The sequence below is a fragment of the Raphanus sativus genome, chromosome 1 (assembly GCF_000801105.2).
Source record: "Raphanus sativus cultivar WK10039 chromosome 1, ASM80110v3, whole genome shotgun sequence".
Classification (NCBI taxonomy): Eukaryota; Viridiplantae; Streptophyta; class Magnoliopsida; order Brassicales; family Brassicaceae; genus Raphanus; species Raphanus sativus.
Genome location: NC_079511.1, coordinates 23721249 through 23778504, shown reverse-complemented (window position 1 = coordinate 23778504; position 57256 = coordinate 23721249). Strand labels below are relative to the sequence as shown.

Sequence of the window (57256 nt, the reverse complement as noted above, 5' to 3'; positions counted from 1 at the left end):
AAATGACAAATAAATAAAATTACCTAAAATTATGGAACAAAATATTCGGAATTGTATCATAATTCTTATTTTTACTTATTTTATAAATTTAAATAATGTTATAAATTTAGATTGATAACTCATAGTCAAAATCATTAAAACATGATAAATAATCAAAATTATCTAAAATTATTGAGAATATTTTTTTGTTGAATTGTTAAATTTATATATCAACAAAGAAAAAAATGTTTATAGTACTGAGACTTTGGTAAGATCACAAAACTTGAAAATAACTTGGGAGAGTAACTGAAATCTTTGAGCCACTGCTATAAGCTTCTCTCCAGCCATCGAATGATCATGTTACTATAGAGGGTCACGTTTCTGGAACGTAAAGATGACACTCTGTTTCTAATGGTTTTATCCATCATTCAAATGAGTTCTGCAGCTGTACGATAGGCAGTGCTATGCTTCTTGTTGTTTCGTTCGCACTAAACTCCATGGATTACTGTTTGGAAAGTCAATCGAAGAAGGCAAATATCAGTAATACTATGCCTAGGAGAAAGTAGTGTTGTCACCGTGATAGTCCAGTCAAGAGTAGGGCGTGGCAAGACGGCTTTCGTAAGCTCTGTCCAGATGGTATATTAGTATGGACAGGCAAAGAAAATGTGATATCGAGTCTCATTCGGTTCTCTACATAGTCGACAAGCTTGGTTTTCACCCAATATTCTCGTCCAATCCTTTGTTGAAAGTCGGTTACAGAGAGCTAGCAACACATTGAATGAAAACCGGGGAATGACTTGTGGAAACCAAACCAAAGTGTACCAGTTCACTTTATTGTTCTGTTCTCGAATTATGGAGAATATGACAAATAAGTAAATTTACTTCTCAGTATATATTTTTTAATTGTCATGTGTTTCAGTCGTGTTAATTAACATTTTTTGGTTCAACTTTTAACAGAAAGTATATTTAAAAATTTCTTATATTTTTGGCTTAGGATTTTGAAAAAGAAAACCACTATCAAATATTATATATTTCTAACTAAATATTTATTTTGGCTTAAAATTTTTCTAAAAATGAAAATGATTATTATATAGTAATATACTTATAACATTTTTAATACAAGTTACATTATTTAATTTTGGTATTGATATTAGCCGTCGTAATCATATTAATTATGAACTTTGAAGAACCAATCATTACCTAGATAATGAAACAATCTTGATTTTTGGTTGTAAAAAGATTTTTTTTTCTGGTTTAGATTTTATAAAAATCTAACTAATTAAGTGATTTTCCCGTGATCATGCACATGTATAAATATTTATAAAATAAATATACTATAATAATTGATCGCTGCATACTTTAATTTTAACTCAATTTATAATTTTATGCATAATTTATTTTAATAATATTACAATACTTTAATTAGACATATGGTTTTAGATATGTTATATCTAGTCCATTTTTTTATAGTCAATTTAGTTATCATTTAGGTATATTGGATTACATTTAATTCTCTGAATTCAACTATAATATTTTTATTCTAAATATATTACAATTTTGATTAATTTTCTTATTTGCATTTATGTTGGTTGTTGTCTTCCTTAATTTTAATATAATATACTATTTTAGATATAAGGTTGATTAGTCAAGTTAATCATATTGTGAGTATATTGAGTTACATATAATTATTAGTTTACGTGGTCGGAATAATAAAATTAAGTATCCATGCTCCGTTTAGCAAAAATCCAATTGATAATTAATATATAATATACAATAATTAAAAATATTTTATATATTGAGTTACATACATAAGTAACTGATACATTTTTAAAAGCTCATGAACACATATCAATATTTACAATAATTAAAATATTTAAAAATCTAAATAATTTTATGTCTTAGATTTATTGAAAGGTAACTAAAATATTTTTATATAATCTAAAAATGAGAATTCATATTTACTTTGATATTTTTATTATGGTTATATTAAACTCCACAAACAAAAAAAACATAAAATTTAAAATTTAAAAGCAAACTTAATATTAGGAAAACATATAATTGTAATATGAAAATATAATATATCTACCTCTTTAAAGTATATAGTGTTATGCTATTTATAAATATCTCTTAAAATTAAGCAGTAAAAAATTGTGATTGTATTTGAAGAAATCATATTATATAAGTAAAATATAATTTATAGATATTTTGCTGTAATTGAAAGATATTATAGTCAGCTAAATATATGAGGAAAAAAAAATCATTTCAGTAATACTAATTATAAACTATATTTATAATCATCTAAAATATTAGATAGATATATCAAAATATAACTATTACTTTGAAAATATATATTTTGTATTGTTTAAAATTATATTTTAAAATAAATAATATTTTCTTTTCTAATATCAAGATTATCTTTTTGAAATTTGTCTTTATGAAATCACATTATATACAAATATATATTTTTCATCTAAGAAACAATAGATATAAAACAAGTATTTTATTACTGCAAAAGTATATCTTATGTTATTTTAAAATAGTTTTAAAATAGAATATTACCATGTTGTGAAATTTCATTTTTAATGAAATCATATTATATATACATATATATTTTTGTTTTTCTCGATTTTTAAAATTTATAAATGTTTCCTTTTTAATATATATGTTATATGGAAATTTTTTAAAAAGAAACTAAATAAAAAATAATATTAGTATTTAAATGTAATATTTTTAATTCATTAAGGGTATCAATGTAATCAACCATCGTGAGAGTGGACGTGAGCACGACACATAGGAAATTGAATTTTCAAATAATATTATAGAAATTAAATAATTTTATATTTTAAAGCAAAAATCTTAAATTTAGTTTAAGATGTGTTTAAAAGGAAACTTACTACTAAATAATTATATATTTTTGATAAATGTTTTACAGCATATCAAAATCTTAAGCTGTAAAACATATCCATAGTAGTAACATATCCAGAATAAATAATGCCATCCCGGTAGGTTGGAAATTTTTTGGGAACTACGTGATGCACCCAAAATCCAGCACCGTCCTGCTTGGTTCATGGACACGGCCCAAGATGGTGACCTTGTCGACCAGTTAGACCTAGTCGAGGTTTTCTCATCAGATTATGCCAATTCCCTTATCATCTATGCAATCTTGGATGAGCTGAATACTCAATTCAGATGGACTGACACTATCATGGACGAGCTGAGCAAGTTGGTTCAATCTCCCAAGCTGGTTCGACCATCAAACCACCCGAGAAGCAACACAGACATACGTTCATTGTTCGAAGCATATCTTCTAAACCATGATGTTTCTTCGCGTGAAACAACCTGGAGAATGTGCTCAACTCAATTATGGAACTCCTCGAAGAAGAATCAGATCAAACGGAGTTCATATGAGGGAGTTATGCCATGTACAAATCAGGTGATGTTAGTTCTCGCGATTTCAGACATGTGTGGATCATCCCGCGTGTGTCCATATCCTTCCCAGCATGGTGTGCACAACCTGATCATCACTGCATGAACCTGGACACTCCATGAACCTGGACAGTCAATGAACTTTGCCAAGTCTTCATCAATTTCCGAACTTTGACTGGTCTTGGTCAATTTTTATATTTTCTATGTCTTGTTTTCATCATTTCTATTTTCAATGTTGTCTTTCCCTACATATTTCTTTATGTATCTTTGACTCACAAACCTTATAAATATGTGAGGATCCCATGAATAAAAATCAGATCAATTTGGTTGTTTATTTTTGTTCTTCTTCTCTGAGTGAGAGAGAGTTCTTTAGCTAGTTCATCGGTTTGAACCGGCTTGTTGATTTGGTGGTCAGCCAATCATCTGTCTGTGTTATTTGGTGGTTAGCCAACACATTCATCCGTTCTTTGGTGGTTAGCCTTAGATCGTTGGTATATCAAGAGTCATTCCGCACCTCTTGACGATCCGTTCAATCCATCCCAGTTCCAGAAGTTCCTTCGACTTCTCGGTTCATATCCAAAACCCGGCCAAAGCCACCTCCCTATTTTGGGCGTATCATTTGGTATCAGAGCCACTTTGGCTGGTTTGTTTTCTATCTTCTTTTCACCTTCTCATCTCTTCATCATTTTCTTTTCTTATTTATTTTTGGATCCGGGCTGTTCCTTTACTCCCTTGTGATCGCCATTTAAAAAAAAAAAAATCGAAAAAAAAGAAAAAAAAAAGTAAAAAGTTTTTGGCTTGAATCACTACTGAAGAGAAATCCAGGGGGAGTGGTGGAAGAGAAAGCCTGCTGGCCGAGGAGAAATCCGGCCTTAGGACAGTTAAGGCGGATCCATACAAAAATCTCTTCATCTTTCATTATCTTTTCTTTTACCCATAAAAGGTTGTTTTGGTTTTTGATTGCTGATTTTGACTGCCTATCATCCTTTGAACCAGTGGAAAGAACTCTGAGTGACCACCTAAAAATCGTGAGCTAAACACTTTAAGAGTGTGAGGATTTTTATGTGCTAACGTTTGTTAAGTGTTTCAGGATGTTTGGACTTCTCAGGAAATCAAAACCACTACAAGATGATATCTTCTTTCCTTTTAAAACTGTTTCGGAAAAAGAGCAATTAATTTTTAGAAATAAGAAACAGTTTGCTGCTAATAGGTTTGATTTTGTGCAGAAAAGGAAGAGACAAAACAGGTCTGATGATGAGAAGTGGGTCAGAAGTGGTGATCGTCCCTTCACCAAAACCAAGAGAAGCAGTCGTGAAGTGTTTGATCAGAATGAGATTCAGACTTATGCCAGTTTGGAGAAGATGTTGCATAAAGCTATTCATGCTGTCCGGCAACTCAAAAGGAAGGAAAACACCAACACTTCTTCAGCACCAAAACAGCAATGTAAGTCTTCTTATCTTTCAAATTCTGATTTGAAAACTAATGAGATTTCTTTTGATAAAAGCAAAGCTGTGAAACCCACAAGCAAAGCTCATTCTACCAGGTGCTTTAAATGCCATAAGGTCGGCCATTATGCTAACAAGTGCCACAAACAGAAAACGTTGGTGACCTTGAAGAAAGTTGAAACCGAGCCAGAAAAGGAAGTATCTTTGTCCATTCAAAAGTCGGACCACATTCATAATGAGCTTTGTGTTGATTATAATCCTTTTGCTTATAATCCTTTTCCTTTTAATGATTCAGATTTGAGGACAAATCTTTTTGAAGAGGGAGAGTATGATAGAACCAAAATCGAGCACCGTCCTTTTTGGTTCATGGACACGATCCAAAGTGGCGATCTTATCAACCAGCTCGACTCAACCAAGGTTTCTCCACCAGTTTGTGATGATCACACCGACCGAGCAGTCCATTCTAAGACCCATGATCGAGCCAGACTTAACTTGGGTCGTGAGGAAACCCAAGACGGACATGCATTCTCATCCGGCAGACCATCCGGACAGTCCCGTAGGCGTCCTTATCTTTACCCCGTGCATCCATCTGGTTCGGATGAACCTGGACATTATCTGAAGGGTCATCTTTGACCAATCTGCATGGAAGACTGAGTCTTTGACTCATTAATTCAGATCTGGTCAAATTTATATTTTCTATACATTATTTTCTGTGCCTTGACTAGATCTGGTCAAATATCTAACTTCTATGTATTGTTTTCCGCATTTCTCATTATTAGTCTTTGACTACAAACACTATAAATATGTAGTCAATTTGATGAATAAAAATCAGATCAATTTGGTTGTTTATTTTTGTTCTTCTTCTCTGAGTGAGAGAGAGTTCTTTAGCTAGTTCATCGGTTTGAACCGGCTTGTTGATTTGGTGGTCAGCCAATCATCTGTCTGTGTTATTTGGTGGTTAGCCAACACATTCATCCGTTCTTTGGTGGTTAGCCTTAGATCGTTGGTATATCAAGAGTCATTCCGCACCTCTTGACGATCCGTTCAATCCATCCCAGTTCCAGAAGTTCCTTCGACTTCTCGGTTCATATCCAAAATCCGGCCAAAGCCACCCTCCCTATTTTGGGCGTATCACTACGGGAGCCATAGCTCTGGAAGGATTGTAGTAGTATGGGACCCCTCGGTCTCAGTATTTATCTATAAGGCAACAGAGCAAGCAGTTACGTGTGGCATTTTTGTCTTGGCAGAAAACATTAACCTTACAGTGACTTTCGTGTATGGGTTTAATACTGCAGGAGAGAGGCAGACGTTGTGGAATGAGCTAGTTGAGATTAACGACACGCCAGTTATGTCGAATGCCCCGTGGATCGTTGCAGGGGATTTTAACCAGATCTTGAGGCTGGAGCATCACTCAGCTTATCCGTCAAGGGTTGTAGATTCAAACGGGATGGATGATCTGAATATTGCGTTGCAGGAAGCGGGGTTATTTGAGGCTCAAGCTAAAGGAGCCCCATTTACCTGGTGGAATAGAAGTGGTACTGATACGATCTCTAAAAGAATCGACCATGTGCTAATTAATCAAAGCTGGTCAGATGCATATCCTGACTCCTACGCCGATTTCTTGGATCCGAGCCAATCAGATCACGCTCCCTGTATTGTCAGGATGCCATCGGTTAGAAGACATGGGAGGAAGCCCTTCAAGTTCTTCCACCACACTATTGATCATCCAGAATTCAAGGATGTGGTAGCAGCTGCTTGGAACCCGGCTTCAATCACTGGTACGCTTCAGTATAAGCTGGTCAGAACCATGAAGCTGTTAAAGAAGGACTTGCGGAGTATAAACAAAACACACTTCAGTGGCATTAGCAAGAGGGTTAAAGAGCAGTACTCTCGGGTTGAAGGCCTTCAGCGTCTGATCCTCACTCAGCCAACTTCGCAGTTAGCAATTGAGGAGCATAGTGAAAGGGATAAACTCAACCTCCTTCTCAACGCGGAGCAGAAATTCTATAAGCAAAGATCCCGTGTTCGGATTGCTGATGTGGGAGATCGCAACACATCTTTCTACCACAACTCTGTCTCCAAGAGGAATGCGGGGAATCATATTCATTACCTGAAGGACGAGCAGGAGAACTTCTTGGGTGCAACCTCTGAAATTAAGGCCCATGCGGTCGACTACTTTCAGAATATTCTTGGTGAAACTGCCATGCCTGCGTCTCCTACCAGTAAAGAATCCTTGCAGGGGCTACTGTCGTTCAGATGCTCTTCTCTTCAACAAGAGTATTTGAAGCGACCAGTCCTTACCGCAGAAATTAAAGGTACCATCTTCAGTATGCCACTGAATAAGAGTCTGGGACCGGATGGCTACTCGGTTGAGTTCCTGAGAGCAACCTGGGACACTGTTGGAGAGGATGTAATGGCTGCAATAGCTGAATTCTTCAGGAATGGACGATTGCTTAAGGATTTAAATTCTACAACAATCGTCCTTATCCCAAAATCTATTGCTGCGTGTAGATTGGGAGAGTTCAGGCCCATCAGCTGCTGCAACCTGGTCTACAAAGTGATTACTAAGATCATTGCAAATAGGCTGAAGCCCATCCTCCAGAAGAGTATAAGTAGGAACCAGGCGGCTTTTCTTAAGGGTAGAAGTCTTGGAGAGAACGTGCTGCTGGCTTCCGAGCTGATCAGGAACTACAGATCCCCAACCTGTCCGAGAAGTTGTATGCTCAAAGTTGATATAAGGAAAGCTTTTGACACCTTATCCTGGGATTTTCTGATCAAACTTCTGCAAGCTCAGGATTTTCCCCCTCTGTTTGTGACATGGATCCAAGAGTGCATCACGTCACCGCGTTTCTCAATAGCGATAAACGGGGAGCTGGCGGGCTTCTTCCCTGGCAAAAAAGGACTGCGACAAGGTGATTCAATATCGCCTTATCTTTTCATTCTTGCTATGGAAGCTCTTTCGCATCTTCTGGAGGAGGCAGTGGCTTCGGGTCAGATCAGGCTTCATCCTAATTGCCTTGAACCGAAAGTAACACATTTGTTATTTGCGGATGATCTACTTGTCTTCTCTGACGGATCACGACATTCTATCACTGGCATCAGAAGGGTGTTATCTGTGTTTAAAGAGTGGACGGGACTGGATATGAATGCAGCTAAGTCTGAGATTTTCTTTGGAGGTTATACTGATATCGAGGCTTCAGTCATAGCTGATATCTCGGGGTTTAAGATTGGCTCGTTTCCCACCAAGTACCTAGGGCTCCCGCTTAACCCAAGCAGGATCAGTTATGCCACGATGCAACCTTTCATTGAAAGGATCACTGCTAAGCTTCATTGTTGGACGGTCAAGACACTATCCTTTGCTGGAAAAGTCATTCTGGTGGCATCTGAGGTTTATGGAATGGTAAACTTTTGGAGCTCGGTTTTCTCTCTGCCTAAGAGATTCTATGGAAAGATTGATTCTTTATGCTCTGCATTTCTATGGAAGAATAGCACTACCTCGGCGGTGGGTGCTAGGGTAAGCTGGGAAAATATATGCAAGCCGAAGAAGGAGGGGGGGCCTCGGTATCAGAAGATTGGAGGAGTATCAAGTCATATTTGATCTCAAGAGGGTCTGGAATTATTTCTCTGGTTCAGGCTCCCTTTGGGTGGCTTGGCTAAAAGCTAATGTATTTGCACGCAAGTGCTTCTGGGCTACTGAGGACTCTCAGCGCTTTTCACCCACTGTGAGAAGCATGCTGAAGCTTAAAGAACTGGTGCCTACCTTCCTAAGATGCAGTATTGGAGATGGGAAAATGGCCAAATTCTGGCATGATTATTGGACAGATATAGGTCCTCTCCTCGAAGCTTTTGGAGAATCTGGTACAAGGGAACTGCGGCTGGGAAGGGAGGCCACCGTCAGTGATGCTGCTGTGAATGGGGACTGGGTTTTACCACCTGCTCGCTCTGATGTGGCAGAAACTCTGCAGATAGTTCTCTCTACCATGAATTCTCCTTCTCTGGCTAATGGTGATGATGTTTTTCTCTGGAGAAATGGTGAAGATCATTTTGTGCAAAAATTCTCAGCTAAGACTACATGGCATAGATTGAGAGAGCATTCACCTCTGGTTCCATGGAGCAGCTTAATCTGGTTCAAGGAGGAAATACCGAGATGTTCTTTTGTTACTTGGATGGCAGTTTTGGCAAGGCTACCGACCAAGGATCGTCTCGCTTCGTGGGGCATGAATGTCCAAACGCAGTGTGTTCTTTGTTTTTCTGGAACAGAATCTCATGCTCATCTCTTCTTTCAGTGTCCATTTGGTGCAGCAATATGGGCCAAGTTCTCTGCCAGTCCGGTCGTGCTAACTCCGGTCTCTATTCAGGCGCTTGCAGATGCTATAGATACTCCCCAAGTATCTGGAGTTGCAGGTCTCCATGCGGTGCTCAAGCTTATGCTGCATGTAATTGTGTCTTGTACTTGGCGGGAACGTAACATGCGAGTCTTTCAGCAAACCTCTTCGTCACCAGTCGAAGTCTTCTCTCGGGTGGACAGGATCATCAGAGACCGCCTGCTTGCCATCAGCCGTCAAAACCGCAACCCGCCATCTCAATCTCACTCTCTTCTCCTGCTCTACCTCTCTTTGTTACCTGCTGGTCTGTAATAGCTTGCTTTTTTGTCTTTGCTCTTTCTTTTCTTGTAATAAGTGGCTTGCCACAACTTTGTTAAACTGAAAATCTGGTATAAATCTTAATATTTACACCAAAAAAAAAATATAAATCTTAAGCTGTTTTATTTTATTTTCATTTGTTTCAATTATGTTAACCAACAACTTTTTTTTTGATTTAGTATTTTTCTAAAAGGACAATTATTATTAAAAATATTTATATACTTCTCAGAAAATATATTTTATAATTACTTTGGGTTAGGATTTTGAAAAGGAAATTCACTATAAAATAATTATTTTTTTGGTTAAATTGTTTTAAAATAAATAATTAATAAATATTTTAATGAGATTTTAGCACATACTACAATTTTAGTATCTTTTTATGTTTGCTAATTTTGTCAATGATTGACTAAGAGGAGATTCTAATCTCGTAAGTCGTAACTGTCTCTTTGTCTTTGAGTGTAGATGTTAAACTTGTCCAGTTTTAGTAATTGTCTGTTCCTAAACATTCTTCAGTCTCTGTGTTCTTTTTAGCAAATACTTCTTAGAGGGGTGCGCTGTACCAAAGTTTGAATATGGTGCACATCAGCTGTTCGACTAAATGTCTGAAGGGGCTTTTAAAATGTTTTGTTTATTTTTAAGTCTCTGCTTTTTTTTTGCTTGCAACAAATAATACGTTTTTGTGGGTTTGCAGTTTTCATTGTTTAAGTGCGCTACTATTTCTGAGGTAAAAAAGATTTTTGTTGATGGATCTATAATGCTAGATTTAAAACTCAGTGATATCTATCTATTTATAAGGACTATCATCATAAGTTATGTCATCACCTTGTTTTCTTAGTTTGATTCATGTTTCCATGTACTAGTTATAACAAATTCTACTTTGTTTTTAAACCTGAACGAAAGCTTCTTCTTTTCTGTTTCAGGCATAATGAAAGTTCGGACGTTTGGGATAATTTTGCTGCTATCTCCTTTATTAATCTCTCATAAAGACACTAGTGGCACGTTTTGATTTAAAGGTAAGCTTCTGAAGGATTCTTGGTTTTATTTGTTGCGTATTATAAACAGACAATGAATCTCTTTGGAGTTTGAAAGAGTGAAACATATAGTTTTTGTAGAGGGGTGGAACTAGTTTTATACATTATGGTTAGTTAAAAGTGTATGATTGAAAAAGAGGTTTTGGGGGAGTTGGTGAACGGTATTGTTGGCTGAGACAAAACGTGTAGTAGGGTGGTCAGGGACACGGCGTTTTGCAGAGTTTGGCGTTTTGAAGAGGGAAAATGGTTCTCTGGAAAGACGCCAAGGAGTGAAGATTTAGGGTAAAACCTGATGGTGTGTGGATCATTAATTATTTGACTGCTGGGAAATTTTCACATTATGATATCTCTAGCTGTTATGGTATGATGATGCAGGAACCCTTCTTCATATAAACTTTGTGCTTGTAACAAGATATAATATAAAGAGACAGAGTGTCTTTGTTTCTCTATGCTTTGTATAACAAGTGTAACAGAGCATTTCACTGCATCCATGTCGCCTCTTTCTTTTTTCTTACCATCTAAGCGTGGTGAAGTGAAGACTTTTAAGGAGGTTTTGCAGTTTTTAACTATAGTATAAGATGAAGAGACTTGAGAGTGTTTCGCTGTTTTCTTTATGCTTTGTATATTGACAAGTGTAGCAGAGAGAGTATTCTGTACTCTGTTGAGGTGGTGTTGGCTATGTGCTAGAAGATTTACCCTCTGTTCACAACAGTAACTTGGCTATGTATGTTTGTTTATAAACTAGTCAATCAGTTCAAACTTCTCATTGATAAAAAAGTGTGAAACGTTTGCAAAGGATCTGTTCTAACAAAATTACCCAAAACATAACAAGAAGAAGCAAACAAAGTCGAAGTTTAGCTGAACAAACATTTTATTACATCAGATTTAAGACATTGGGATTCAAACGAAACTGTTATCTCCTCAAATTACATGAAAATAGTATGTAAACAAGATTTACTTGGTTATTAATCAACTGATAGAGCTTCTTTCTATACATACATCTTATACTCATCACTAAGAAGCTCCTCACCAGATGCAAAAATAGTATCCCAATCAATATTCATCGCCTCTTCTTCCAGGCTTCCAGCAACTGCTTCAGGTAATGATACAAAGTTGTTGTTGCCAGATACATCGTGATCCTCTTCTTCTATGTCAGTATTGCAAAAGACAGGTGGCTCTGGTACATGATCACAATCTTCCAGTAGTTGATTAAGAACCATCTCACTCCATTCATCCAATTCAGGTAATGATACAAAGTTGTTGTTGTTGTTTTTGCAGGTTTGCTCAGATACATTGTGATCCTCTTCAGTGTTGCTAACAACATCATGTAGTGGTGGTACATCATCACAATCACAATCTTGGAGGAGGTTATTAATATCCATCTCGCTCCATTCATCCGACTCAGGTGAAATCTCAACAACCATGTCCTCGTCGTCGATCGTTTTTGTTGTTGTTAGGGTTTGATCCTCCAATCCCTTGAGACGGCTGTATAGTACTTTCATAGACTCCATCGCTTCCATAAGCTCTTCCGGATCATTCGAGTTGACGAGCTTCTCATCGTCCCACCAAAACCCTAACCCTAGGTCCTTGCGAGCCATACAGATACCTAGGTCTTCTCGCGTTGCTTTGGTATTATCACACGTTGAAACAGGAGCAAGTCTCTGTCCGGAGAGATAAGCGGAGACCACGGACTCAACGGAAGAGTGACCAAACGAGAAGAAGGGAGTGTTGGAGTTGGAAGAAGACGGTGTCGCTAAGATAGCGATTTGAGCGTCGGAGACAACGCAAAGCTGAGCGGCTTTGCTGTAGAGACCGTCTCTGCGTTTCGTGAAAGTAGTAGCGCGCGAAGCTTTGTCAGTGATCTTTGTCATCACAGGCTTCCTCTTCGTACCTCCCTTCTTCACCATTCTTTGTTTTCACGATCAAAAACGAAACCCTAGTTTTTTTTTCAAATCGCCAACGAAACTTAACAGAGAAAAAAATAAGAAAGCAAAGTGAAGACGCTTGCTTAGGTCAAGTGAGATATATATAGGCTCCGTTGTCTCGTAATTAATTAAAAATCGATTAAATTTTTCAATATTTTCTTTTGTAAAAACAAGTAAACAACACCAAACCGAGACCGGTTTGATTAAACCAAATTCATTTATTCGTACCGAGACCGGTTCGATAGATTGAAGTATAAATAGTAAAACCAAAACTGATTATTTTCTTTTCCCCCCGAATCTCCTCTCTCTGTCTAGGTTTCGAATAGGGAATTAGGGTTTCTAATCTCTCTCTCTCTCAATTGGATTCTTGAACTCGGATTCGTTCTTCATCTCCCCCATCGACAACCATGACTGAGGTAATTCAAAACCCTATATGCTTATCTTGTGTTTCCAAATCGAATTTGATCTGAGTTTGTGTTTTTTTGTAGTATTGGGTAAGTCAAGGGAAGAAGTGGTGCGAGTTCTGTAAGATGTGGACTCAGAACAACGCGACAAGTATTAGAAACCATGATGGTACACACGGTATGTATTATCTCTCTTATCGTTGCTCCTTTGTCTCCCATTAGCAAGTTTTGCTGTTAAGTTCACTGTTGTTGCTTTAGCTTTTGGATCTCTGTTTCTTACATATGCTGCTTTTTTTTAAAATGATTGTGTGATCAATGAAATTGAATTTCTGAATTGGGCAAGGGAACATCTGATTCTTCCATTGTCGTATTATAGAGAATCGTTCACCAGTGAGCCAAAACGGTTGCCTCTTTTGAGGTCACTCTTCAGGTTCTTTCACCTTTTTGTTTGCAATTTTTCTTACCTCATAAATATGTATTTTCGTCTCATGTGGTAATCATATTTTTTTTAACGTCAGATTGGGTTCTTGACGCTGCTTCGAGCTGTTATTACAACCAGATCAATGGTCTCCACTATGACAAGTCTGGATTATATTATAGGTTTGTAATTGCAAGCTTTCTTTCACTTTCTTTCAGACGTACATTTGTTTGTGTAGAGACTTACATTGGTAACGAAACAGGACGTTGGGTGACACAAGAGGAGGCTTACGCTGCGGTTAAAACTTCATCAGATAAAGACACTAATGCCTCTCGTTAAAAAACCTGTGCCTTCCTCAGAAGCTGGACCAAGTACGGCCAAACCACCTGGGAGGGTTGTCTTGGCAACAACAAGAGAAAGAGAATATATGAGAAACGAGTTGAAGGCAGAGAAAAATCGTTGCTTGGCCTTTACAACAGACCTTTTTGATGAGAAACCATTGATTGATCCTCTGTAACAGAGAACAGCAATGCCCCAGTTTATTCGGTTATTCCTTCAAAACGTTTAATCCAAAACTTTGTGGTATTTCTCGGAAGATTGGTCTTCTTGTTCTAAATTCATCACTTCCTCTTTGTTGTGCATTTCTTTTTGTGGTCAGAGAGAGTTTCAACTTTGAATACGGCTTGTGCCTTTAAGAAAAAAATCATCAAAATTTAATAAAAAAAAACCATTTTTCTTTGTTTTTCTAGAGCATTTCCAATGAAAGCTCAATTTTTAACTATATAGTAGAGTTGTATTTATCCCAATCCTATTCTATTTTAGAATAAAAACTAGATTTTGATCCGTGCTTTTAAAGCGCGAGATCGTTTTCCTTTTAAAATTCTATTTAGAAAAGAAAAATATTTGTAAAATGTAATTTCAAAGATTTATATTTGTTTATATACATTTAGAATTGTGCTAATATAGTTGTGTTGATTGTTTATGTTTTTGGTTTTAAAAATGATTTTTGTTTACAAAATAGTAAAATATTGCCAATATGTCTAAGTAGCTCGAGTTGTATTTCTTCTGTGTGTGTAAGACTAACTTTTCATCCTATTTTGAAATGTTTTACAACTTTCAAAGAGATGATTTGTATAATAGAAGATATTTTCGGTTTTTTGTTTGGAATGGAGGTGAGAAAAAATACGGGAGCTATAATTGTATTTATAGGATTAATTTAATATCTTAAAGTTATTAAATGAAAAATATATTCTTTGAAATATATTTGATTATTTTTATAAACACCTAGATTATTGGTGAGATCAAATCTTTTCAACCTGCCTAAATATCTATAATATTAAACAAACAATATATTAGTTATCTTTTGTATATTTTAGTAGATTTTTTTTAAACGAATAATATATTGTTAGGATTATAATCATATATTTTAGAAAGTTCCGAAAATGTTGGTGTAATCAAATCATTTAAAGTTGCCAAAATAATGTTAATTTTTAGGAGAATTGTAACAAAAATGGACAATATATGTGAATGGTAACAAAAATAGAATAAAACGTTTTACCCAAAATATATAGCCCTATGATCGCAAAATTAATACATGATATAAATCAATTTTTAGATTGTTTGAATAAAAAGCAATATTGCTAAAGTTTTATGTGTTTGGGTTTCGATTCTTTGGTTAGGATTAGAAAATGAATTTTTATCGGGTATCTATATAAATTTATATTTGTAAAACAACCATTTGGTTTACAAATATTAAGAGTTGGATGCTGCACAAATAATAAATCTTAACATATTATGTATATAACAGTTGGTTCACATTTTGGATCTAAATATAATTATAAAGATAAAAGATGGTTCAGTTCACGTTTTCTAATGATATTATAATGATGGTCTAGGTTTTTATTGAATATATATGTTTCCAAATCTGATTAAGCAATTGAAAATAAAACAATTTTTAATAATTTAAATTGAAAATCGTGGTAGATTTAGTTATTAAAAAAAATAAAATAGCAATGATGTAAATAACAAAAATAATTAAAGGTAAAATTATATTATGGATTCTTCTTTAGTATAACCTAACTTTTGATCCGCATTTTTAAAGCGTGTGATTGTCTCTTTTAAAATATCTATAATTTTATAACATATTATATTTTATATCATATATTTTTTTAAAAAAATTATATATTTGTTTTTTATATGTGTAGAAGCTGTAATATATGTTTAAATGATTATTATTGAAAGTCGCTTGTGAAAATCATAATTATAAGACAAATATTTGAGAAAGACAACCTCAGAATCAATAAACTGTAAGGTATTAAAAAAATAATATGCTTAATATTATGGATGCTATTTAATGGCGTTTAATAATGAAGCAAATTCAGTTACCATGTATAGAAGAATTGATCGTATGACACATATTATTACCCCAAGTTTTCTGTAAGTTTTAATGATAAGTAATGATGTTAATTAATGCTGGTTGAAACTGATTGGTTATCACAAATTCTTGACATCCGATTGGCCAAATATATAGTTGGCAAATTTATTTTTTAAAAATCAAAAAAATAATGGCATGACATTGTAAATAAGTTGAAAAATTAAGGGTAGAATCCTAGTAGGGATTTTGCTTTAATAGTATAGACTAGAATTTGACACGCGCTTTAAAAGCGCGGGATAACTTTTTGAATATAAAACTTATGTTTCATAAAATGTCACTATAGTTAACATTTTAATTTTAATATTTGAGTTTTGCATCTATAGTTGAATTTTTTTTATCTTTTGACGTCTCGTATTAAGTTTCTTATCACACAATATTTTATTTTTTTTAATTTCTCCTATTTAAACTTTTTGTCTATTATTTATATTTAGTTTTTGCATATAATTTATTTTACTTATAAATCTGAAAGTATATGGAAATTTGAGATTTGAAGAGAATATTCTGATGAGAAATAATTTATGAGAAATGTGATGATTGGTTCGACTGTGGCTGTAAAAATTTAACTGTAAAAATTTAGTTGTAGGTAAGTTAGTTGTAATTGTATAGTTGTTACTGTAGATTTTTTTGCAGAGACTTTTGCTGTAGTTAAATTTGTTGTAGCTGTAAGCTATATACTATAGATATTTCAAAATAAAATATGTGATGTATATATAAAATAATTATTATTTATCAACAAAAATAATTATTATTTATGATTTTTATAAATTATCAAAATTTACTGCTATTTAAGATGTGATATAAATAATATTTATGTTATCTAAAATATTTCAATAATTTTTAAAACACACATAATTAATTTAAAATATTTATAGATGTTTATACTATGATTATCTAATTTATTTGATATTATAGATAATTTTTTCATTTAATAGTTTCTACATCATATAAACAAAGATGTAAATTTTTTGTCTAAAATACATAAGAAAAAAGTTTGATTTAGTTTTTTTCTGTTGTAGCTTTAACAATAAAGCTAAATCATGATTGGTAAAAAATAATAGAATATTTGTTGTACGTTTTAAATTTCAAAAATAAAACTACAACATAACTGACAAAATTAGTAATTTAAAAATAAATAAAGCTAAAAGTATAGATATACAACACAACCAATCACCCACGTTATAACTTATTACTCCGGTAAAAGTTTAGTTTTTTGTGAATAAGGTAACCTATTATTATTTTTTTTAAATTTCACATACACACTGTCTACACACGTAAAAAGTAATTTTAACACAAAATGAAATATACACATACAGTTATATTATCAGTTATATTATGCTCTCACATATATTATACAACATACATGTAATTTAAAAATTAGTACTTTAAATTTTAAGTTTTAAAAGGTTTAGTTTAAAAAATTCTTTTATGTTGAATATATATCATATATAGTTAATCAATAATATTTTATAATATATGGTATATCTTATGTTCATATAAATAATACTCCCTCCGTTTTCTTTTATAAGTCGTTTTAGAATTTTGCACATAGATTAAAAAAACATAAATTTCTTATATTTTCTAGACAAAAACATCATTAATTATTTACACAACCACAAATCAACTAATGAAAAAATAGAAGACATATTATCATTGGTCATACAACATTAACTGTTAATAAATTTTACATAGAAAACCGAAAATATCATATAATTTGGAACAAAAAAAATTCCTCTAAAACGACTTATAAAAGAAAACGGAGGGAGTATTACACAAAAAAATTAAATTAGGAGAACTAAAGCAGTTTGTTCTTACCCATGAAACTTTTATTCAGCGATGTCTTACAAAAAAATAGATGGAAACATAAATTATGTTCATAAAATATAAAAAAGAAACAAACGATCAAAGCACTGATGTTTTAGATTTGTAAACGCCAACTGTAACCAATGAATTAAATAGATGCAGTCAAGTGATTAACCAATTAATTAAAACATACCTATTAATTAGGAACAAAATCTCTGAAGTTAATTGAGTGGGCCCGATTTTAATTAGACAACAGGAAACAAAAATATTGATTAAACATTATTAAGCATTAATATAGGAATGGCATGGCTTGTAATTATCAAAGAAAATTAAGGGTAAAATCCTATTAGGTATTTTACTTTAATAGTATAGATAAAATTAAAAAGGTAAAAAAACATTACTCTATTTACTAAGTAAAACCATTTTTTATTATATGATGGAATGAAAATGAAATAATACTAGAGCATTTTTTATTCCCGATTTTGTTTTAGAATAAAATATAGATTAAGTTGGATATCCTCTTACTTTAATTATTTTCAAAAAATTCTCGAATAATCTTTTAAATATAAAATGAACTAAATAAAACTCTAAATATAAAGTTGAAAACTTGTGGAAGCACCGTGGCTTAGTGGTCAAGGTTTAAAGACTTCTACACCTAAGTCTGGGGTTCGAATCCCAGGCGACGCAGTTTCTACACCAGAAGGTCTGGGTTTCAATTCCCGGAGAAGGCGAATTATGCAAAATATTGGAGACAAATTTTACAAGGGATCTTCAGCATGGCGCAAGGAATACCGTCAGGAATGGATCTCATAGGGCGGCTCAGGGTGATGCAGTCAGACATGAATTCTCATAAGGCAGGGAGAATGGTAAACATGACAAATAAACTTTGACGAAACAGAGAAATAAAATCCGTTTAAGACAACTCCAAGTTTTGACAGAGACTAAGACAGCAAAATAAGCAAAATTCAAATCCAGGATACAAAATCCTCTTTGGACACTAGAGTTTTTTTAGTTTTGTTGGTGTGAGCTAACCTCTGAACCAACAACTAATCATCAAATTGCTTTGACATTCCAATGGCTTATTTTTTTTTAACGCCGGATTTTATTATTAAGCCTTTAAGGTAAATTGTTCTAAACAATGAGAACTATCAAAACAAAAGTAGAAAAGGGATACACCAGTAGGGATCCAAAGTAAAATAACACACATCTTGCTTATGGATGACTAAAGATTATCACATAAAAAACTCCATATTTGCTTTTGGAATAGCTGAATCTCAAGGGAGACTATCTTCGTATTGATCCAAAAACACCACGCTTCAGACTGAATTGAGAACGATTGTCACTCTCTTTTTAATACTCCAGTAGGAGCCACTGAGATAAGACAACTCTTTATATTGCTCTATTGCTGATAATAGAGTTAAAGAGATTACCGTTCCATAGAATTTGATACTGCTTTTTGAAGTAACCATAATTTGCAGCAAAAACTCCATCACCATCACATGAGAAACCATCAATGATTGAAGCCGGTAAGACCCGTAGGCACCATCCGCAGTAGATCTGTCAATTACTTTTTCTAAACGGTTCAATTGAACCGAAACCTTTGTTTTTCCAATTCTATTGGAAGAAACATACAAAAGAACAATAAAAAACTTTACCAGATTTAAAATAAATTGGCAATCGAATAAACTAAAAACCAGAAGTAAATCAGATCAAAAAAAGAGAAGCAGAACGAATCAAACAAGCCGATGACAGAGATGTTGAAGCTTCCTGCCATCAGCTTGAAACTATTAAAAATCTTTTTTTTCTCTCTTGACGGCCAGGGTTTTCCTCTCTGATCCAATGGCTTATTTTAGATAACAACTAGAGTTTGATCGGCATGTACTATATATTAATTGAGAATATCGTATTTAAGGTAACAATAAAAGTCCAAAAATGATCCAAACTGTAAATTTCTCTTATTAATTTACTGAGTATCGACACTTTCCTATATTGATTTATTCAAACAACTATATATGGACGTATGCTAACATAAATTACTACAGATTACTTTCCTGACATGTGTATGCAAAAAAAGGAAGGCCGGATCAACAACAATAATTATATAACTAAAAGATATCAATTACATAGATACATGCCAACATTAAATATTACAGATTATTTTCTTTCCTTTATTTTGTTATTTGTTTAAGGCAATTAGGTTAGAATAGCTTGTGAGATACACATATAACAAAAAAAAAGTTTCTTTTGTCGGTTCCTCTGTATAACATTCTCTCCCCTATAAAACATGTTTATTCTTTTAACTTAACGCATAAAAACAATTCCTGAACTGTACTTGTCTGTGCCATGGGAGAGCCGAAGACAACTAGTTGGGAAACTTTGGCGACCGCCACACAAGTTCCTGCTCCTCCTGACCTCTCTCATTTTAAGAAGCGTTTATCTGCAAGCAAGGTACATCGCAGGCAACACATAAAAGAAGAAAAGAAAGATGTTCAGAACAACTCACTCAACGAGGAGGAAGGACCTCGCAGGCAACTGAGAGAAAAAGAAGAGAAAGATGAGAGAACTGTACTTGTCTGTGCCATGGGAGAGCCGAAGACAACTACTTGGGAAACTTTGGCGACCGACACACAAGTTCCTACTCCTCCTGACCTATCTCATTTTAAGAAGCGTTTATCTGCAAACAAGGTACATCGCAGGCAACACATAAAAGAAGAAAAGAAAGATGTTCAGAACAACTCACTCAACGAGGAGGAAGGACCTCGCAGGCAACTGAGAGAAAAAGAAGAGAAAGATGTTCAGAACAACTCACGCAACCAAGAGGAAAGACCTCGTGTCATCCAAGTGGTAATTACAGATCATATAATAGAAGGCTTGCTTCTCGAGCGTCTTCCTGAGAAGTCCCTATGTAGATTCAAATCTGTGTCGAAACAATGGAAATCAACGATCGAGTCAAGCTATCTCGCCAAGAAACGTCTTGCTCGATATCCAAATCCGAGACTCCTTGTTCTTCGATTGGAAATGTCTACTGATCGCTGTTCAAGAACCATATTTCTGGAGAATATTTCAAAAGATCATCACGATCACAACAAAATCATCATTTATACTCACCGGTTCCCACATCCAGTTCCAACTAATTATGGCAATGAGAATATTGGTAGGATAATGGGGTATTGCAACGGTTTTGTCTGCATCTACGATTCGGGGTACATTTATCTGCTCAACCCCGCAACAAGAAGACTCCGGATCCTGTCTCCTACGGTTTTACTAGAGTATACCGGCCGGTCAGGTACGAACCACTTATATTTATAAATTTTATTAATTTAGATTATTATTTACTGATTAGGTTTTACACAATTATAATACATTTGATCAAAGGTAGCTGACGTATATAGTTTTAAACTTTAACATATATTTTATTTTATATTTGGCAATGTCTTCTTTTTTTCTTAGGTTGGTCTCGTGAGTTGCCAATTAGTGTGGGATTTGGAAGAGATATAACTACAGGAGCATACAAAGTAATCTTGATGTATTTATTTGATCGTATTTTTGTCAAGGCCGAAGTCTTTAACCTCAACAACGGGGAACGAGGATACACTTTTTTCCCCCCTTTCTATCATGAACTTAGCAACGATAAATTATCAGTGTTTGCAAATGGATCGCTTTTTTGGCTGTCATGGCTGGAAACGTCAGCTTTCATGTGCCGGAAGAAACTTCCAAAGCTTGGTGCCATAGATCTTCACACTGAAAAATTTCGTGATGTGTTACTACCGTGTTGGTACACCGAACACTCGGAAAGTGTCTACTTATGGAGCCTAAGAGAACGTTTATGCCTATCTGATGTGCTACAATATCCGAATATGTACGTTTGGTGTTTGCAGCAAGAAGATCCGAGTGTGAAGTGGGAAAAGATCCTTTCTGTTAACATGTCAAGTTTGGATTGTTTAGATCCAAATTATTGGAAGCTTGGTCTTGCTGCTTGTGATCTTAGGCGTACAAGAAATGAGCCACATGACAACTTTTTGGAGCATGTCAGAAAAGAACACCGTAGAACCGTGTTGTATACGGAGAACTTGTTTTCTTCGCTCTAGTTTCATGCTATATGTTTCAAGCATAGAACAAGAATAATCAAACTAGTTTTTTTTTTCCTTTAATTAATGATTGTTTTTTGTTGGTTTATGTTTAGTTACTTGTGTTGGGGCGGGCACTTCAGTTATTTTATTAGTTCGGTTCGGTTTTGGTTCGGTTTGGTTAGTTTGGGTCTAAAATTTTTCCAGCTGAAGTAAACCGTAGTTAGCTCGGTTTGGATCGGTTTCGGTTTGATTTATTTCGGTTCGGTTTATATTCGGTTTAGTTTATATTTGGTTTGGTTTAATCGTATTTCCTTTAGTTTACTTTTTTTTACGAAAAATCATATTTTATTGTCATGAAATAATCGCGTTGGTCATAAGAAAAGTTTAAGTATGTAAATTAAAAGAGACGCTGTGGAGATTCGAGAAGAATTTTTTTTTCTTTTAATTAAACTTGGTTTAGGTTTTAGTTTTAGCCTTTAGGGTTTAGAAACGTGAAAAATGTTTAGACTTTTCCTTTTTCTTTAATCAAATCTTTTAAATTTTGATGAAAATATACGCTACTGAAAAAAAAAAACTAAATTACATGGACTTAATCTTAGGATTTTAATATCTTGATACTACTAATATTTTTAATTTAAATAATTATAAAAACACTTTGGTTTATCGGTTCGGTTTTAAACCGAACTGAACTGAACCGTTTGGGTTGGAGAAATATGCAACCGAATGATTTGAAATGAACTATGGTTTGGTTCGAATCGGTTTTGATTTGGTCGGTTCGGTTCAACTCGGTTCGGTTCAATTCGGTTCGGTTCGGTTTTTTTGCCCACTCCTTCTTTACCATGTGCTATTGAATCTTATAAAACTTAATGAATTCCTACTTTTTGAGTAATTTATTGAACAACCTAATTTGAATTTTATAGAGACAGTGTGATCAACATGTCTAGTTAGTATATAATAATAATGTCAGCTCTAATGGTAGAATTTAAACAAGTATGTAGAATTAGAAAATTAGAAATATTGAAAAAGTTGAAAGAAAAGAGGAGACATTATGAGTGAGATATTTAAGTAGGACTGGGACGGATCCGGATATTCCGAAAAGTTTAGGATATCCGGATTCGGTTCGGTCGTTCGGATTTATTAATCTATAGATTTAGTATTCTGATCTAGATATGGAACTTCCAGATATCCGGAACCCGGATATTCGTCTATATATTATATTACCCGTAAATATCCGGATTCTGATCTGTAAAAATAATTAAAAAAAAAAAATCTTGTAAAAGATTAAACTTCTAAAATAATACATAAAATAAATACTTAACCAAATATTTATAAATATAAGATGAATATAATTTTAAACATTAAAATATAATATTATTAAATATTTTAAAAATAAATGTTAATATATCAAATAAAATTATTAATAAAAAATTTTAAAATTAATATATTTTAAAAATATGGATCGAGATATCCGAATATCAAAATTAAAAGATCCGGATCTGGATTAGGTTTTTACTATCTGAATCCGAACGTTATAAATATCTTATTTTTGGAGCGGATCCTGACCGAATCTGAGACAATAAATCTCATGCCTAGTTTTGATTGCTCAAAAATTTGAATCTTTTGTCTAAAGATCTAAGTCTAAGCTTTCTATTGTTAAAACTTAAAATAGAAGTTTGGTTTCATATTCTAGTAAAGAGATAAATTGGTTTTTATCGGATGGATTTTTGAACTCTGTTTTTTTTTTTTTTTTTCAACATCAACATTCTTTTTTTTTTGTAACATTAACATTCATTTCACCAAATACATGGATACAAAGATTTTCGAACTCTGTTTATTTGTCCCAAAGACAGCATTTACAAGATTGAAGTAAGAAAAAAACAAGGGTCCCAAAAAACAAATCAAATAGGTCATCGGAGACACGACACAACACGACAACAATGAGTTTCTCGGTGGTCTTGTTCCACAATCCCTACTCTGCAACACAAACCTTACCCTTCACTACCATCTTCACAATCTCATCATCATCTTTTAGACCAAGAAGAAGACTATCTTCTTCAACAAATCGCATCTTCCCTATCAACCAACCAAAACCCATAACCAAAACGCTCCAAACCCAAACCCTAGCCGCCAGAGACACAATCATAGACTTCGGCAAGCACAAGGGCAAAATGCTCGGCTCTTTGCCTTCCTCTTACCTCAAATGGGTCTCCAAGAATCTACGCGCAGGAGACACTGAGTACTGGGCAAAGCTTGCAGACGAAGTGCTCGAGGACGATGTTTATAAAGACAGAATTGAGTGGGAGTTTGCAGAGAAAGTCCTCCATGGAAGTGATGAGAGCATCAAAGAGAAGCAAAACAGAGGAGATGTAAGCTCTGTTTCCATGTTGTTGGAGATTAGCGAGAGGTTTGGTTGGGACAATGAGGATAAGATTGGTTGGAGCAAAGTCAACTTCGAGCTTTTGGGGACAAGCAGAGGTGGTCGAATTCCTAGGTTAGGAGAGAGTAGAGGAGATATGGTAAGAAGAAGAAGAAGAGAGGTCAAGAAGAAGGAGGGAGAGGAGGAAGATGGTAGTGGGTGGAGGAGAAGAGAGAGGCGTGAGAGGATGAGGCAGAGTCTTGGGAGAGAGAAGGAGAATGTTGATGGCAAAACTGTGAATAGGAGTGATCAGAAGGGTGTTTTGGGAAGGTTAGAAGAAGTAGAGAAGCAAATTGAGCCAAAGATTCATAGTCCATTCCCAGGACGTGAGTCTCTGTTGAAGAAAGTTATGAACAAGAGAAGGTCTCAATGACATGACATAGAGTCTGTTGTTTCCTTTGATTAAGTTTGCATTTCACATTGTTCACTAGAAGCAGAGTAAAAGCAGTTCCTTTGTGTATTCATCTCAAGTGTATTGAAGAATGTTATGAACAAGAGGAGGTCTCAATGACACATAAGAGTATGTTGTTCCTTTTGATTGAGTTTACATTAAGCAAAGTAAAGGCAGTTCCTTTGTGTATTTGAAAGATCAAAACTCAAGTTCAATTTGGTCAGAATAAAATTTAACATTCTTTGAAAAAAAACAAAACTCAAGTTCAAGTAACATCCTAATTATTTACATACTCCTCAGCATCCAAGATCAGAATCCATAATCTGTAAGTTAACAACTCTGTGCACAGAGAGTTAGATTTTAGAAACAAGACTTTTAGTGCATGCTTATTTCCATTTACATGCAATAGGCTCATGATAATTATAAATCACAGTACAAGTAGCATACTAGAGAGAGAGGGCAGCCTTTTTAGGCAACCGGAGGAGGAAGGACATGTTCCTGTGAGGTATCAACTACAGCAGACTGCTACATTGTAAAAACCAGGGTAAGTTGTGAAAGGGTCAAGCTTTGCTTCAAGGAGATTTGAGCTTTGAGAGAAAGCAAGAAAATAATAGCCTATCATGTCTTTGTTTCCTCCTACAGGCTTTGGAGCTAGAACCAGGCAGGCAAGAAAAAATGAGAACATAATGCATAGAAATACTCCACAGGTTTGTATCTATATACTAAAAGTAAGAACCACAGAGTTAGCCATCAACTTCAACACATAAGAGGAAGCAAACACAAGATTGTTACATGTACAACAAGTAAAAAAGACTTGTACATGCAATCATTAAAATCAATGGTCGACCATGTTATTATATACAACGAGTAACCGAGTTCTGAAGATGCATTTTCTGCATTACAAAGACACCAAGAAGAGTATATACAACACGTAAAAAAAGACCTAAAGAGGACAAATCTATATATGGAAGCAGAAAAAAAAAGAAGAAGCTAGCGGTTCTCTACACTCAGTCATTAATTGTTGCTGCTCTCGTGGCTACCGTTGAACTGTGTTGCCATCATGTTGCTCTTGCCGTCTCCATAGCCAATGTCGTTGAAGTAAAGATCATACAGAGTTGGAAACTTAACGTTGATCAGTTGTGACCAAAACCTATCGCCTGCCACAAGCTTCTTCATACTCTTTTGCAGAACTCCAGGAGCAAAATGAAGTGTATGCATCCTGACATTGTGACATATAATAAGATCATGTATAGAGTTGGAATCACTTTTAAATGTTACCAAGAAAGGCAAAAAAAAAAAACCTGTTACGAGAAGCAGAGTGATTAAGTGTGAAATCTTGATCCAACTTTTGCCACAGAGTGTGTGTTAGCGCCTGTGGATTAGTCTCTATGAAGAACGTTGGAGGTTTTCTCAACTATTTGAGAAAAACATCATAATCATTAGAAGGCTCTCAAGAGTCTATCGACCGATGTGTATAAAGTTATGTATAGGTTACCTCGACACTCAGGATTCCGGTTTGATCATCTGGATGATACCATGGTTTAAGAGACAAGACATCACACCATTGCATCTCAATCTTCCTCTTCCTTCTCGTTGTTTCTGCTGCTGCTGTTGTTACGTCTTCGAGACACTCCCACATGATCTTTTTATGTGGAAAATAGATTTTAGCCTTGAGATCCTGCTCGTAGACTGCGTCGCGGGTCCATTCACCAATTGTGATCTTTGAGATTGGAAAACTCATAGGTTTTGTTTTTTCAGGCGGAGTTGAGTTGGACTGTTGTTCTTGTTGTTGTTGGAGTGGAGTTGAGTTGGACTGATGTTGTTGTTGTTGTTGTTGGAGTGATTCAATCTGCTTGACAAAGTCTGGAGTGATTGTTAGAGCCAAGTTTAAAGGTCCACTCTTTACCTGAAAAAAAAAAAAAACAACCGTTGAAATTAATAATAAGATTTCCAAAATAAAAAATAAAATAAATAGACGAATATGTAATCGTTAAAGAGAGTACAATTATACTAACAATATCTGAGAAGGATAGCCATTAAAAAAAATAACTTGAAAACCCTAATCAAGATCAAGAATTATTAATATATCACAATAAAAACAGAGAGTAATCTTTTATCAAAAAAAAAAAGAAAAGAAAAACAGAGGATGAAACAGAGTACAATGGCTGATAAGAGAGAAAGGACTTCACTTAGCAGAGTAAAAATAACGTGACCTTGTCCGGTGACGATCCGCCATTGTTGGAAGCTTCAAGTTCTTCTCGGGATCTCTTCATCGAATGTGGAACCACCTCTTTCTCTCTCTCTCTGATCTCTCTCTCTGCCATCATGTTGTTCTCACTGTTTCCATTTCCATAGCTAGTGTCGAAGTAAAGATCTTCTCGAGTTGGGAAATTGACTTTGAACAGTTGTGACCAAAACCTATCGCCTGACACAAGCTTCTTCATATTCTCTTGCAGAACTCCAGTAGCAAAATGAAGTGTATGCATCCTGTTGTAACATAATAAAGATCATGTATAGAGTTGGAATCACTTTTAAATGTTACTAAGAAAGGCAAAAAACAAAAGAACCTGTTACGGGAAGCAGCGTGATTAAGTGTGAAATCTTGATCCAACTTTTGCCACAGAGTGTGTGTTAGCGCCTGTGGATTATTAGTCTCTATGAAGAACGTTGGAGGTTTTCTCAACTGTTGGGAAAACATCATAATCATTAGCAGGCTCTCAACTGTATAAGTTATGTATAAGTAAGTACCTCGACACTAAGGATTCCGGTTTGATCATGTGGATGATACCATGGTTTAAGAGACAAGACATCACCCCATCGCATCTCAATCTTCCTCTTCCTTCTCGTTGTTTCTGCTGCTGCTGTTGTTACGTCTTCGAGACACTCCCACATGATCTTTTTATGTCGAAAATAGATTTTAGCCTTGAGATCCTGCTCGTATACTGCTTTGTGGGTCCATTCACCAATTGTGATCTTTGTGATTGGAAAACTCATTGGTTTTGTCTTTCCAGGAGGAGTTGGGTTGGACTGATGTTGTTGTTGTTGTTGCTGTTGGAGTGATTCAATCTGCTTGATAAACTCTGGAGTGATTGTTAGAGCCAAGTTTAAAGGTGGGTACTTAACCTGAAAAAAAAAAAAACAACCATTAAAATTAATAATAAAATTTCCAAAATAAAAATTAAATAAAAGACGAATATGTAGTCGTTAAAGAGTAGAGTTACTAATGATATCCGAGAAGGATAACGATTTAAAAATAACTTGAAAACCCTAATCAAGATCAAGAAAATGTTTATTACTATATCTAGACACAAGAAAAAACAGAGTACAATGGATGTAAGGGCTGAGCAGAGTAGATATAAGTTTATAACTAATAACGATGATATCAGAGAGATAAACCATAACCGACAACTTGAAAAAAGATCAAGAAAATGGCGAAAACAGAGGATGAAGCAAAGTTCAGGAAAAAGAGTACAATGGCGAAGAAGAGAGAAAGGATTTAGCAGAGTAGATATAAGATTAAAACTAGTGAAGGTGTCTGAGGGATAAACCATAACGAAATAACTTGAAAACCCTAATCAAGAACAAGAAAATGCTTATTTCTATATCAAAAGAAAACAGAGGAACAAGCAGAGTTCAGAAAACAGAGTGCAACGGCGGAGAAAAGAGAAAGGACTTAACAGAGTAGAAATAAAGTGAGCAAAGTAGAGAGAGACCTCTTCACCAACATCAAGAGATCCAGTGATCTTGTTCGGTGATGATCCGCCATTGTTGGAAGCTTCAAGTTCTTCTCGGGATCTCTCCATCGCACCTCTTTCTCTCTAGCTCTGATCTCTTTTTCTCTCTCTCTGTATCAAATGTGTTTGTTACGTAGTTCTGATTTTGCCTCGCTTCATGATGATTGATCATATATATTACGTTTTTTTAAAGGCCCGTTAAAGTCGGGTCCGCCCCGTTTGGATCCACCATTGTACCGGGTCGAAAACTTTTTATCCGCTCCTTATGACAAAATCAGGTCTATCGTTTTCTACGAGTTTACATTAACAGCATATTATTATGATTCTGAACCTTTTGACAAAAAAAAAATGATTATGAAATTTTAACCTAGTGTATTTGTATCTTCTCCTCTATTAAAAGGGAAGTTCCAATTTCTATCTAATATAAAATAGTCATAATAATTTATTTTTCTTCAAAATAGTCATAATAGATCTATATAGACAATTACATTTATTTGATTATTTACATTAGTATATTAAATATATTATATCTAAATAATTAAAAGGACTAATAACAAATCAATTTTAACTGTAATTTTAACTTTTACTTTTAGCAATAACAAAATCCATACAAACCTATGATTTTTTTGTGTTCTGTTTATATATTATTTTATGATTTAGTTGAAATACCTTTTGTTAACATTATTTATTATTATTTTATAATATTTTAAAGTAATATAAAGTTTTAAAATGTAAAATTTAGAGTTTAAAATATTATTTTAATTATTATTATTTTTTGAATTATACAGGGATATCCTGACCCACATAAGTGTTTCAGACTAGTTACATGTTGTCACGTGTCGGTTCTTTATCCTTGACGAAACCGAAATGTTAATTCTCCAGTGGCCGGAATTCGAACCCTAGTGGCTTCACCGTATTGAGTTTTTTCCCCTCAAGTTAATCATAACCAAACCACAAATTCTGGTTTTTATGTTAATTATTAATAGTTTAATTTAAGTTATTTTGTAAAATTTAAGATATATATGAAAAATATTGACTAAATTTAAGTGACTTTGGGTGTGTCGTGTCTTTTTAGATATTAAATATTCGAACCTGATATCGATCCGAAAATTACAGGTATATTACATATATTGAAATTATATATCCGAACCGACCCGGTTTTGACAAGATCCGATCCTGGACCGATCCGAAAGTTTATAGGTATCCATATGGGTCTAAATTTTCAGGATCCGGAAGATTCGGACCCGACAGGACCCGATCCTAACCCGATCCAAAGACCCGGATACCCAAACTTAATTTTCTTTCTAAAATATTTTTTTTTGTGACAAAAACTTAAAAATAGTTTATTCGAGAGAGTTTCCCAAAATTATAAGATCAGCCTGTGGAAATACATACCAATAGTCAGTGTTCAAGAAAGCTCTAGGCGCTAAGCGGGCGGCGACTTAACGCCTAGCGCGTAGAACGACTAAACGAACGCCTAGATTATTAGTTAAGCGGTCTAGGCGTTTATAAATTATAGCAATATATTAAATATATGTAATATTTTATATTTAATAGTAAAAACTATTATTTATATATGATAAAAATTATTTTCATAAGAATATATATTACAATATATTAATTATTATAATTTATGAATAATAAATTATATATTATTTATTATTACAATATTATAATTATCTAGGCGGTTTAAAGAGTAATCGTCATGGTCTTTTAACGCCTAGCGTCTAAGCGCCGTCTAGACAACCGCCTAGACCGCTTTTTACAACACAGCCGATAGTATATAGTAGAAACAACAACAGAGGAAGATCCTAAGTGATATTTGCTCAAAAAACAAAAAAAAAAGGAAGATCCCAAGTGAAAGTGACATTCTTCTAATGGTCATAGCCAAAGGCTAGCTCGAAGATCTGCTCATATTCATCGACGAAATGAACATCAATAGAGCTTTCCTCAAGATCCTCAAAACCTCCTCCTGCTCATAGAGCTTCTCGCCTTCGAAAACCGGTTTACCTACATAATCTGAAAGGTTTGATTCGTCAATAGTAAACTTTTCAGCTACCGCTCTGCTCTTCTCGCTCATTGGACCCCCACCAAGTGCGTATTCTAGTTCCTGTAATCGTAAATATTCATGTAGCATCTCAATGGATCCTTCACCAGAGGACTTTAAATCAGTCATAGCCGCTTTGGAGGATGCTTGTTGGCGCACAAGTTTAAGAGCAATCTGTTAGTAAACCAATATAATTTCAGATTGCTTGGCATCCAAGTTAAAAAAAAACTTTGGAATATATTGTGCAAGTTCAGATTGCTTGGCACCCAAGTTAAGAGGTTTGTACTATATTTAGCGAACTTACCTTGCGAAAAATCTTTTCAATCTGCTTCTGGAGATTTCTGACTCCTGCTTCTCTGCAGTAGTTTTCTATCAAGAAAAGAAGAGCTTTGTCGCTCACATCAACCTGTTCAGGCTTAATGCCACATTTCTTTTGTACAGTTTTCACCAAATAGTCTCTAGTAATATGCATTTTCTCATCGGCAGTGTACCCTGCGAGTTCTATAACTTCCATTCTGTCTAGTAGAGGACCTGGAAGCCTATCTATATTGTTTGCAGTGCATACAAACAAAACCTACAACCAAAAATTTTGATTAGAATGAAAATCCAAAAAAATTGAATAAGAAAAAGAGAGTACCTTTGATAAGTCGATAGGAACATCAAGAAAGTAATCTAGAAAATGTGAATTTTGCTCTGGATCCAGAAGCTCCAACAACGCACCCTCTGGATCTTTACTACCCTTTCCAAGCTGCCAGTGAACCAAGTGACAATCGTTGCAAATAATCTCAAAAGCTAAAAATCCAATTCAAGAGTCCTCCTAGCTTAGCTACCTTGTCAATCTCATCGAGCAGAACAAGAGGATTCTCTGTTCCCACTTCCTTTAGACATTCCACCATCTTTCCGGGAGCGGCACCAATGTATACTCTACGGTCCCCCTATAGGTGAACACATTGTAGATGACATGTTATAAAAATATTCCAGTTCTCTAGTGTTTTTGTTGGAAAAAGACCACACATCGGAAACTTAAGAAAAAATTAATTAATATATATATATATACATAAGTTTGCGATGTAGAGTTCTTTTCTCCAACAGTTTTTGTCATGTAGTAGTATACCTTAATCTGGGAACTATCAGATAGTCCTCCAACAGCGAGCCGAAAGAACTTGCGGTCCAGGGCACGCGCAACAGAGCGAGCAATGCTAGTTTTTCCTACCCCAGGAGGGCCAGAGAGACAAATGATCTTCCCCTTCCCTGTTTCACAAAAAAAAAAAAAGAGAGTTCAGTTTCACAATTTATATAAATAGAAAAAGGCAAAGAGACGACCTTCTGGATTTCCCGTAAGTTCTCCCACAGCAATAAACTCTAGTATTCTTTCTTTTACATCACGTAATCCGTAGTGATCCTCGTCAAGAATCTTTTCTGCCCGTAAGACATCAAAATTATCATCACTGCAAAACAAATAAATCAAGTGTTTTATAACTCTCCTAAAAAAATGGCAAATTACCTGCATTCTCCCCAAGGCAACGCTGTCAACCAATCAAGGTAGTTATAGATACTATTGGTGCTACGGCAATCTTTATCTCCGCTATCAAGTTTTTCAAACATTTCTTCCATGACTTTTGCTACATGTTTTGGAATTTTCTCCATAATAAGTTTCCTGTCAACCCTTTCCCTAAACTTGCCTGCAGAGAATAAGAGACTTTATAAGCTTCACTCGCTTAATAGAAATATGCCGGCCCTGAGATTTTAGCAATTTAGTAAATGTTTCATTTTTTTTAACAGGAGGTTTATATCTATGCAATTTTCCTCAAAATATTTGGGGACATAGACAAATGTTTCATTGAAAATATTCCTATAGTAGTAAACGACTAACCAGAACGACGATTTTTTTTTACGTATTTAGCAGAACCAGACTGCTCCTGCACTGAGACACTTATAAGTCATACAAAACATCATACGCTTAACATAAATGTAATTTGTGTGGCGAGCTGAAAACCTTTTTGTCTTCAACAGTCTTAAGTGTGGATTCCTATATATGAATGCAAAGAGATAAGGATTTAATCATTCTAGATAAAACATATCAACTACAAAAAAAAATTCTTGACTAGCTGAAAACCTTCTTGTCTTCAACAGTTTTTGCTGCGGATTCCTATATATTACGAATGAAAAGAGATGAGGATTCATCGTATATAAAAATCATATCATGTACAAAAATATCTAGTAGCATGAGTCACCGGGAAAATGGAGGCATGAAACACTTGAATATTGTTAATTTCCACTTGTTTTTTAATCAAGTCTAGACGCTTATGAACCTGGATTGAAAGAAACCAATATGAGAAGCATACGGAAAATGGTATACACACTAAATTCTAGGGCTTTTATCACAACCAACCTAAGAATTGTAGTCAATTGCAAAACCAACCCCTTTTTTTTTCTCATTACTATTCATCTATGAATTTTCCAAACCATCCTTATGTTTTCGAAATATTTACAAAACTGCCATTATTTTTATTTTTCTTAATAAAATCGAAAATTAGTAAAAACCAATTACACCCTAAGTATCTTTTCTTATTTACAACAATGCCATCATCTTCAATTTTGCAACCACCATTGAACCACCATGTTTGAGCTCATAAAAGCTCAATAACTCAATTTTAACCACTTTTTCTTTTCTCTAACTCAACAAATCTTTCATTTCCTCTACATTTCTATCTAAAAAACTCTCACAACTTTCATTTTCATCTCACAAATTTCACATTTTCGAGTTTCTTCATTAGTAAATCGTCAAAGATGCTTCCTTTTGCTCAGTTTATGAGTTTGGACGGTTGAAAGGGTCGGAATCGAGGTTCACACCGGAAAAAGGTAACTGTTTACATGGTTTTCACCACTTTTTCAGTCTGTGTCGCGATGGTAGACTACTTTATATGTCTACACAAATGTGTAGACGTACGATTCCGTCTATTTGTCAACGAACAAGTCAGTTTCGCAATTGACCTTTTTAACTTTTTTTTGTAACGCAGACTTCTCCAGCAGTCTACATCCTTACCTTTGACTACAAAAACAAAAATCTACGTAGACCTACCAAGACAGCTACGTAAAAGAGGTTAGTTTTACATTTGACCTCACTTTTGACTTTCTTAAGTAGACTTCAAAAGAAGTCTACGAAATGTAGGCTGCCAAAGAAGTCTACTTAAGGTCAGTTTTGCATTTGATCAAAACATTGACTTCGTTGAATATGTTAGTTTTGTATTTGACTAAAATGTTTTTAAATTGTAGACTTCTAGTGCAATCTACGCATTTTTCACAAAAAAATATAGACTGTTCGTGAAGTCTACATATTTATTTTGGTCAAATACAAAACCAACCCATGGGTTTTGAAGTTAGACCTTATGCGAAGTCTACGAATTTGTAGACTACATATGAAATCTACATTCGAAAGTCAAACAATGGTCAATTGCAAAACCAACCTATGGGTTTTGAAGTTAGACCTTATGCGACGTCTACGAAACATGTAGACTACATGTGAAATCTACCTTTGAAAGTCAAAACTTGGGTGAATTCTGGTCAATAATAAAAACTAACCTTTTTAATGTGGTAGACTAAAACGGAAGTCTAAATGTATAAAGTCAAAACTTGGATGAGTTTCTGGTCAAATAAAAAAAGTAACCCGTAAAATTTTCAATTGCAAAACTAACCCAAAAAGTAGACTGACAAGGACGTCTACACTGTCGTAGACTGACACGAACGTCTACACTGTCGTAGACTGATTGAAAAGTCTACGTAGGAAAATAAATTAAAACTGAATTTATGTATTATTCATAAAATTTATTCTAGATTTTTTTGTTTGAAAGTGTGTGTTAGTTAATCCTAATAGGTTGGAGTGATTTTGAAAAGAAAAACTGTTGTAGTTATGAAATTATAATACTTTTGGTTTGAGTACATAGTTTGCTAATAAGTGTTGACGTCTTTGTAAGTCTACATCTATAAAAAAAATTTAACATAGAATGCTTCAGTTACTTATTTTATACAGAGAATGAGTGGTGAAAAACTCTTTTATAGCAGTTTGTGATATGGTCGTTGAGTTAAGGTATTTCTTACCAAATCTATGTTGATCAGCTCGTATGATGATCAAGTCATCTCAAAGAGCATTTCTTTGCCAAGTTTGGGTTGTAATTGTAAGTCTCATGTTATTTTATTTTCATTCTTGCAAAATAATACCATTCACAGTTTTATCACATGTTATATGAGATCAACACTTGATATTGTACCACTTGATATTGTACTACGGTGGACACAAGAGTCTGAATACAGCAGTAAGTTTTTTGTCATCTTCTTGTTAAATAATATTAACTACAGTTTGTTCACATGTTCAGTGAGATCAACACTTGATAACAACAAAAATTTCAAGTACTACCGAGGATACAAGGTGTTGAACTGAGCCAAATGAAGCAAAGCAAAGTAAAATAAAAAGATTCCTAAATAGAGATTTTATTAAGATTATTTAAAAGAATCAATCAGAATAAACGTTAGGAGTTGACTATACAAGACAAAAACACTAAGTCCCCTCTTTTAAGAAAAAAACGTCATTTTTTTGAAGTTTTGCTTTGAATACAACATACCCAACAGACTCAATAACAGCCGGTACAAAATCTGCAATGCCACTATAACAAGTGTAGCCTGAGTAAGTAGCTTCACTTCTACCAAACAAGTTAGTCCTAACCTATACACCAAAAACAATATCACCCGAGTCACAGGAAGTCCTCGTGACACCGCAGGAGTGAAAGTATCAAACTTGATAAACCTGACAATGAAAATCAAAGGATATATTGCGTTCACGAATCCTAAGCAATTGAGTAATAAAAGATAACAACTTTACAAGTAAACTTTGCTTACCAAGCACCAGAGACACCGTCGACAAGACCGTTAATCCGATCACCGATGATACAGCCAGCGTCCATAACTTCTTCAGCAACGGGAACATCAATGGCTTCCAAAGCAGCCAATGTGTTGCTCTGTATCTGAGAAGGACCTTTTAACAGTTTGCTCTCTCTACTTTGATTGTTCCCGTAGCTTCCCTGCTTCCCAACAGATGCAACAGCAACAACACAAAGACAAGACAAGAAGATCAATATCATCTTATAACTTTAGCTAGTGTCATATACATACACAAACATGGATTTTTAAACATGTTTACCACGAGAAACAGGAACTTGAACCAACTGCATCTCAGGGCAAGCAGCTTTAGCCTCTGCACCTCGCATAGAACTGCAAATTTCACCATAAAAGAGTGATCTTTTAATCTAAACACAACATATCTAGTTAAAACAAAGTCTCTTACAGATCTCATAGATCAATAGAATGTCGAATCTAAGAAAGCGTGTACCTTTATTAACCGGTGGTATCCCAGATCTGCCTTGACGCTCTTCTCTCTTCATTGATGAGCGTACGAGTTTACCTGATGCGCCGCCGTATCTGCCTCCTCCGGTCATCTTCTTCGTCGTAGACGGCTAATAATTTCAAAGTTTCTCGCTCTCTAGCTGTTAAACCTAAAACCACATAAACAAGATCCAGAAAATGAAAGCACAAACGGAGAGATTTAGACAAGAGTTTTACTTACAACTCGACGGTGAATAGGTTTCAGAGAGGAGCAGAGCCTCTGCAAGCTGACAACTTTCATAGCCTCAACAATCACACTAGCAAGAGCACCAGAAAAGGTTTAGAAAGTTAAGGAAAAAAATCAAGAACATGAAGAAACAATTAGGGAGAGAGGATCTTGGTCGATTTGACCACAAAACAAGCAAAGCCTGTGGAGCGTTGTTTGGAGCTTTTGCATATTGAAAATTCTGCCTGTTCGATTTTGTCAGAGGAGCTGAAGAGGGTGGAGTGGAGGAGTCCTTTAGAGTATCAATTAGGGCGGCAAGAGATTTTTCATCCTAAGCGATCGATGAAGGGAATAGTCGAGGAGGCTCACTTTCATAGAGACAGAGCACAACGAGCAGATCTGGTGGGAGGTTAGGAAGCTTGATAATGGCCATGAAGAATAGAAGAGGAGGGAGAGAGAAGTGAATAGAAAAGGAGGGAGAGAGAAGTGAATGGAAGAGGAGGGAGAGAGAAAGAATATGGATAGATCTGAAATAATTTTGGTTGGGAGGGAGAATGAAAACTTTTTGATAAGTCTTTGCGGGAAAATGAAATAATTTGGGGGTTGGGAGGGAGAATGAAAATAGACCGACAAAGACGTCTATAGATTTATAGATTCTATTGTAGGTCTACGAAACCCTAAACCACAAATCTCAAATTCTAAATAGTTTGTTTGATATTCAAAAAGTGTCATTTACTGTATCAAATATCAAAATTACACAAAATATAAACTACTAAACATTAATAAACAGATCTAAGTCAATAAAACCAAAAAAAAAATCAAAATCTAAAGTCTAATTCTAAAAATCTACCACTAAAAGACCTATCATGTTATAACCTTTTGTTTCTAAACTATGAACATTGTTTATATCATAGATACCAATTTAGTATATATTCTTTAAAATTGTTCAGTTATATAAAATTTTAATATATTTACTTCATATTATTCATTATATTGATGATTAGTTAAAATCTATCACAATAATTATTTTTAAACAATTTTAAAACAAAATATTAGATAAACTTTTGGTGTAGACTACACATCAAGTCTACAGATTAGACTTCGCTGGAGGTCTAAAAGTATGTAGACTTCCTTCTTCTACATGTAGACTTCCAAAAGGATAGAAACGTAAATACCTCTCCGTTTTTTTGTTTGTTCATAAGGACTAAATAGTATTTTCATCTTCCATTTAGGTTGGTTCTGCATTTGACTGAAATTGGGGTACACCAATGCATTTGACTTCAATATTTAGGTTGTTTTTAGCAATTCTCCCCTAAATTCTACTTGTTTTCTAACCAATTGCAGAGTCAAGACCAGACGCTTATGTACCTGAAACCAATATCAGAAGAGAAGCTTACTAAAAATGGAATGTCGTATAGTTTTGAGTTAACTTCAGCATAAAAAAGGTAATAGGTAAACAACTTACATCCAATTCTTCAAGAACCTCCTGAATTTTATGTTTGTTAGTGCCAGAGATCCCGGCGCCAAAATCGGCTAACTTTTTATAATTGAAGTCATTAGCCTCAAAGATCCCAGCTCCAGAACCGGTTAACTTTTGATAAAAGACGTCAATAGCCTCAAAGATCCCAGTTCCAAAACCGGTTAACTTTCTTCTTCTTTTTTGTAGTATAGACTCGGCCAACTTTCGATAGTTGGAGCCACCTATATCCTATAGAAAATCTACTAAATATTCGATGTTGTGATATTCTCCGACATATATAATTTGTGCTCAACATGCAGTACATGGAGAGAACATACCTGTGTTTATGTCTGAACTTGATCCCTCCAGAGTGATGTTGTCTCTAAGACTTCCCTAAGCGTAGAAATAACCTCAAAGTATGTTGCCTTGATGATGACCTTATCGTTCTTGTCATATGTCTTATCCTGCAAACAAAGAATGACTAGGTACATATGAAAAGGATTATAGTTGTTTTGTATCATGAAAGGAAAGGCTTGAAAACAGAAACACACATTTATATGATGAGTTTTGACAGTTAAAGGATCTTCGTTCACCTGTATAAAAGACAAACTGCATGGTTACTTTTTAATGAACTTTTACAAGAGTAAAGTTGAAGAATGTTTCTCCATTAACTTACCATCTCTGTTATTTGAAGTCGTTTGCGACCAACAAGGATGACTTGCTCACCTTGGATACTTAAAATCTGGAAAAAAATTGGCAAATGGTTAAAAGTATTTCAAGTAGAGACAAGGAAAAAAAATACAGTGCTGACGTATGGTATATAACCTGAGCAAGTGTGCCAACTTGGTAAATTTTTTTAAGCAACTCTTTGCCTTTCAACTTATCTAGGATATTCACTGTTTCAAAGCTAGAAGAAGATGAAGCAGTTGAAGCGTCTTTGTCATCCTTCAAAAGGAAAGCTCCTGCATATGGAGCTTGTCCACTTTTGCTCTCTTGTAAAGCTGCAAGTACTTTAGGATCCTTGACATAGAGTGGCATGTAGAAACCAGGAATAAGAGGCTTGCGAAGCAACGGTAATGCTACAACCTGCAATTTAACCAACACAAAGCTTAATAAAAAGAATTGTACCGAATAGTAAATTTATAAAATTTTCTAGTTCTGCTTCCACTAATAAAATTTTAAGAGAATTTCTACAAACCGTTTGACAATCGTCGAGGCATTGTTTAGCAGAGACAGTATCGGTAGGCTTGGAATCGGTTAGTGTCGATAAGAAAGCTCTAGGAGCCAATTTGTGGGAACTCCGGTTCTTAAACCGGCTAGCCACGTGATGTGATGTGAAGAGCTTCAGCATGAGGACAGAGGAAGATATTGAGTAGAAAACTCGGGAACTTTAGGGTTACGCTTTGCCTTAAGAAACAAGGAACTCGGAGAATGTAGAGGAAGAAGACGAATGGTGTCAACAGTCAAAACCCTTAAGAAGACGAATTATTTTATATTTAATATTTGTTCAAAAAGTAAACAAAATATTGTCAACCTATATTATGTTTTTAAAATAAAAAAAATAAAAAAATAAAAATTAATAGTAGTTGCAAAAAAAATGTTCTCCTTAAAATATTTTTAAAATCGTCACCTAAACCCTAAAACATAAATCCCTAAGTAATTTAAATCGGGTAAATCATAAACTCTTATTTTTATTTTAAATATTTTTACCACTGTCAACAAAACACTAAACTTTAAATCATAAACCTTATATTAGATTGCTAAATCTTAAACCTTTGTATAAACTTTAAACCTTTGGATAAATCTTAAACTCTATGATTCATTAGAATTTATCCAAAAGTTTATAATTTAACAAAAAGTTTAAAATTTACGTAAGGGTTTAAGGTTTACTTAAGGGTTAAGGTTTAGAATTTAAGGTTTAATATTTACTGACGGTGTCAAAATATTTCTAAAAAATCCGTTTTTTATTTTTTATTTCTCTAATTCATTAGTAAAAAGTGAAAATCTAATTTTTTAATTAGAAATTTAGAATATAAAACAGAATCTAAAAATATAATTAAAAACTAAAAAAATAAAATTTTATTTATTGGTTCGACCAGTGGTTCAACCGTCATTTTTTCCGGGTCTTTAGTTTTTTCACAAAACCCAAACCGAATTTATATTGGATCACTGGATTTACAGGTTCAACCGCAGATCCGGGTCGGGTTTAATAACACTGTCTAAAATATATTAATAAATCTTGTTTGTGCAAGTGTTTTTGACTAGAGGAATAAAATGAAGTTTACCGGTCTTTGCTATGATAAACTTTATGGAAAAGATAGTCTACTGTCTAATAAGCTCAATGAGTATTGTTACGAACATACTTTTTGAAGAGTATAACGGCTTTAGAGCATCATCTAATGATCCAACAGTTGGGTCATCATCTCTAAAAAGACAAGACTCATTTTGTGGCAAGTGATTTGTTTGACAGGATGAAGTAGTAAATGAGTGTTGACTTGAAAGAATAGATACTGTGTACAAGCGTATGGTGAATGAGTTAGGATTTCAAGATGCAAGCATTGAACTAGAGTTATACTTGAAGGATAAAGTGTAAAATGTCAAGCCCAATCCTCTTAGAATTCCTTATAATGTTTTAAGATGGTGGAGAATAATCAACAATTCAAAATATCATATATTAGCTGTAAACTAAAAGAAAAGTGGGAAAGGGATGAATAACACACATTCATTTAGTGAGGACGGTTATTGTAATGACCCTGGTTAATAGTAAATATGGTCGAGGAAATCAGAGTGTACGGATGGAGAAACCTTGAGTTGTAATAGCTTCGGAGAATCAAAAGAAGAGGTTTGGTCGAAGAAGTTTTTATTTGGGACGGTTAGAATTGCATATTGGTCGATGCATCTAAATCGAAGGTCGAGGAGGATCAAGGCAAGGTTTTGAGGAGGTGTAGATTGAGGGTATCTTTGTCTAGATAACTCAAGAATGTCATGAGAAAACATTTGGTAGAGAGAAAATAAAGTTGGTTCAGGAGGAATCAAGAGTTGGTCGAAAATCGGCGTTTTCGGGTAAAACGATATCGATTGTTCCGATAAGCGATTTTGATGCAACAAATCGGTAACGGAGAACTTCTGAATGGTATTCTAGTGAGATTACATTCAGATGAATTACATTTTGGAGTTGGTGACATGGCAAAAGTGGTTTGGTCAGCAATGACATGGCGATTTACGATTGGTCAAAAAGGAGCGATGTGGCGCTTTCTTAGTAGAACCAAGTGGCGGGCTCTCATTGGCTGGAAGTGATGGACGTGTGGCAACTTCAGATGAGTCTTCTGAAAGGTTTATACTTGTCATGAGGAGAAGAAAGCATTGCCATTTGTCATTGGAATTTCCCATTTGTCCCCATTTCACACCAAAGTGAATGTGGGAGGGACACCTTGCACATCCATGCAAAGCCAGCCCTCACCTATATATACCCAGCCATTTCCCTTCATTTCTCCCATCCTAAACCATGGTGAGCTTCCCATAGAGAGAGAGAGAGATAGTTTCTAGTGAGAGAAAGTGAGTTTTCGGAGGAGAACTTTCGGTTCGGGAAGCTAGCGTTTAGGAAGAGTGTTCGGAGAGCTCGGGTTGTGTCAGTCCGCCTTAGTTCCAAACCATAGGTGGGTTCCAGGAAAATTGTGTGTATTTTCCTGATGATTTGGTTGCAGGTGGAAAGCTTAGACCGATGGGTCTTTACGAGAAACCCGAGAACAGGGAAATTAACGGTTTTGTGCAGGTGGTCGAAATTGTGTGTGGACGCCATGAACGGTGGTTTTGTTGTGTTAATGGATGTTTATTATGATGATATTGATGTGTTATTGCATGCTTGTCTAGATGATATTATGAGGTTGTGTTGCATGCATATAGAGTATGTATGATCATCTAGATGATGTGAAATGGTTAAGCATGCATGATGTGGTATGGTTAGACATGCATGATGTTAGGTTGATGGTTAGACATGTATTGCAAATAGTCGAGTTGCATGTCGAGTCTAGCGGAACCGGGTAGGTGAGCTGAGACTAGTGTGACCCCGGTGGGATACCGCGAGGTAAGCGACTCTCCGGTGGTATGTGACTGTGATAGTCTAGCAGAACCGGGTAGGTGAGCTATGACTTTAGTTGATGTGTAATCGCTGACCTGCGGGGCGCGATGTGAGACGGATTGACCTCGCTCATCTGCTTGTCAATGCTAAGTGGGTAGCGCCCATGGACAAGCGCTACATGACGATGTAGCCCGGAATCGAAGTATGGCCGTTTGCCGGAACTGAATGCTTCCAACTATAGGACTCGGTGTTTGTAGTGGGAAAGATTCAGCGATGAGATGGAAATGCTTCCAGTGTTGTGTTGGGATCCCAAGGATGTTGTAGCAGGTGCTCCATCCGTGTGTAAGGTTCAGGGGGAACCAGAGTCTAGAATCGAGTCTAGACGAGTTTGGTATAGGACAAGGCTTAGGGTTGTCTTAGTCCTGCATAATGAGATGAGTCTCAATAATGAGTTTGCATATGTGCATTGTGGTATTGCTTCCGTGTAGATTTGTTGCATGCATTTTCACCCTGAGACTATGTGTTTTGTGATTGGGCATGGGTTTGGGGGAATGGTTGTTTATTTGGAACTCACTGAGTAATTTCGATTACTCACACCCCCCTTTCCATGCAGGTAACCAGTAGGCGGGAACCTTAGCGGGAAGCAGCGGAACGTTAGGAAGCCGGTGTAGTTTTTGGTGGCATATGCAAGGAATATAGTTTTCGGATGTATGTATAATTACTCTCTTTTGGCTTTAGGCTGTGCACAAACTCTGAATATTTTGTAATGTTGTTCCCGCTTACTATTAATAAAAAGGATGTTTTATATTCGATGTTGTTGTTGTACTCAAATGATATAAACCTTGTCCGGGTTGACACAACTCGGAGATCGCGGTACGGGTTGAAAAGCCTTAGGCCGTGGCCTTCAAGGAAAATAGTGACCCGGGGCAGGTTGACTAAGGGTCAGGATTCGTCTTGATCTTTGGTCAATCTGTCCCGGCGATCTATTATTGTGGCACCGTCGGGCCATTCGGGTTAGTCCGGCCTAGGATGGTTCGGGGGTGTTACAGTTATGTCTGCCCACATGACTCCTACCACTACTAAACAACCTGCATGCAAAAATATTAATCCTAGAACATTCATCACCTATCATGTTAAAACAATCAACAAACATATCACATTGTTCATATCAATACACAAATTTCTTAATCATATAAACATTTCTCATCTCATAACCATTTCCAACATTATTAATAACATGACACTAACGCTGGCCATCACCTCGAAATGTCGTATGCCACCTTGGGCTTGTCAGCCGGTTTACGAGCTTTGACGGGATCGCCATGTCTTGGTCCTCAGTTCGACTTCACACAATTAATATATACTTAACCACATCACAACTCATCACTATCATGCCACATAATTATCATTAACTACCATATCATAATCAACATCATCACCATATATAATTATCATGCATCAATCATTAAACAATAAATAGTCTCATAGATCTAACATTTACGAATACAACTTGCCTAGTAGTACTAAGAATTCACATATCACACCTTCAGATTTGCCTTAAGGTTGAAATTAGATTCTGAATAAAGCAGTTGAAATGCTAGCGATCTGAAACTGCATTTGTGTTCAAAGGGAATTATGGTTTTTGGTTTTGATAGATTACGCTGGTTCTTGGCCAGCAAGCAACAAGAATAATTATTTGATCTTACTTCTAAACAAGAAACCATCAACTGATCGCAACAAGATCTTTTCAAAGACACCTTATTTGCGTTCTAACTCTCTCTCTGGTTCTTTGGGAAACCTTCTAACAAAACCTCTATGTGAAACTAGATAAACATGTTTCAGACTTAGAATTTCTAAATTCAGAAACTGTATTTTTTCTCCAAATTGAAGATGGGATATATAACTTCCGGAGTTTACCTTGTAACTGAGTATTCTTGGTGGCTACAGAAAGCTGGAAACGTCAGATTTCTAACACTACCAATCTCGTTACCTAAATACCTCTTTAGCAACTAGAAATCTCCTCTCATTATGGCTCGCTGAACTGGAAAAACAATCCAGACAGATTTCAGAAACATGCTAATTTTCTCACAACTTGTAGATCGAATAACTAATTGACTTTACCTTGTTGTTGAGATTCGAAAGTTTTTGTGTCTTCCTTGCAACGAGATCTATCAAACCAGCTTGAGTTCTTTGCTTATATTGTTCGTATCTGATCCAAATCATCTCTTAAAACCACCAATTTAGCACTGATTTCTCTTGCGAACACAAGATGGTTGACGACTGCTTTTTCAAAGATTTTGGCAGAGTTTCACCGTCAAATTTGTCTCTCCATCTCCTCTAGGTCGTGGCTCAATTATATACTGTAGGTGAAAGAGATTAGGGTTTAGATCATGCAAAATTACTAAAACACCATTTTTAGGGTTTTGACTTAAAACGTGGACTTCACCTTTAGAGTTTTAAAATTTGTTGGGTTTAACTTGTGATATATAGTCTGTGTTTAGTATTAGTAATTGAATCTTAGATCAATTTAGAAGTTTCTTAATTAGCTATGATTGAGGTTACCATATGCAGAAAACAGTGGTTTAACTGCGAGATTTATATGAATAAAAAAGGTGTTGTGAGAAATCAGCAAATCCTTGTTGAAATTGAATTACAGGATTATCTTCAAAGAGGTTGTTGACAATCTATCGGTTTCCTGCAAACCTTAGCTCAAAATCGCAAATCTAACGCATCAATCTCAATCACAATGGACTCGAATCAAGCAAGAAATAAACGACACAATAGTTTTTGGCAATCTGGTGTTCACCGCACTCTTCCGATGTAGAGAAGCCGCTATATATCACCGGAGAGAGATTTAGGTCTCTCAACGTTTCCAATAGATGAAACCGAGAAGTACAATCACCGGAGGTTACACTTGCGTTCTTCCTCTCTCAACGGTTTGGTAAGGATACGGTCCTTCTTATTTTCGGCCGTCATTATTTTGATTTGGGCTTTGTGAATCCAGCAGTGCTAAAAGATTTGTTAGCAGTCCAACAGATTTCATAGCCCACAATTGGTGGGTAAGGTTGTTTTTTTTACCAACTTTCTGAAGATTACCAGTGGGTTCGTTGAGATCTTTACCGAAACAAATTTAATCACCAAGATTTATCTTCTCTTATTCGAAGAGTATTACGTTGTTCATTTACCTGTGGGCTCACCGGGACCAGCATCATCATCCCTTGCTTCCTTTTTAAGGAGTGCTCTTGTGGAGGTGTTTCTCTTCTCCTTCTCCCGAAACATATTTCGTCCTTTTTCTTCTATGTTTTAGCATTCGATTTGAATTAGTTGCTCTTTCTAGTGTTTACAATCAGTAGATTGATTTAGGAACGCAATGAAGTTTTGTTTTATGGAGATTGATTAGTGTTTTGATCGAATGTAAAAAGAGTAGAATGATGTTAGAGTATTGTGGTTAACCACATTTGAAGAGACTAAGCCTTGAGCAAGTAAATGTTCTCAGTGTAGTGTTTGTTGTTGGATCATGTCTCTTTTTGTTCTTGATTGAAAGTTTTGATTTTTTTTTTGATGAATTTGTGCATCTGATAACATGCTCAATCAAATTTCTATAAGGTTCGTTACTTTGGTCTCTGTTCTTTTGATGATGAGTATTATAGGGCCAATCTTGTATACTGCTTTTTGAGGCCTAAGAGTGTCATCGTATGGTGCGTGGGAGTTGACGGAGAAGGTACTGATAAGTGATAAGGCTTGTACTTGCTGTACTCTGTACGAGATTGATGAGTAACATTGGAAGCACTCGAGGCGCACGTGCGATTCCTTCCAAAATGCGTGAGATAGAAGAAAACTCAAGAAAATTAGGTGCTCTGTTTGTGAAACTCAAAAGGGGAGATAGCTCCAAGAATTCTGCAGACAAACTCGCGCAGCTCTGCCATGCCCTGGTCAGTCATTAATACTACCCCATTTGTTCTATAGATAAGATAGATCAGATTGCTTGATTGACATTCTCATGTTTTTGGTTTTACCTTACCAGACGAGTATATAAGATATAGATCATATTGCTTGATTGACATTCTCACGTTGTTATCACCACTGTTCACCTAGAAAAAAACCTCTCTAAGTTTACAAGAGAACTGAAATTTTTTTTTTTAAGAATTCCTAAATAAGAAACTAGCATTGGAGTGAAAAATCGATGTGTCTCTTAAGTAGAGTTACTAGTTACAATTAATTACTAAAATACAAATTAAAAGACCTTAATGGGTTGGTGGGTTAATGGTGCTCATAGTTGTCATTTTGCTATTTTGTAAGTGCGTATTATGTTATGCAAATCTGAATCATATGCTTTCTGTTAAAGATTATGTTTAACTTTGATGTTTGGAATTAGACAGAGTCGAGATACTATGTTATTTTGTTTAAGTTTGTTTCATGTCGGAATATTTCATTTCGATACTATCGATCTCGATCTCAGGACTCAATTTATCTCTTTTGTTTTTAATTTTGAATATTGTTGTGTGTTATTAAGAAAACATTTACATTTGTAGTTTGGTTTGTTTATTGTCTTTATTTTTGGGTTTAATTCGGGTTTTCTGGTTTTTTGGATTTTGGGTTTAAACCTGAACCAGATCTAATCGTAATTAATTCAATTATGTTTCAGATTTTACATAAAAGTAGAAAACAAAACAAAGTAAAACAAACAAGAAAATTGATAGTATGGAAAGAATTTTGGCTCTTTTATAGTTCATCCTGTTGTATAAATTATAAATACATAATAATGGCTAAAAAAATTCAAGAAACGTTAGAAGATCAGATCAGCCTATAGAATTACATATCAATAGTATATATAGTGAAAACAACAGAAGAGGAAGATCCCAAGTGAAAGTGAGTTGTGGAACTGTCTTCTAATGGTTATAGCCAAAGGCTAGCTCAAAGATCTGCTCATATTCATCGACGAAATGAACATCGAGCCCTTGTTTAACACTTTCCTCAAGATCCTCAAAATCTCTCCGGTTAGCCTCGGGGAATATTATCACCTTCACTTGGCTCCGCCTTGCAGCCATAGTCTTCTCCTTAAGCTGAGAAATGTAGATGTTTAGTATATTAAAGTTCACGTTTGGACAAAAAAAGTATATTAAAATTCACTTAAAGAAACTGGTAGCTAAAAAAACCAAAACAAAGTAATTATAGTGTGTTGGTTGTTTACTTACGCCGCCAATTGGAAGAATCCTACCGGTCAGAGTGACTTCACCGGTCATTGCAAGATTCTTTCTTACAGGCTTCTTCATGGCAAGTGACAGAAAAGATGTGATCATTGTGCAGCCTGCGCTTGGACCGTCTTTTGGTGTGGCTCCTTCAGGAACATGTAAATGAAGCTTGGAGTTTGCAAAGAAGAGGTTCTCAGGATCTTTATCAAACATTATTCTTCTGGCAACTGTGTGAGCTATCTCTGCGCTTTCTTTCATCACTCTCCCAAGGTGACCCGTTATATGAAGGTCACCTTTGCCTTCACCTTCTTCTACAAAGGTTGTCTCAATGTACAACGTTGAGCCGCCCATGGATGTCCAAGATAGACCCATTACCACCCCGACTGGCGTCTGCTCATACAACTTCTCTCTTTCGAAAACCGGTTTGCCTAAATAATCTGCTAGGTTTGATTCATCAATAGTAAACTTTTCACCTACCGCTATGCTCTTCTCGCTCATTGGACCCCCACCAAGTGCGTATTCTAATTCCTTTAATCGGAAATACTCATGTAGCATCTCAATGGATCCTTCACCGGAGGACTTAAAATCGGCCATAGCCGCTTGTTGGCGTACAAGTTTAAGAGCAATCTGTTAATAAACCAAAGTATTTTTAGATTGCTTGGAATCCACGTGAAAATGTAATATTTAGTGTAGTTTTAGATTGCTTGGGATCCAAGTTAAAAGTTTGAAAATATTTTTGTGAGCATTATTACCTTACGAAAACATTTCTCAATGTGCTTCTGGAGATTACGAACTCCTGCCTCTCTGCAGTAGTTTTCTATCAAGGAAAGAATAGCCGCGTCGCTCACATCAACCTGTTCAGGCTTAATGCCACATTTTCCGCTGACATTTTTCACCAAATACTCTCTAGCAATATGCATTTTCTCATCGGTAGTGTACCCTGCCAGTTTTATAACCTCCATTCTATCTAGCAGTGGACCCGAAATCATATCTGTATCATTTGCTGTGCATACAAACAAAACCTGTAACCAAAAATTTTGATTAGAACGGAAGTATAAATATGGTGAATAAGACAAAGAGAGTAGTACCTTTGATAAGTCGATAGTAACATCAAGAAAGTAATCTAGAAAGTGTGAATTTTGCTCTGGATCTAGAAGCTCTAACAACGCACCCTCTGGATCGTATCTTCTACTCTTTCCAAGCTGCCAAAGAAACAAGTGACAATTGTTGCAAATAATCTCAAAAGCTAAAAACCTAATTCAAGTCCTAGCTTTTACTACCTTATCAATCTCATCGAGTAGAACAAGAGGATTCTCTGTTCCCACTTGCTTTAGACATTGCACCATCTTTCCGGGCTTGGCATCAGAGTATACTCCACGGTCACCCTATGAATGAACACATTGTAGATGATGACATGTTATCAAAAACTTAAGAGAAGAATGAGTAGTATATAGGTGGACTGGTTCAAGTCTTTTATATATTCCTTAGCCAGAAGTATGTATACCTTAATCTCGCAACGATCAGATAGTCCTCCAACAGCAAGCCGAAAGAACTTGCGGTCCAGGGCACGCGCGACAGAACGAGCAATGCTAGTTTTTCCTACCCCAGGAGGGCCAGAGAGACAAATGATCTTCCCTGTTTGACAAAAAAAAAAAAGACAGTTCAGTTTCACAATTTTTATAAAGAGAGAATGAACCAGAAAGGCAAAGACACTACCCTCTGGATTGCCTGTAAGTGTTCCCACAGCAATAAACTCAAGTATTCTTTCTTTTACATCACGTAATCCGTAGTGATCCTCGTCAAGAATCTTTTCTGCCCGTAGGACATCAAAATTATCATCACTGCAAAGAGAGAGTGTTATATAAAAGCATCTGGTTGATTGAGTTTCTCAAACAAATTTTTAATATTTAAATAATAATAACCATTGATAATTTAAAACTTGTAAATATGTCTCTAGAGAAGTAGTATATTCTCTTGTATAAAAGATTTTCAAACCTCTATATTTTCGGTAAAAAATTTCAAACCAATTTTATATTACATTATATTAAAAAACCATGACCATACGAAGCAAAATAGCAAACCTGCATTTTCCCCAAGGCAACGCAGTCAACCAGTCAAGGTAGCTATAGATACTATTGGTGCTACCAGAATCGTCTTCTTTCCTATCAAGTTTCGCAAGCTCTTCTTCTATGACTTCTAGTACATGTTCTGGAATTTTCTCTTTAATAGGTTCAATCCTTTTCCTAAACCTGTCTGCAGAAAATTAAAGAACAGAATTTATAAGCTCCAATCACTTTACAGTTTACACTCATCGATGCACAACTCTCGGAACTCAAACTATAGAAAATACTCCTATAGTAGTAGTAGACTAACCAGAAAGTCGGGTTTTTTTTACGTTTTCAGCAGAACCAGAACCAGTTGCTGAACACGAAACGGTAGGCTTTGAACTGGTTAGTCTCGAGAAGAAATCTCGACGAGCCAATTCATGGGAACCCCGGTTCCATCGGGTTTGCTGACTCCATGCCTTGAGGAGGAGTAAACTCCTATTAGTCCGACCAGACCCGACCCTAATCGCCAGAGGCGTGTGGTGGGAAGTGAAGGGCTTCAGCATGAGAGAGAGAGAGAGAGAGAGAGAGAGAGAGAGAGAGGGCTGCTTTGCCTTAAGGAGAAAGAAATTGTAACGACCCTGATTTCCCAAGCCGGTTTATTTTCTTCTTGTTACTATTTTTTTTTTCAAATCAAACCAAACCATTTGCAAAACCAGACCAAGCCCATTTATTTTTCCTAACCCTAACCGTGTACTCATGAACACATATATTTTTTCCACAAAGTTCAGCCAGCCCTCTTAATTATTTTCAGCTCGTGTCTAACAATGTATTACTCCAAATTTTACTTCAAAACTAGATTATGACCCACACATCTGTGCGAGGTTCCTTTAATTTTTATATTTTTCATAATTTTTCTTACATGCTTAATTTTATATATATTTATGACTAACGAATACAAATCTATTATGTATAATATGATTTTATCGTTTATATGCATCAATTTTTTTAATTGTCTTAAACAGTCAAATTGTTTACTCTTTTATCTATACACACGTATATCATGATGGTTAGCAATGAAGCATATAGATATATAACAATAAATGTGAATTAACTAAATCAAATAATTTGTTTGTTTATATATTATTATTTTTTGTAAAGAACTCTTCCATTCAGTAGTAGTACTCTACCGTAGCATTGACCTCTCTTTGTTTTTTGAGAAAGGGCATTCTCGCATTGACCTCTTTCAAGGTAGTTATAGGTCGGAGCAGATGGTTAATTTTGAGTCGAACCCAAGGTATCTTTTCTCCATAGTATATAGTGTGCTTGGTATTTGGAGATTACATTATATGATCTGAGTACCCTTTTTTATTCATGTTGTCTCTTTTAAAGATGCAACGGTTGTTCAATTACAACTTCTGTCTTGAAAACTAAGATATGTTTAGGTTGCTGAGTGAGTAAGAAATGTGCATTCACGATATATAAATAAGATATATACATATCGATGATCTTTGTGTGTATGTCAAAAAGGAAATCCTAACTAATTTATTGTCAAAGTGATTAACATGTTCCATAAAAGGAAATTACGTATTTTGAAATTATTAATATTCATATCTATATTATTAAAAGAGAAGTACCCATATAAAATACCCCTTAGTTTTCACTTTTATTTACAATGGTATGCCACTGACATTAAATAATATTTCCTATTTTAATGATGTCTTTTCCACTTCAATTAATGTGTTTTCCAAATTAAATTTAAATTAAATACACTTCATTAACTTCTCCATTAAATCAATGTCAAATTCAAAAAAAATACATTTTTATTAGACAAACGATTCTGGAAATTATAATATCAACTCTTCATTTAAAAAATTTGAACGAAAAAGTATTAGCATATTTGAACCTAAACTAGATAATATCCAAACGGATTTACCATTTTGGTACCTAGAGAACCATAACCAAACTTCATCCGAACGAAATATTTCGGATATTCAAATGTATTTAAATCATATTTATATACTTCAATATGTTAGCTATTTTTCGAATTAATATCCAAGATATAAACTATTTTAAGTTGGTTAAAATATTTGAAATATAAAAAGTAATCAAAAGTAAACATTTTAAAGTAGATAAACAATAATCAAAACTCCAAAAATATTTAAAATATATATTTATTCTTCATCCAAATATTCAAGTTAAACCTATTTTAATTTTTAATTTAGGTACTTTGGCTTACATTACTCAAATTTACATGTTATATTATTTTTATTTTTAGATTTAGGGAAATTTAAAGATATATAAATTTTGAAAATTCAAAAATAGTTTAAACGGGTTATCAAACCCGCAAAGATCTGAATCAAACCGGAACCAAAGTTTATAAATACCCGAATAGAGGTAGAATCTTTAAACTCAAAAAACTCAAATCTGAATAGATTTTAACCGAATTCGAGTGGATACCCAAATACCCACCCCTAACTTAGTCAATATAAAACGATTAAATATTATAAATATATTATTTAGTATAAAAAAAAACTAAAACTGAAAATTAATACCCGTGCGGTCGCACGGGTCAAGATCTAGTCTATATTATTAAAAGAGAAGTACCCATATAAATTGCCCCTAAGATTTCAAAGTTATTTACACTACCATGCCACTAAGAATTAAATTAAACTACCTTATTTAATGCTTATCTTTTTTCAGTTGGATTAATGTGTTGTCCTAATATAAATTAAGTTACCTATTTTAATGTTTGTCTTTTTCAGTTGAGTTAATGTATTGCCCTAATATAAAATTTAACTTTTTTTTCTATTAAATCAATTTCGAAATTATTTTTAGTTTTATTAATGCTGTCTTTTCAGTTTAATAAATACATTTCTTAACTCTAAATTTACCACATTTAATGATAATAAAAATCACATATTGTATGGTAGGAAAATTATTGTGCCATCACTATCTTTTAATATTTGAACCAAACCAATTTTTATGTTAAGTTTAAATTTTTAGCATACATTATTAAAATTTATTTGTTATATATATTTTTACTTTTATATTTTAAATTTTTTAATATTTTTAAACAATTTAAATGAGTTATCCGAACCAGAACATGAACCAAAATTATAAATACCCGAATGAGGCTAAAACCTTTCACCCCGAAAACCTAAAACCCAAAGAGATCTGAATCAAACCCGAATGGATATCCGAACGCTCATGTCTATTACAAGATATAGAAACTGAATCACCTAATTTATTTTCGAAAAATTATTTTCCATTGACTTTCTCATCTAGTCTACAGTAATTATGAAAACTAATTGTCAAAATCCAATCTGAAAATTATTGAACACGTAAGCCCATTTATAATAAATTAGCAGTTAGATCAAATATATATTATATTACATTTCGTTTTCTTACAAATTTTAATCTTAATTTTTATATGTTCCAAATTTGTTAAAAGTCTAACAATTTTTTTTTTTACAAATTTTATAACTAATGTATCATGTTTAATAGCATACTAACCATATTGTCTATTTTCATACTTATTATTCAAAATTTTTGTTTGCTATATATCTTACACATGCATCTAATCATAGATGTTAAGATTTTTTAGGTGATCTCCAGTGTCGGTGATACATTTTACGTTAAACGCAAAAATATAAAATTACTTAATTTAATATGATTACATTTACAAATATAACATTTAGTACACACACAAATTAAAATTTAAAATTAAATTCCGAGTGAGATTATTTTTTAACAAATTTATATTTTTAGAAATTCCAAATATTTAGAATTCGAAAGCATTATGACCCACACCTATACTATTTTAATTAGGATAACTGAATTTATATACGAATATTTATTAAATTTTAATTTTAATTTTTTGTTATAACTGCAAAAAATAGTTTTCGATCTAAATTTATGATCAAATATTACAAATACATCATTTAATACAAATAAAAAACTAAAAACAGAAAATAAATACCCGTGCGGTCGCACGGGTCAAGATCTAGTTAGTTTTAATAGCTTAACTTATTCAAACTGATATCTTAATATTAGTTAGTGTGATTGCTTAAATATAGATGTTATGGAATATCATTTATTTTAGTGATACGGTTAAGTCTATCAACTTAATTAGGGTGGTACAATATTTAAAGCCAATGGCATGCTATTGTAAATATTAAGGAAAACTAAGGGTTATTTCTTTTTTGTACTTCAGTTTTAATAGATTAGATGGTTCAACTCCAAAATGGGGTAATGTTTTACTCCAATGTATTACTCCATTTTTTATTTCAAAAATAGTCAATAACTGTTAATAAAATGTTATACTTATAAAATTTTATCAATTAACCCCAACTATTTTATATTTGCAAAAAATGCTTTAAAATATAATTTATTTAAATTAAATATTTATTATTAAAAGGTACAAGAAATCATAAAAATAGAATAAAACATAATATATAAGTTGGTTCAATAACAAGCATTAGAATATTTTTCCCAAAAATGATAACTAATGCATTTCATAATGAAAAAATGAGCTTCTTTATCTTTGATATTCCTAAATCGAGTAAGAATTTTTTGAAATGTGACATTTAAATAACTTATTTTATGTGATTTTTATTTTATATTATTTATGTTGTTTAATTATGTCCTGCATTTTATGTCAAATTATTAAATAATGAAATATCTTATTTTTCATGTTATTGTATCATGTTAAAATATTATTTAAGTAAGAAATAAAAACATTAAAGATTTAAAGGACCATTTTATAAATAAAAAAGTTCAATTCCAAAATAGAATAATGTATAAGATTACTCCATAAATAAAGTAACTCTAGCCATCACTCTATTTTGGAGTTGAAAATGCAGTGGAGTTTGAAAGGATTTTACTCCAAAATGATGTTTGAAGTAGAAAATGGAGTAGAATTGGAGATGCGCTAAGAGCAGGTCACGCCGTCAAGCTCCATGACCATTTCTCATCTCCTCCCCACGTCTCTCCTGTGGTTCTCTTCTGCTCCTCCATTATCATTTATGATTAGTGTGAAAGAAGGAGATATCATCTTTCTTGTGTTCGTATGTTGACCTTGGAGGATACGAGACGCGCCGTTCACCACCATAGCAACCAGAGTAATCGTTCACATGCCATCACCGGAGCCATTGCGTATCACCACAACCAGACACAAACCTGCACCGTCCTGACATCACTGGAGTTGAAGCTTTATTGGTGTCCGAGATCCTATCTCGTAACCGCGAGTCAAAACCGTGAGGTTTAAGTGCTCGTTTCATTATTACTTGTATAGCAAGTAACCATTGTTATAAGATTCTTTATTTATTCATGTTTTAATATATTTTTTATATTACTTTTCGATATGGTGTGCTTTTGAAGAGCAATCAAGAGCCATGGTGAAGTCCTAAGTTTTTTGGAGGTTAAGTTATCTTGGTTTATTTTCTGATTTATTTCCAGCTCTCCGTTTTGGTTAAGGTGAGGGTTATTCCGTTTAAATTCTGAGCTAATTTAGTACTGCTATTATGGAAAGTCTAGTTTCGAAACATAATCCGTGAATCGAGTCTGTTTCAAAGTCTTATTTGTTTATTATTTTATTGATTGTTAAACCGGAAATAGGATAATAGAGGATTCAACGGTTGAATGAATTGAGTGATGTTAAAAACTTATATATATATATATATATAAATTTGTCCGTTTGTGTGTATTGCGGGTGCACAAAGACGTTTGTGTAAGCCGCCAACGAGCAGTGTGATTGCGGGTGCACAGAGACGTTTGTGTAAGCCGCGAAGAGCAGTGTGATTGCAGGGGTACAAAGACGTTTGTATCAGTCGCCGACGCGCAGATTGTAGGAGTGCAGAGATGGACTACTGTACGCCTGGAGATATACATATATCCTTATGAGGAAATGCGGGGTGCATAGAGTATCATGTACTATCAGCGCATTGGATGTTTTATGTGGTGTATTAGACACTGTGTTTGCTTCGTGCTAGAGCTAGGCATTAGATGTTTTATGTGGTGTATTAGACACTGGTGTATTAGACATTGGATGTTTTATGTGGTGTATTAGACACTGTGTTTGTTTCGTGCTAGAGCTAGGCCTACATGGTCGTAGTGCTATGTACTGAGTCTGTAGTTTGCGGTTTAGCATCTCATACCTCACTGAGTGACTCCACTGTTCATCCCTCTTTCTTCCCCTTGCAGGTGAACAGAACGAGTAATCGGATATCTGGACAGTTTGGTGTCTTGGGATTGTCGTATTTTATTTTGGTTCCAATTCTATTTATGTGACATATTTTTATAATTAAATTTAAAGATGTATTACTTTTGGATATATTTTATTAAATGTGTTTGATCATTTATTCGGTTTGAAATAATTCGGTTTAATATAGTATTTTCCGGTAAGTAGCACTCCGATCTCGAGAGAGGAAGAGTCGGGTGTTACAGAAACAGTGAAGAAGACAAATGGTGTCACAGACAAAAAGCAAAAAAATCCGTTCTATAAACCCTTCCAAAAATAAGCTTAATAAAAACAGAAAAATTCATTAAAAATATTTTTCCATTTATATTTGTCATTCTAAAACACAACTTGAGAGGCCGAGTAAAAAAAAGTAAGGAAACAATATCATAGAAGGAAGTGAAAATCCCTTATACTTTATCCGAGAAACATTACAATATTTTAACTATAACACATGTTATTATTAGAATGCTTCTCAATGTTCCTAAAAAAATATGTTGGTTCATCCAAATATATATTATATTTTTCAATTAAAATAATCATAAAATAAATTAATAGTGTACAATTACTAATTTTTTTCTTTAAATAAAAGCTACAAAATTATCTAATATGCCAGGAACAAATATGTGACAATTAATTATTTAAATAATAAGACAAGATTTGATAAAAAATTTTGTATTCTCCATCATTTTGTTTAATTTTATAATAGTAAAATAAAGAAACGATCAAATTAACCATATAATAAAAATTTGGATTTTTCGTATATATTATATTTTAATCTTTTAAAACGACTATAAATTACTAAAACTGAAAAAAGTTTCACTGTAAATTTTTTTTATCAATTTTTTAATTTTTTTAAATTTTTCAGTTTCAAATAGAATAGTTTTTAATTATTTAATATATATTTATTATCTGTTATTATGTAATATGTAAAAGAACTTAAAATAAAACTGATAAGTTTAGTACATAAAATAAAATTTATATACAACATTCTTCCTAAGCAAGGTGCATGCACATCTTGACCTAGTAGTTATATATTTATTGCCGGCCCTGTGCCAAATCAGATGAATGAAACATTCGCCTCAAACCCTCAAAATTTTTGAAAAAAATCATGTATTAATATGCCCACAAATTTAGATAAAAAAAATTCAGCATCCAAATTTATAACATCCTCCTTAAACCATCTTATCTTGTTCGTTCAAACAAAGAAAAAAATCCACAACCATAAGGTAAAAGAAATGAGTTTGATTAATCAACTAGGATATTAATATTGGAGAGGGCCTTATATCTTTCAAACTCCATAGCAATAGTATTCTCCAGACCCCAGGTTGATGCATGGATAAAGTTTCCCAATTTCTTTCTTCTAATTTTCTTACTTCTTTTAGCTATGAGAAGAGAGTGAATCCTTTTGTAAATAAGGTTACATCTAAAGAGTCTGATTTATCAACAACAACATTTCATGATTAGAGTATTGATTACCATACTCAAAGTACAACCACATATATAAATTGCAGTAGCTAATATGGAGAAAAAAAATTATAGTACGGAAAGAGATTCGGCTCTTTCATCCTGTTATATGAAATATTTAATACATAATAATGGTAAAAAAATTTCAAGAAAAATTATAGAGAAATACCTTTAGATAATCCTAAAAAAAAGTTTGGGGAAATTGCAAAAAAATGACTCAAAACTTGATTTTGAATATAAAAATATATCCCAAGTTAAATCAAAATCCAAAATAACTTAAAAGGCTACTGAAAATACAATAATCTCCTTATGACTAAACAAAAAATATGTATTGAGTTTTACCATTATAACTTTCTGTGCGAGAAAACTTGTAAATAAGTCTTCTCATACAGTAGATCTTTAAAATAATTTAAATTTTTTATAAAAAATAGTTTGATTTGAAAAAAATTGAAATCATGTAATAATAAAAATTTATAAATAAATTAAATTTAGTTTTACTAAAATATAATTATTTCTAAATAATATAAATTTAGTCTTCTATTCCGCATATATTTAACCTAATTAGAATTTTTGTCTCCATATATAAAAAATAATTTACACATTCTCTTTCTTCCTCTTAGATGGCTGCAACAAAAATATAATGTTTCTCACTCTAAAACTCTCCAACCTCTCTCTAATCTTTTTGAACATCAAAACACCAAATTTTATATCTGTTTCTCATTGTTTTCTTATGTTTTCTCACCAATTTATCTTCTTTTTGCAGTTTTTTCATTACATGATTTTCATTTTTCACTATTTCAAAGCTAGATCTATAATTTTGATATGCATTTTTGTTTGTTTTATATGTTAGATTCTAAAAAGCTATAGAGTTAATCTAATGTAATTGTTTTGTATATTTTGTAGCATATAATTTCCTTTTTGAAGGTTTTCTATGTTTTGAAGCCATTTGATTTTTTTTTTTTTGAATTTGCAGGTTTTTGTAGATCTGAGACAGATTTTGAAAGATTCTCAA

At 34.2% G+C, this 57256-nt stretch overlaps 8 protein-coding genes and 3 long non-coding RNA genes across 16 annotated transcripts; 4 read left to right on the top strand and 7 right to left on the bottom strand.

Annotated features, from left to right (window-relative positions):
- Positions 1–9757: 9757 nt before the first annotated feature.
- On the top strand, positions 9758–10971 carry LOC130496365 (uncharacterized). 2 transcript variants are annotated; one of them, XR_008935468.1, is made up of 3 exons: positions 9758–9920; positions 10025–10217; positions 10414–10971. It is a non-coding gene; the product is annotated as an uncharacterized LOC130496365 (long non-coding RNA). The 2 variants fall into 2 exon arrangements; XR_008935467.1 differs by having other exon boundaries at positions 10007–10217.
- Positions 10972–11513: 542 nt separating this feature from the next.
- LOC108861488 (agamous-like MADS-box protein AGL97) lies at positions 11514–12472 on the bottom strand. Its single transcript, XM_018635365.2, has one exon. It carries the CDS (start codon positions 12429–12431, stop codon positions 11514–11516), a length of 918 nt encoding a protein of 305 aa, XP_018490867.2. The 5' UTR covers positions 12432–12472.
- A 149-nt stretch (positions 12473–12621) lies between these two features.
- LOC108861497 (uncharacterized) lies at positions 12622–14014 on the top strand. The gene is made up of 5 exons (XR_008935470.1): positions 12622–12865; positions 12938–13031; positions 13230–13283; positions 13372–13453; positions 13534–14014. It is a non-coding gene; the product is annotated as an uncharacterized LOC108861497 (long non-coding RNA).
- A 5558-nt stretch (positions 14015–19572) lies between these two features.
- Positions 19573–21656, top strand: LOC108849119 (putative F-box protein At1g71320). Its single transcript, XM_018622630.2, has 2 exons — positions 19573–20791; positions 20956–21656. Exons 1-2 carry the CDS (start codon positions 19849–19851, stop codon positions 21591–21593), a joined length of 1581 nt encoding a protein of 526 aa, XP_018478132.2. The 5' UTR covers positions 19573–19848; the 3' UTR covers positions 21594–21656.
- A 1778-nt stretch (positions 21657–23434) lies between these two features.
- On the top strand, positions 23435–24562 carry LOC108844089 (uncharacterized). Its single transcript, XM_018617295.2, has one exon. It carries the CDS (start codon positions 23513–23515, stop codon positions 24362–24364), a length of 852 nt encoding a protein of 283 aa, XP_018472797.2. The 5' UTR covers positions 23435–23512; the 3' UTR covers positions 24365–24562.
- A 682-nt stretch (positions 24563–25244) lies between these two features.
- On the bottom strand, positions 25245–28185 carry LOC108809619 (uncharacterized). Its single transcript, XM_056990782.1, has 7 exons — positions 28096–28185; positions 27131–27505; positions 26950–27065; positions 26596–26869; positions 25878–26288; positions 25684–25796; positions 25245–25601 (listed from the first exon to the last, which is right to left on the bottom strand). The coding sequence occupies exons 1-7, from the start codon at positions 28183–28185 to the stop codon at positions 25397–25399; spliced, it is 1584 nt and encodes a 527-aa protein (XP_056846762.1). The 3' UTR covers positions 25245–25396.
- A 1626-nt stretch (positions 28186–29811) lies between these two features.
- Positions 29812–32471, bottom strand: LOC108839195 (lon protease homolog 4, chloroplastic/mitochondrial-like). The gene is made up of 11 exons (XM_056988360.1): positions 32398–32471; positions 32280–32312; positions 32160–32192; positions 32037–32087; positions 31668–31845; positions 31487–31577; positions 31278–31414; positions 30994–31098; positions 30801–30911; positions 30468–30737; positions 29812–30337 (listed from the first exon to the last, which is right to left on the bottom strand). The coding sequence occupies exons 5-11, from the start codon at positions 31671–31673 to the stop codon at positions 30011–30013; spliced, it is 1047 nt and encodes a 348-aa protein (XP_056844340.1). The 5' UTR covers positions 31674–31845; positions 32037–32087; positions 32160–32192; positions 32280–32312; positions 32398–32471; the 3' UTR covers positions 29812–30010.
- Positions 32472–34627: 2156 nt separating this feature from the next.
- LOC130496348 (zeaxanthin epoxidase, chloroplastic-like) lies at positions 34628–36338 on the bottom strand. Of its 5 annotated transcripts, none has more exons than XM_056988364.1 (5): positions 35781–36338; positions 35547–35670; positions 35358–35428; positions 35057–35241; positions 34628–34964 (listed from the first exon to the last, which is right to left on the bottom strand). In XM_056988364.1, the coding sequence occupies exons 1-5, from the start codon at positions 35838–35840 to the stop codon at positions 34733–34735; spliced, it is 672 nt and encodes a 223-aa protein (XP_056844344.1). In that variant the 5' UTR covers positions 35841–36338; the 3' UTR covers positions 34628–34732. The 5 variants fall into 5 exon arrangements, with proteins under 5 accessions (XP_056844344.1, XP_056844346.1, XP_056844350.1 ...); XM_056988366.1 differs by having other exon boundaries at positions 35057–35238; positions 35781–36336; XM_056988370.1 differs by having other exon boundaries at positions 35547–35700; positions 35781–35922.
- A 1009-nt stretch (positions 36339–37347) lies between these two features.
- Positions 37348–38778, bottom strand: LOC108861505 (lon protease homolog 4, chloroplastic/mitochondrial-like). The gene is made up of 6 exons (XM_018635383.2): positions 38423–38778; positions 38050–38310; positions 37901–37966; positions 37776–37817; positions 37563–37688; positions 37348–37473 (listed from the first exon to the last, which is right to left on the bottom strand). Exons 1-5 carry the CDS (start codon positions 38573–38575, stop codon positions 37569–37571), a joined length of 642 nt encoding a protein of 213 aa, XP_018490885.1. The 5' UTR covers positions 38576–38778; the 3' UTR covers positions 37348–37473; positions 37563–37568.
- Positions 38779–42435: 3657 nt separating this feature from the next.
- On the bottom strand, positions 42436–43660 carry LOC108861519 (uncharacterized). Its single transcript, XR_001950868.2, has 3 exons — positions 43424–43660; positions 43220–43343; positions 42436–42913 (listed from the first exon to the last, which is right to left on the bottom strand). It is a non-coding gene; the product is annotated as an uncharacterized LOC108861519 (long non-coding RNA).
- A 2351-nt stretch (positions 43661–46011) lies between these two features.
- On the bottom strand, positions 46012–49105 carry LOC108849102 (lon protease homolog 4, chloroplastic/mitochondrial-like). The gene is made up of 9 exons (XM_056990780.1): positions 48868–49105; positions 48576–48747; positions 48211–48335; positions 47999–48129; positions 47775–47879; positions 47583–47696; positions 47247–47516; positions 46498–47121; positions 46012–46365 (listed from the first exon to the last, which is right to left on the bottom strand). The coding sequence occupies exons 1-9, from the start codon at positions 49103–49105 to the stop codon at positions 46192–46194; spliced, it is 1953 nt and encodes a 650-aa protein (XP_056846760.1). The 3' UTR covers positions 46012–46191.
- Between the last annotated feature and the right edge of the window lie 8151 nt (positions 49106–57256).

Excerpts from the sequence above, each read along its gene's own strand:
- LOC108861488 (XM_018635365.2), bottom strand. The coding sequence starts at position 12,431 with ATGGTGAAGAAGGGAGGTACGAAGAGGAAGCCTGTGATGACAAAGATC.
- LOC108849119 (XM_018622630.2), top strand. The coding sequence starts at position 19,849 with ATGGGAGAGCCGAAGACAACTAGTTGGGAAACTTTGGCGACCGCCACA. Across the intron at positions 20,792-20,955 it reads AGAGTATACCGGCCGGTCAG|GTTGGTCTCGTGAGTTGCCA; the intron begins GTACGAACCACT and ends TTTTTTTCTTAG.
- LOC108844089 (XM_018617295.2), top strand. The coding sequence starts at position 23,513 with ATGAGTTTCTCGGTGGTCTTGTTCCACAATCCCTACTCTGCAACACAA.
- LOC108809619 (XM_056990782.1), bottom strand. The coding sequence starts at position 28,185 with ATGGAGAGATCCCGAGAAGAACTTGAAGCTTCCAACAATGGCGGATCA. Across the intron at positions 26,289-26,595 it reads GCGGATCGTCACCGGACAAG|GTAAAGAGTGGACCTTTAAA; the intron begins GTCACGTTATTT and ends TTTTTTTTTCAG. Across the intron at positions 25,602-25,683 it reads CACTCTGCTTCTCGTAACAG|GATGCATACACTTCATTTTG; the intron begins GTTTTTTTTTTT and ends TCACAATGTCAG.
- LOC108839195 (XM_056988360.1), bottom strand. Across the intron at positions 31,099-31,277 it reads CTGATAGTTCCCAGATTAAG|GGGGACCGTAGAGTATACAT; the intron begins GTATACTACTAC and ends GTTCACCTATAG. Across the intron at positions 30,738-30,800 it reads TTCCTATCGACTTATCAAAG|GTTTTGTTTGTATGCACTGC; the intron begins GTACTCTCTTTT and ends TTTTGGTTGTAG.
- LOC130496348 (XM_056988364.1), bottom strand. The coding sequence starts at position 35,840 with ATGAAAGTTGTCAGCTTGCAGAGGCTCTGCTCCTCTCTGAAACCTATT. Across the intron at positions 35,671-35,780 it reads AACCTATTCACCGTCGAGTT|CCGTCTACGACGAAGAAGAT; the intron begins GTAAGTAAAACT and ends TGAAATTATTAG. Across the intron at positions 35,242-35,357 it reads TCAAGTTCCTGTTTCTCGTG|CAGGGAAGCTACGGGAACAA; the intron begins GTAAACATGTTT and ends TCTGTTGGGAAG.
- LOC108861505 (XM_018635383.2), bottom strand. The coding sequence starts at position 38,575 with ATGCTGAAGCTCTTCACATCACATCACGTGGCTAGCCGGTTTAAGAAC. Across the intron at positions 38,311-38,422 it reads GCCTCGACGATTGTCAAACG|GTTGTAGCATTACCGTTGCT; the intron begins GTTTGTAGAAAT and ends GTTAAATTGCAG. Across the intron at positions 37,967-38,049 it reads AAGTTGGCACACTTGCTCAG|ATTTTAAGTATCCAAGGTGA; the intron begins GTTATATACCAT and ends ATTTTTTTCCAG.
- LOC108849102 (XM_056990780.1), bottom strand. The coding sequence starts at position 49,105 with ATGCTGAAGCCCTTCACTTCCCACCACACGCCTCTGGCGATTAGGGTC. Across the intron at positions 48,748-48,867 it reads AAAAAAAACCCGACTTTCTG|ACAGGTTTAGGAAAAGGATT; the intron begins GTTAGTCTACTA and ends AATTTTCTGCAG. Across the intron at positions 47,517-47,582 it reads TTACTATCGACTTATCAAAG|GTTTTGTTTGTATGCACAGC; the intron begins GTACTACTCTCT and ends TTTTGGTTACAG.